Genomic DNA, 72,089 nt, shown 5'->3' with positions numbered 1-72,089 from the left:
ATTTATTTAAACTGCTAAAATTGCACCAGCAATGATAGATCTTATATTTTGTCATTCACATTTCCAAAATTACAGTATTACCACAGTTATTTTGCTCAAAACAACCCTAGGGAGTATATAGATTAAGTATTATTGTCTTCATAAAAATTCCCAGGCAGAGAGAATGACAGGACCCAACAAAAAAATCACATAGATAATTAATGATTAAGAGAAAACAGTAATCAAAATAATTTCATTCTTTGCCAAGTTTTTATTCAACAAGTACTCCTTACTGGCAATAATATAAAGTGCTTTGTAATACTTAATATTTATAAGGTCAATTCTGTAGTTCTCTGTAAACAAGGTGGAAAAAATAGATTGTGAACACTGTTGCCAGCAAAATATCCTATCAATATTGATATAAATTATAATATTCTGCTGGGCAGAGGTTGCGCCCCTATGGCTCTGGGTAACTCTAATTTCATGGCTTCAGGGCCAGGCTGGCCTGAGGTAGTGGCCCTAATGAGATCTGCATTGAGTTTAGGGCCATTCTCCCCTTTTCATAAAGAATAGCTCAAGTTCACAAATAAAAAACTTGATTATATTGTCCTATAGAAGTCCAGCAGCCTTTCTAATTTCATGCCACTTAGCTGTGTTCTCTTTAGTCCCAGCTGGCAGTATTCCTGCTGGTTTAATCCCATCTCTATTCCTGGTTTCTATTAGATGGCTGATTAGGTCTATGGTTTATATCCACTGTAATTTCCTTATCTACATGGGCAGTCACACTCTGAGTATTCTCTCTGCAACATGCTTTCTCGTTTTTGGGGGGCAAACAGATCAGCTGAAAACTTTTTCAGATCTCTAAAATCTAGTTCTTTTCTTATTGCTTAACAAATCCTTCAATTTATTTCTCTCTCCTTGCATTCTATTATAGGCTGTCAGGAGGAAATAAGTCACTGCTTCAACACTGCTTAGAAATCTCCTCCAGCTAGGTTTCTGGTTCAAGATGGTGAAGTAGGAAGACTGAATTCACTTCCTCCACAGAACACACCAAACTGCACCTATGAATAGAAAAGGTCCTCCTGAAGAATAACTGAGAACTGACTGAACAGCTACTAAACAACCAAAGACAGAGAGAATGGTGAGAGAACAGTAAGAGAGATGGAAATGTGGTAACAAAGGGAGCCCTCACCCCTAATGCTAGAAAGGCAGGGGAAAGTGGGACAAGGAAAAGATCCCTCTATCCTTGGGCACAGAAAAAATAGTGCTACAGTTTAAAGACCACTAGCATATGAAAGAGAACACAAGAACTCCACTGAGGAGCTGTGAGAAAGTTCTACAGGTCAGAGGGGCTGGAGAATAACACAATTTACATTCCAACGCTGCCTTAAATGCCTACACTGGAACAGGGTCTGTATATCAAAAGAGGCCAGTCTTGTAGGCTCAGTGAACTTGCAACCTCAGTGAGCCCAGGGTCTATAAGCCCATACCATCTCTAGAGTCACTAGGGCACAGATAAGAAGCTGGGGGTTTTAAAAGGGCAGAGAAACTGCGGGAACAGTCTCTTCCCTTCCACCCCAAAACCCCTAATGGAGCAGGGTCTGGATGCCAAAAGGGGCAGGGGCAGATGCCATAATTGGTGGGTCTGTCATCACAGGGAGCTTGCAACCTTGGCAAGCCCAGGGCTCTCAAGCCCACACCATCGTTAGTTTTTCTGGGGCACAGATATATACCATGTTTCAAAGAGCCAAGGAACTGCAGGAATATACTCTCCCCGTCCACCTTAAAAGTCTAGATGGAAGCATGATCCAGCTCACAATAAGCCTGCAACCTCAGCGAGCCCATGGTTTATAAACCCGCACCAGCCGCCCTGTGATGCTGTGCCACAGATAACAAAGGGAAGTTGTGTATTGCTTATTTCCTTTAAAATTTTTATTTTAAAAAATTTAAAGCTTATTTAAGAGAGACAGAGACACTGTGAGCAGGGGAGGGGCAGAGAAGGAGAGAGAGAATCCCAAGCAGGCTCCACCCTGCCAGCACAGAGCCCAGTGTGGGGCTTTGACTCACAAAACCAGGGGATCACGACCTCAGCCAAAACGGAGTCAGATGCTTAACCAACTAAGCCATGCTTTTTAACTTTAAAATTTGTCTTATTTTTATATATTCTTCTTTTTAGTTTTGTTCTTTTTTCTTTTTTCCTTTTTCTTTTCCCTTTAATTATTTTTCTTTATTCTGTACAAAGCCCTAATTTACAAGAGTAACTAGCATATACAGCCACAGCTCTAGCCAGCCACCAAAAGTGAACAAGCACACACAGTATAAATAGGGGACACCATACACAAGACCTCTTCTTCAACTTTAGAAGTGGCCATTTTGCCTAATCCATAGAAACAAATACAGAAAGTCAAGCAAAATAGGGAGACAAAGGAATATGCTCCAAAAGGACAAGGAAAATACCTCAGAAAAAGCATTAAGTGAATTAGATATAAGCAATACACTGCATAAAGAATTTAAGGAAATGACTGTAAAGATAATTACGAGGCTGGAGAAAAGGGTGCAAGAACTCAGTGAGACCATCAATAAAGAGAATAGTAACAAGAACCAAAAAGAGCTGAAGAATTCAGTAACTGAAATAAACTAGAGGGACTCAACTATACATGAGAAGATGCAAAAGAATATTTCAATGATATGGGTAATGGAAATAGGATAATAGAAAGGACACAAACAGCCTAAAGAGAAAAGAGTTTTTTTTTTTTTTTAAATGAGGATTATGAGATCTCTTGAACATAAAGTGAACAAACATTTGCATAATGACCCCCAGAAAGAAAGAGAAAGAAGGGTGTATGGAACTTATTCGAGTCCAAGAAATGCAAAATTTAAACAGGATGAACCCAAAGAGGTCCACACCATGGTACATAAAAATTAAAGTATCAAAGGTTAAAGATTAAGAGAGAATCTTAAAAGAGACACAAAAATTATGTACAGGGGAAAACTTATAAGGCTATCAACTGATTTTTCAGCAGAAACTTGGCACACTGGATATATTCAAAATTCTGAAAGGAATAAATTTACAACCAAGGATACTCTAACAGTCAAGGTTATCACTCACATATGAAGGGGACAAAGAGCTTTCCAAACAAAAGATAAAGGAGTTTATCAACACTACAACAGCCTTACAAGAAATGTTGATGGGATTCTAAGAATAAATAGCTGTAAATAGACAAGAAAACTATGAATAAAAGATGTAAAATAAGACAATTTATACATAAAACATAGAAAGGAGTAAAAAGAGGAAAAGAAGGAAGAAAAGAATTTTTATTTTTTTTGTTCTATAATGTGTTTGAACTTAAAGGACCATCAAATTAATATAGAGTGCTATTTACTTAGGAGGTTATATATGAATCTCATGGTAACCACAAACCCAAAACCTATGACAGATATTCATAGACAAAAACAGAGTCAAAACACTATAGATATTGATCTATCACAAAGAAAAAGATCAAGAAAGGAGCAAAGAACTACAAAAACAACCATAAAACAAATTTTAAAATGCTATTAAGTACATACCTATCAATAATTACTTTAAATGTAAATGACCTACACGTTCCAATCAAGAGAGTAGTGGGATAGATTAGAAAAAAAAAGACATATGCTGCCTACAAGAGATTCATCTTAGACCTAAAGATGCATAGAGACTGAAAGTAAAGGGGTGGAAAAACACTCATAATACAAACGAAAGTAGAAAATAAGGCCAGGGTAACAATACTTAACCAAATCATCTTTAAAACAGACTGTAACAAGAGATAAAAATGTGCATTACATAATAAAAAAGGGATCAATCCAACAAGAGGATCAACAATTGTAAAGATCTATGCACCCAATGCTGAAGCACCTAAATACACGAAGCGAATATTAATAGATATAAAGAGAGAAACTAATGGTGGTAATATGACAATAGTAGGGGATTTTAACACTCCACTTACATCAATGGATAGATCATCCAGATAGAAAATTAGTAGGGAAGCAATGTCTTTGAATCACACATTGGACCAGATGGATAGAATAGATACATACAAAACATCCATCTCAAAACAATAGAATATACATTCATTTTAGGTGCACATTCGACATTCTCCAGAAGAGATCACTTATTAGGCCATGAAACAAGCCGCAATAAATTTAAGAAGACTAAAATCATACCATGCATCTTTTATCTTCTAAATAGCATGAAACGAGAAATAAATCCAAAGAAAAAACTCTGGAAAACCACAAATATGTGGAGACTAAACATGATACTAAACAACTAATGCATCAGTGAAGCAATCAAAGAAGAAAAAAAAAATATGTGGAGACAAATGAAAATGAAAACACAACAGCCCCAAATCTCTAGGATATAGCAAAAGCAGTTCTAAGAGGAGCGCATATAGCAATACAGGCTTACCTCAAAAACAAGTAAAAACTCAATCTAACTTTATGTCCAAAGGAACTAGAAAAAGAGCAAAGTCCAAGGTAAATAGAAATGGAAATAATTAAATAACAGAAATAAATGAGTTATAGACTAAAAACAATAGAAAAGAAAAAAAAATCAATGTAACCAAGAGCTGGTTCTTTGGAAAACAAAACAAAACTGACAAACCCTTAGCCAGACTCATCAAGAAAAAAAAGAGAAAAACCACCAATAAATAAAATCAGAAATGAGAGAAGGAACAACAAATATCACAAATACAAAAGATGTTAAAAGAATACTATAAAAATTATATGACAACAAACTGGACAACATAGGAGAAATGTATAAACTCCTAGAAACAATTATCTTCCAAAACTGAACCAGGAACAAATATAAAATCTGAACAGGCTGTTTACAAGTTACAAAATTGGATCAGTAATCAAAAAACTACCAAAAAATAAAACTCCAGGATGAGATGGATCCACATGTGAATTCTACCAAGTATTTAGAGGAGAGTAATACCTATTCTTCTCAAATTATTCCAAAAAAATAGAAGAGGAAGGAGAGTTTCGAAATACATTCTAGGAAGCATTACCAAGGTACAAAAACCAGAAAAAGACCCCACAAACATCCCTGATGAACATAGATGCAAAAATCCTCCACAAAATAGTAGCAAACTGCATACAACACTACATTTAAAAGATTATTTGCCATGATCAAGTAAAATTACTGAGATGCAACATGTTTTAATATTCACAAAACCAATGCCATACATGTACCACTTCAAGAAAAGGATAAAAATCATGCAGTCTTCTCAACAGATGCACAAGTATTTGACAAAATTCAACATCCATTCACAATAAAAACTCTCAACAAAATGAAGTTAGAGAAAACATACCTCAATATTATAAAGGCCATATGCGAAAAACACACAGCCAACATTATACTCAGCACTAAAAAGAGCTTCCTTTAAGATCAGGATGTCCATTCTCACCACTTTTATTCCACATAGTCCTGGAAGTCCTAGCCGCAGCAATCAGACAAGAAATAAGGAGCAGCCGTGATAAAGAAGTTACATTGTCACTATTTACTGGTAACAGGCATAGAAAATCCTAGACTCTACAAAAAAAACCAAAACAAACAAACAAAACAAAAAACACTAAAATAAACAGATTTAGCAAAGTGGCAGGATGCAAAACTAATACAATTAAAATTAACACAATTAATACGAATTGGTAGTGTTTCTATATACAATGAAGTCAGATATAGAAAAATTGTAAAAAGCATTTGCATTTGCACCAAAAAGAGCAAAATACCTTGGAATAAACTGAATCAAGGAGGTGAATGATGTGTACTCTGAAAATTATAAAATACTGATGACAGAAATCGAAGATGACACAAACAAATGGAAATACTTTCCATGTTCACGTATTGGAAGAATATTGTCAAAATGTCCATATTACTCAAAGCAATATACAAATTCAATGTGACCCCTATCAAAATAGCAACAGCAATTTTCACAAAGGTTCAGTGCTACTGAAATGTATATGGAACCACTGAATAGTGACTAGCCAAAGCACTCCTGAGAAAGAACAAGCTTCAGGTATTACAATACCAGATTTCAATAGATACCAAAAGCTGTAATGAAAATAGTATTTTACTGGCACATAGATCAATAGAACGGAATCGAGAATCCAGAAATAACCCCATTATATGGTCAATCTAGGACAAAGGAGGTGAGAATATACATGGCGAAAAGTCTCTTCAATAAGCGGTGCTAGAACACTGCCAGCTACATGTGTAAGAGTGAAACTGGATCACTTTTGAGCATGATACACAAAAATAAACCGACAATGGACTAAAGATCTAAATGTGAGACCTGAAACCATAAAAATCCCAGAAGAGATTTCTCTGACATTGTCCATCACAGTATTTTTCTAGAAAGCAAAAATAAACTATCGGGACTACAGCAAAATAAAAAGCTTTTTGCACAACAAAGGAATCCTTTGAGAAAACAAAAAGGCAATCTACTGAATGGGAGAAGATTCTTGCAAATGATGTGCCTTCTATGGGGTTAATATCCAAAATGTATAAAAACTTATACAACTCGACACCAAAAAACCCGAACAATCTAATTTAAAGATGGGCAGAAGATATGACAGACACTTTTCCAAATAAGACATACAGATGGTGTACAGGCACATGAAAAGATGCTGAACATCACTCATCAGGGAAATGCAAATCAAAACCACAATAAGATATGACTTCACACCTGTTAGAATGTGTAAGATCAAAAAGAAGTGTTGGTGAGGATGTGGAGAAACAGGAACCCTTGTGCACTGTTGCTGGGAATGCAAACTGGTACAGTCACCACGGGAAACAATATGGAGATTCCTCAAAAAATTAAAAATAGGAATACCTTATAATCCAATAATTGCATAATTGGGCATTTACCCAGAGAAAATGAAAATACTAACTCAAAAAGATATATACAACTCCATATTTAATGCTCATCATAGCATTATATATAATAGGCAAGACTTGAAAACAACCTAAGTGCCCATTAATACATGAATGGATAAAGAATAAATGGCGTATATGTATGTGTGTACATACACACACTGGAATATCACACAGCCAAAAAAGGATGAGATCATTCCATTTAAGACAACATGGGTGGACCTATAGGGTATTATGCCAAGTAAAATAAGTTAGACTGAGAAAGACAAATACCATATATCCCCACTCATAAATGGAATCTAAAGAAAAATGAACAAACAAAAAGCAGAATCAGAACTATAAATACAAAGAACTGGTTGTTGCCGGAGGGATGGGGAGGGGTTGGGCAAAAGGGGTGCAGTAGGCAGGGAGATACAGGCCTCTAGTTATGGAGTAAGTCACTGGAATAAAAAGCAGAGCATAAGGAACATGATCAATGATGTTGATCATAGCTATACTTGTGGTGAACTTAGCATAATGTACAAGCTTGTCCTATCACTAAGCTGTGCACATGAAACTAATGCAACACTGTATGTCAACTACAGTAAAAAAAAAAAAAAAAAAAACAACTCACATAAATATCCAATTTTATCACTGACAAATTCTACCTTCCACAAAACACTAGAACATGAACAGAATTCAGCAAAGTTCTTGGTCACTTTATAACAATAACCACCTTTTCTCCATTGTCCAGTAACATGTTCCTCATTTTCCTCTGAGACCTCATCAGAATGGTCTTCACCACCCATATTTCTATCAAAGTTCTGTATATGATAACTTATGTATTCTCTACAATGGAACCTCTCTACAGGTCCCTTTTCCTTTCTGAGCCCTCATCAGAATCACTTATCAGTCCACAGGATTTTTCTTTTTTTTAATATGAAATTTATTGTCAAATTGGTTTCCATACAACACCCAGTGCTCACCCCAACAGGCACCCTCCTCAATGCCCATCACCCACTTTACCCTCCCTACCACCCCCCCCCCCATCAACCCTCAGTTTATTCTCAGTCTTTAAGAGTCTCTTATGGTTTGGCTCCCTCCCTTTTTTCCCCCCTCCCCTCCCCCATGGTCTTCTGTTAAGTTTCTTAGGATCCACAGGCTTTTTCTAATATGCCCCTCAGAAAAGACCACTTATGTGTATTTTGTAAAGTATATGCTCTTGGAAATTGTTTCATTATGCATCTGAAAGGGCTCTGGTAAGCCATTAAATGGTAGATAACCACCTTTACTAGAATCAGGTAACTTTTTTTTTTTTTAACCTTGGGTGTTCATTTATTCAACAAATATTTATCAAGAGCACATAATAGGTCAAGGACTGTGTCAGGACAGGGGAATTTTAAAGTAACTTTTTTTAAAGTTTGAGAGAGAGAGAACATGCATGAGCAGGGGAGGGACAGAGACAGAGAGAGAGAGAGAGGGAGAGAGAGAATCCCAAGCAGGCTCCACACCATCAGGGCAGAGCCCGATGCAAGGCTTGAATGCACAAACTGTGAGGTCATGACCTGAGCTGAAATCAAAAGTTGAACACTTAAATGAATCACCCAGGAGCCCCTAAAGTTAGTAATTTTTATTTTTAAAGTAAATTTTAATGATTAAGTCTTAGGTGCTAAAAGTAGCCTATTTTCTGAATATTCCACAATATTTTATTTTTATAAAATAGATTTAGGGGCGCCTGGGTGGCTTAGTCAGTTAAGCGTCTGACTTTGGCTCAGGTCATGATCTCACTGCTTGTGAGTTCGAGCCCCACTTTGGGCTCTGTGTTGACAGCTCAGAGCTTGGAGCCTGCTTTGGATTCTGTGTCTCCCTCTCTCTCTGCCCCTCACCTGGCTCAGGCTCTCTCTTGAATTGTCAAAAAAATATTTAAAAAACAAAGAACTAAATAACTATATTTAAATATTATGTTATTACAATGAACTGTTGAGATATTATTTGTAACCCACCAACCCATTTGTCTTCTACCGGAGATTTTCAAAGGGAATCAAAAAGGATTTAGAGACATATTGATACTACAGAATCCATACGTTTCACAATTATAATAACCTACACAGAATGAAATAATAAAAAGATGCCTTGATTGGAACAATTTATTTTGTTTTTTGTCACTAATTACATCTGCCTTTTCTGGATATGCTCACATTCAAACATACAAAATTTTAAATACCATTTGATAATTCATTTCTAAAAGTTTTTTTCTATCTTTAAAGTTATCTGAGCTTGAGAATTCCTTTTGAGAAAGTATCACTGAAAAGGTGGTAAGGTGAAATGAAAAGATAAGAAGGAAAATGTAAATTTTAGGAGTATCAGACATGTTTAGTACAGTGGCATGTCATTTTGGAAAAGTATGTACCACATAGTAATAAGAATAATAACAGTATGTATAATATGTCTAAAGTCCAGACTAGGCATATTGAATGCTTATGCAACGTGAGTTAGATAAAAGCAATTATGACCTGTCCTCATGGAGAAGGAGCTTATAAAATTTTTAAAAATGGACAGAAATTCATGTTTTAAATGTGTATCTTATTTCAAAACAAGAAATAAAGGAGCAACTTTATAAGAACAAAATACAAATTGAGATTAATATTAAAATGATCTGCAATTAAAGGACATGTTGAAAGAAGCAAAGAATGGGTACATTTCACTAATGTCTGCTGTAAGAAAGTCAATTATATTTGGTTATGGTTATCTATTTCTCAAAGTGTCATTAGTAACATCTGAAAATGTTTTTATTAAGGTTTGTATCTGGGGTGTCTGGGTGCCTCAGTCAGTTAAGTGGCCAACTTCAGCTCAGGTCATGAGCTTGCTGGTTCATAAGTTTGAGCCCTGCATCGGGCTTTTGCTGCTAGCTTGGAGCCTGGAACCTGCTTCAGATTCTGTGTCTCAGTCTCTCTCTGTCCCTCTCCCACTCCCACAGTATACATTAAAAAAATTTTTTTTTTAAATAAAAGTTTGTATCTGATTTAATCCGGAGCAAAAATTAACTTAGCATCCATATTATGAAGCGTTAAAAACACTTTAGTAAAATTATTTCATAATAATGGAGAGAAGTGGAGCTACTCAATTATTTCTCAAAATTTTATATACAAGATATTAATTTCCACTGTTTTTAGATTACAGTGAAAAATACAGAGCTCTATTAAACTGGAAACTGCAGTTATTCAAAACAATGTGTTTTTCCTTACTACTGCCATTATGTCATCCAAATAAAAATGTTTACAATTTAATAGACAGTATCAAATAAGTCCATTTCTTATGTTAAATTTATTCAGATACCTATCCCCAAGAGAACACTTAACTATCTTATACACAGTTCTCGTGGTGGCCACATTTTTTGTGTTTTTTTGGTTGTTTGTTTTACCACCACACACTGCCCTTTTTCACCTTAGTTACAGTTGACTAATCCTGAGCAAATACTTTATCCAGGGGCAATGAATCTACAGCCTGGTCAGGGGCTTTTGAAATGAAAGATAAAGTTACTCTGAAATATTAACTAATTAAATCTGAGAAAGTAAGTTCGTTATATGAGAACATCAGATGAATGGTCATGACAAAGGATTTAAAAAAAAAACACGCAATGAAAAATGCTCAATTCAAAGGTCTGAAAAAAAGGACTTACTCTCTAGCAGAGAAATGTTGGTAGAGAGGCATATGGTAATGCTCAAATATGCCATAGGCGAGAGCATGGACGCCACACTGGAGCACAGTCCTACCGGTTTTAGAGGCTTCCACATCTTTTCTACATGTCTTCACAGTAACATTCTTCTCTTGGGATTATTTTCCTTAAAAAAATAGTGCTGTGCCAGATCGAAAGAACTCAGAGAGCAACTTAAGAACCATAGTAGGGGCTGGGAGGGGGGTGGTGGTGAAGGCAGGGGTCTTCCAGTCCAACAAGAATTCTCTAGAGAATTGCTCTAAGAGCTCCTTTTATATACAGGTCAGCACATTGGGCCTCCTAAAGTTATTTAATATAAATATACACACAGAACCGATGATGGCCTACTTCTTAGGTTAAGAATTCTTACAGTTACTGAAATTATCCTCATTTCCTACAAGATAACCCAGTTTTTCATGGCTGAAGGAAGCCTCTAAAGAATCTAGTAGGTTTTAATACGTACGGGGGAAAAATAGGTGTTAATCTGAATTTGTGTATTAAATAAAAACACCTTAATGAGACAAATTATAAAGCTGACTAGTGAACACAAAAGGACAAACTTGAATATTGATTGTCTTCATCATCAAAGGAGTACCCACTTCTAATTGTTTTCAAAAGTGCTTCCTCCACTGCCTCCCCAGCCAGAATGAGGTTTTGAATATTGGAGGTAGGAACTAAAAACCTCATTTTCACACTTAGGCATTATTAAATGATATCACTTAATTCATTTTCATCAGCTTGTGAAAAATGTTCATTATGCAGAAATCTTAGCCCCATTGACTCTTTACTGCATAAAGCTATTATACTCATTCCAATATAGTTAGTAATCTGGTGCATTTTAACTCTTCCTTTGAGACAGTCCATGCTGAAAAAACTGAAATCCCTTATTATAATCTACAGTTAAAAATTTTTTTTAAAGTAAAAGGGCATCTGCTGTATGACTGGAACCACTTAAAAGGGAGTACTTATCTAATTCAGATCCCCAGAGTGACCAAAGTTGAAAATGAGTTAGTATTTTTAAATCACCTGTTTGGATTTTAAATCTCTAAGTGACTTAATGCTAGTCTATATGCTATGTTGGAATAAAAGCAATGGTTACATGTTAAAAATCATTTGGGAAATAAAAAAAAAGGTCTTCAAAGAAAAAAGTTTTTACATGAAGAACAGTATTTATTATAAGAACTCATCTTAGACCTCCTCTTTATCCCTTGAAGAATTTTAAGTGACAAGAAAGATTATACCTTTTTGCTATTCTCTTGAGTCCTGAGACAGAATTAGTTAGGGGGAATCTTAGAGCCAACTTGAATATGAAGTTCCCAAGGGTGAAAAGCAGGTCAGATTCAACCTCCAAAAGTTTTTCTGTGGCATTAACTGCCTGAGAGGCTGTCAGATTGTTCCGGGTCTTTTGAGGGTTAAGGCCTTGGCCATTTTTTTTCTCTGAATATAACTACTGTATAGCTGACACTTAGGATGTTACAATGCTTTTTGGACTATGGAATTATCAAATGCATTATGATAATAGGCAGTGATTTTACATTTCCCATTTTGCTCAAGCTAGGAATAAAATCTGTGGTTGGCATTTTCAAGGAAATTTAATAAAGCATTACTGTAGTAGTTAGTGCTGATTCCGTTGTTTACAAGATTTCAAGGATGCTAAGTTCTCAATTATTCAGGTCAGTGGGTAACTATGAATGAGCAAAGGTACTTCAGCCAATTGTTTCAATTTCCTCTTTCAACTCCTCTAAAATGTCAGCAGCACTTCCTGGAAGTGTATTTGAACTATTTTCCTTTTATGCCTCCTAGTACACCTTCTATGTTAAAATTGTTCCTGTGTAAACTGGCAAGTTTTCATGTTATGAAGGTAAATGGATGTTTTTTGGTGTTTTATTGCTTTACCTCTTTTCACTCCTTCATTTAGTGAATTACTGAATATCTCCCATTGTAAGGTACTAGGGAAATAGGTCCACAAGACAGAGACAGACCACATTTTCACGGTATTCACAATTTAGTTTGAAAGACAGACACTGAATGGGTAATTATGGGGTTGTCAAATGTTAGAAACAGGGGACATAGAACTGAGTGACCTATCCTAGTTTAGATAAAGTTTAGTTAGAAGTTTCCAGTGGAATCATTTTTTAGCTGAGTTCTAAGTATAAGTGAAGAGTTGATCTGTGAAGTAGGGAGAAGGAATTTTTTTTTTTTTTGAATGGGAGAAAAGTTTCACTTTCTCACCTTTCAGTTAACATCCATTAATCTAGCAAAGTAGCACTAAATCTAGATGAGAAATAATGAGGATCTAAGTTTGGGGACAGAAAAAATATATATTCATTTGTATGAAGATTTGGTAAATTGGGTTATGGTATACATGTGAAGGTATGGAGGTCAGGGGGAGGGTAAAGTTAAGGAAGTTCCAAAATTCAGGCTGGGCTTCCAGACCGGTGATGATGCCCTTTACTAAAACTGAGAACACGGACATGTAAGTGGGTTTGGAGAGAGCTCATGAATCCAGTTTTGCACGTGTTCAATTTAAGGGGTTCTAGAGATAAACTAGTGTGAGTGATAAGTAGGCAATTAAACACACATTGCCCCGAAAAGAGGCTGGACGTACATCTAAGTTTCTTAAAATATCCCAAACTGAATTCATCATGGCAATGAAATATCCAGATTCTCCTACATCCTTATGATCACGGGTCTAGCATCCATCTTCTCAAACCCACGAGTGTGAGAACCACAGTTACTCCCCACATGTTTTCATTATTCACGAGTCTTCTATCACCATGTCCCTCTAGTTTCACTTTTTAAGTTTCCTCAGCCTTACCCTGGTCCCCTTCTCACTGAAGTGTGTTCTTTCTTAGAGAATTCCAAGAGCCTGCTAATTCAAACCCTTTCCTCAGTGGCAGCATTAAAATGAACATTTACATTACTGCTAGGGTGAGCTATTTAAAATAGAAAACATTTATGTTTCCTCCTTTCTCTTCTTCCCAGTGTTAGCTTCTAACAGTCTTGCTTATGCTTCTGTGTTACTTTCGAGTGTTTTTTTTCTTCATCTTTTTTACACCAAGTATAAATGGGTATAAATTCTTTTCAGATCCTTCTCTCATCAGCCAATTGTTTTGCTTAAAGTCTAGCCAATATAAAAGTATGAAGCATTACTTCCATTACGGAAGTAACAGAAGAATAAGATGAACAGCATAGCCTGTAGAAATACCGTTGGCATTCAGATTTCAGACCCAATATCTGGTAGCTTGGTGACCTTGGACAATTTACCTAAGCTATCTGTGCATGTCTTCATATGTAGAATAGGAACCCCAACAGTGACTATTTCAGTGTAGTTTTGAGATTTGAAGTAGTCGATATATCAAAGTGCTTAGAATGTTAACTGGCATGCAAAACACACTACATTATTAACTATAAAAAATGACATTTCAACACTCCTACAATGGGGCATGCATAGGATATTAACTAAATTAACTCAGTTATTAACATAACCAAGATTTATTCAGTATCTGGTGTGTGACAGGCACTATCCCACTATTATATAGGAACAAACAAAAATCAGTTTCTTCCATCATGAAACTTAGCACCCAGAAGAAAAAAATACACATTACACATCTATGAGGGGAGATGTGTGTACCAACAGCTGGATTACCACATGGGCATATTTAATATTCTTGACATAAGATTTATCTTTTTCTCTTCAGCTTTCCTTTGTTTTCAATAATGGAAATATCTACTTATTCACTCCATTTGGAACTAGGGATTGTCCACTCCTTGTCCTCACTTGCATGTATTTATCAAGTATTTATTGGGTGCAATCTTTAGTGACAGATGATTGAACATGAAGGACACAATCACCGCCCTGTCAGAACTATGCTATTGTATCTTACACTTCCTGGTTAATGTCTTCAAGGAGGTAGTGGTCCTGGTGGGTACTTCTGAAAAGCATCTGAAGTATTAAATTGCATTAGTTAAAATCATCCAAGGAAACAATGTAAAAGCTACTATAAGGCAGCCAGTGACTCTAATGAAAAAGAGGAATTCAGAATTAGAGGTGGCCACCTTGATCAGGAATCATTATTGAAGCTTTGTATATGAGGAGTGGGGTTTCAGAGATGGTGAGCCTTACACAGGTAAGGAGGAAATAGGACATTCCAGAGAAATTGAGTCAAATTTATTATCTACTCATTGGAGCTGATTATTTTCCTTTCAATTCTGATCAGAGGCCTGACTGTTCAGACTCCTTTTCAGCCTGACAGTGGAGATCTGGGTTCTAGGAGCAGACAATGGCAATGAAGAAGACTCGCAAGCCCCTAAATTGTCAGCCAACTACCTAGCCAACCCACATGAGATCCTAGAACTCACCCTACCCCAGTCCCAGATCTTATGATATGTTTATGATTTGTCCGTATTGTTTCTTGATGAGCTGACGAGACCTCAGGCCCCGAGACCTGTACCAAAGATGTCAACCAAAGGGTCTCAGTGTTAAGAATTCAAGGACAGATGCAACACAGCAGACAAGTGATACAAGTAAGAAAGTTTATTAAAGTGAAAGCACAGTCTCAAGATGTCAGAATGGGCAAGTTCAAGACAGCTGCAGTCAATGGGGTTTGGGTTATCTTATTGACAGGTGTTAATAAGATGGTGGAATATTCATTACCTGGACCAACGTTTTCTTGGAAGCAAAGTTTTGTACCTCTTCTTATCTGGTCAAGGGTTTCCTGTCATGGCACCCACCATCTTGGGCCTATCTAGTTTGATCAAGTTTCTTGTGGTTGTTTTTGGAGTGCTACCAGGACACATCTGAATTTCCCAGTAGCTGATCATGACTTCCTTTTTGCTGGCTTGCAGGTCCCTGTTAGAATCTAATGAACTGCCACTAACAACATTGTCTAGAATTGTTTCTGTAGGATTATTAAAGATTGTTAAAGTGGCAAAATGGATCAAAACTATTTTCACAGTACTAGGAGAAATGAAGCTTCAGAGAGTTTGTCTTGGGAGCAAAACTGGCAGGAGAAAATCAGAAACCCAACAGAAAAACAGGTTTAGATTCACACCTCCAGAGCTTGCTCTGTCTGCCTTTTCATGAAAGGCACGTTGGCCTTACCTATTTACTCCATGTAAATCGGTTCACCACCGATTCTTGTTCTGGTCCTCCTCTACAGATTGGTCTTCCCCCTGCCCAATCGACCAAGGCCTGAGCACAGGCTCTGCCAGAACACTTGTATTGTGAGATCTCAGTCACTGCCTAAATTCTGCCTGCTCTAGGACCCCGGCTTTCTAGACAAATTTTGGGTTCCCCGTTAACATAATTCCCTGATCTGACACACAGTCACTTAAGGGAAGGAACATATTTTAATTAAAACATATGATTAGCTTTGTCAATTTAAATGAAAATGACTCTAATTTAGACGTAGGCATAGAATTTTAAAGTTAGAAGGGGACTTAGAGATCATGGAGTAAATGGATGGTTTTGGTAATTGTCCTCCCCTGCTGTGCACATTAGCATCTGCATCGCGTTCACTGCTGTCAAATACATATTTTAAGAGAGACAATATGACCTTCGGAACATGGAAAGTTTCTAATCGTTGTACTTCTTAACAATCTTGCCAAAGTCCTCTGACCTTAGAGTTCATGACATAATTATTTATTGGGCTAGGGATAGAATTATTTATGGCTTAGAGTAGATAATAAAAGGGATTACTACACCCAGGCAGTTTCTTCCTTAAACTCACAGTTTTCCTAATCTCTTTCCCTATGGCAACAGAGCAATTACTTTCCAGCATGTGGATTCCTTTGTACTTTAAATATAGATAAATATAATCATGCTAAAAACTTGGGAATTAGCTAGTGCTCCTGAATTAAAATCCCAAACTGAAGAAAAGCATTGATTTGCAGCTTAATTTTCTACACAACCTGGTTACAACTGTACGTAAAGGACCAGATGGCTGTCAACCCATAACAATAATAGTTACGATGAATAAAGCCTTATATGCCTGATCTTGACTAAAACATCATTTGCAGAAAATAGATTAAGTTTGCTGGATTTTGTATTTTTTCTCAGAAATTATAGGTAAAAGTTAGCATACAAAAAAGTTTATAAACCAAAGGATGTTGGCTTGGGGGGGGGGGGGAGGAGGGAAAAGATACAGCAAAGCAGAATCTCTGAGATTATGTAAAAGACTCAAAGGCATCAGATGTGAAAACTAACGTACAGTAAGGAGAGTGCATATTAAAATTGATATTACACAAGTTCCCAAATGACTGTAGGGAGTGTAAGTCTATATCTATTAAAAAAGAGACAATAAGCCTAAAATAAAGTCACTTGAGCTAAGCCCCACGTCAGCAAACCAAAACATAATACCTAATTTGAGTTTCAGCCTCTCCCAGGAGTCATTTTGGCATTACCTGATCAATATAGTAAAGATATCCACATCAAAGACACTCTCTGTCCCCCACAGCAAAGTATCCTTGCCTGAAACAATCCACTCTTTACTAGAAACTTTTTTCTTCCATCTTTTTCTATCTGTAAAAACCTTCTTGAAAGGTCTTCAGAGCTCCTTTCTATCTGCTGGATGGCACGCTGCCAGATTCATGAACCACTGAATAGTGCACCAGTAAGATCTTTAGAACACCTGAATTAAGAAAAATTTCTACAAGCCTGGGTGTGAATTTGTCCTAAATGACAAGTCTACCAAAAATGGAAAGTCCACCTAATACCACCATGAGACTCCCTGCATTTCATATGAATCATTCTATTTTTCTGTTCCAAAATAGCTTTCAAAATATTGTTAATATGTTGTAATTATAATAATTTATGTAAAAACATGTGGCAGCAGCTTATATTCAGTGCCTTAATGAAAATAAAGTTTGTTACTTCTTGGATTAGTAAGATTGAAGAGCAAATAACTAACTGAAGATTTTCTTCCAAGAATATTAAGACATCATTGGAAACTATAGTTTTAATTGTATTGCTGGAATGATAAAATGTAGGTCAAAGTTATATAATGGCAGATCTCCTGGAGATTAAAAGGGATAAAACAAGACCATGTCTTTCCCAAAATGCAGCCTTATAAATAGTCCCGTTCTGTGATGGTCGATGTAATATTTTGAGACAAACCAATTTCTGCTTAGTTCTCAAACTAAAAATCAGTAATTGATGGAGTAGGTGGTTGGCTTGATAATCTAAATTAGATATTGCCTAAATTTGTAAATGTTGTCTCTTATATTCAACTAAGGCTGTCTTTCAATATAATGAGAATAGTACTTCAAATTTTCATTTATTAACTGAATAGTCCTATCTTTATACCTTATACATAATTGACATAAGTATTAATTTCAGTGGTATTAAGCAGAGAAGGTAGAAACAAGTCTTAAAAAAGCAGATCCTAGACCAGTCCCAAGTGTGTTGATAAGGTCATATTTTAATCACTTAATCAATACTAATCCAGAGGTAATCTTTTTAAACAAAAGAGCAATATAATTAGATTCATCACCCAAAGATGATCCAGATAGTGAGGAAGGACTAATTGGGGCAAGATGGTAATAAGGAAAGCCACTTAGTTCTAATCTACATGAAAAACGTTATGGGGCCAGTTCAAGAGCACTTATGATGAAGAGGAAAATAAAGATTAAGACAATGATTAGGGAAATATACAGACCTTACCACTGATTTGATGTGTGGTGGAAGAGAAAGAAGAATCTAGAATAATAGTCACATTTTTGGCTTGTGTAACCTAGTGAGTGTTTCATTTTCCCAGGGAGTAGGAATGGAACACATTTGAGAAGGGAAGATTTTGACTTCCAAACATCTAGAGCTTGAGGGGAGTAACTGCAAACAACGAGTGGGTGGAGTTGAACATGGTGAAACAGGGACTGTGGTTGTAGTAGCCCAAGGGACAGACAGGAAGACAAGTGAAGGGAAGATGATCAGAAACATCACCTTTAGGTGGAGAATTGAAGCTCGGGAGGATGAGCAAAAAGAAAACAGAGCAAAAGAAGGAAATTCAACAAAGACTTATCCAAGCAGCCCAGTTTTAGTAGTGTTTTTATAAAGAGCGAAATAATGAGTAGTGTCTAAACTCAACGCCAAGAGGAAAAAGCAATGAAAAGATGCCATTTCATTCATGAATACCATCAAGTATCCTTAGTCCATAAACATTAGGGAAGAGATGAAATGTGTCTAGAAATACTGTAAAGTTGAAAGTTAATCTCCACGATGGAAATCTTAAAGAGCAGAAGGCTTCAAATTTTGAAGATACTGATTTAACAAAACTAGAGTCCGTTGCCCATATAAGTAAAACCATTAATAAGTTACATTCACCGTTCTAATATAGGCACATTTAAAACATAGGACAGGATTAAAATTTTCTAAATGACTGAATAAAGTAGAAATAAGTGAAATAGTTAAAAAAAATTTATTCCAGCTAATATAACGGTATGAACATGGTGGCTCTCGGTAAAAAGAAATGTGGAAGAAAAAAATACAATCTTGAACAACTCTCTGTGATGGGGTGAAAATGTTCAAAGGGTCAGAAGAACCTTGCCAAAATTAACCAGAAAGTTTTGTTTTCTTCAAATGTTAGCTCAACGTTTATGAGCATCTTCTCTAACATAAAGCTTTTAGTCTGAATAGTAAAAGCAAGCAGTTTATTTTTAAAAGGGGGAAGATTCCTGCTGTGTATTATTCATATTATTTTGATCAAAATGTCTATTGTTTATCACTGAAGAGGAAAGAGATTTCTAAAGAGAATTCATATCCTAGGAGGGGAAAACTCCCATTATAATTATCTCCTGCTCTCCAGCATCCCCACATGTCCTAAGGACAAAGAAATGAAGAAATAAAAATCATTTCAAAAGCTTTCAGAGGCAAGCTGATCATCCTGATGATACAGTGAGACCAGAGTCCTGTAAATTCTCTGAACACCAACCGCTTCCAGATAGCATTTTAATAATTTCATTTAAGCAACGTGCCCTTAGGATTACTTTTTTTTTTTTTTGATTAAAAGAAATCTTTTTGGGAACTGCATATTGTTAAAAGCAAGATTTTCATTTGCAAAGTGCACAGTCTACCTGGGAAGCATACCATGTCCCTAAAAAGCAGTTCTCACCCGAAAAAATTATTACCTTTGTTCTTTACTACAAATAGTAATCTTCACTAGTTAGTAGTCGGGCTACACCATCACAGTTTTCTTCTAACCACTAATACACAGGTGTGGAGATAGGTATTGCTCTTTTCTATATTATGCATTTTATTTTCTCAACATGTTTATCAAGTATTTCATTGTTACATTCTCAGTTGAATAACAAATCTATCAGGTAATTTTAGGTCAGAAAATGATATGAGTTTTAAAAATCAGAGTTAGTTGGAATATTGGGGTCTTGATTCAAAGATATAAACATATAATTTACTAAGAGGCAAGCAATAGGAATAAAATGGAGCCTTAAAATTTGCCTAATGTTAATCCTTAATTCAAAATGATTGTACTGTGGCCTTGACTCCTTGGTTCTGCTAATCAGCTTCATCTTGAAAAGTGAAATAAACTTAGCTCTATTTCATAGGGATTTCAGGATTCAGTGTTAATTAATTACTGATTACAACATATTCCGAAGAAACAAACACTCGGTAAGTATCAAGCTGTGGGCAAGGTTCTATCTCTACCCAACTAGTGAGCTCTGCGTGAGCTTGAAGAAAATCACATAAAAACTTGGGGCTTCAGTTTTGTCATCTTGACAGCATAAACTCCAAATTGCCTTGGCATTATTTGTCCTTGTGAACTCTCCTTGACTAATTAGTTCAGGCTTCCTTTGCACCCCCTCTTCTTACCCCTCCCATTCTTTTTATGCTTCAAGAATCCTCAATTCCATGTAGTTTCCAGAAAATGTTCCATTTCTCATGCCTCCATGCCTTCACATGTACTGATCTTTCTATGCAGAATGCTTCCATCCCAGGAGTTGGCCTGAACTGGCTTTCTGCACTTTCAGCCTACTGCACAATGCTCCTTCAAGCAGCTGAGGTGATCTCTGAGAACTAGGGTCTCCAGTGATGAACAAATCACGCTTATTCGTTCTGCTTTTAAAGGAGTCCTGAACATCTACCTTTTTACCATTAAATACGAAGCTCTTGAAGAAGCTTAAAGTTTATCAAGGATATACACTTGCTTAACGTCTTCAGTAAATATATTTACATAATGGATTTATAGACTGTATTTAAAAAACAAATTATAAGATCAACTTATTGTATATGAAATATTCCGTATGAAAGAACATCTGAAAATGTTACTGAGCAACAACTACGTACTAAGACAAATTGTTAAGTACTGAAAATACAAAGCTAAATTATACAGAGTCCTGGTTCTAGGGATGCTTGGTACCAGAGAAGTGGGCAGGACTACAAATAGACCAACAGAACCATCTGGTGATTTCTATCAATGGATAAACTGTTTTGTGAATTATTTGAGGCCAGAGAATGGAGAGACTAACCCTGCCTAGAAGAGAAGGATCAAGCAGGTGAAGTCTGAAGTGGTCTATTGAAATACTGGCAAGAGAAGGGAAGAAAGACCATTTTAGAAGGAGTGACTGGGATGTGCAGAGATAGCACTGTATTTTGAGAGAACACTAAGAACGGTGTGGTGGGACAGGAGATGTACATACAGGGCAAATGGAGTAGAAAGTCCAAAGCTGTAAACATATTTTGAGGATAGGTGGGGTTAGGAATTATTTTCTTATGGAAAGGAGTGACATGATGTAACTTGTATTACTAGAGGAGGACACATCTCATAAGCTAGGGGAAAAAAAAACAACACAGATGAGAATAAGGAGACAACAGGGGCAGGAAAGGGAGATGAGAATACGTGACCAAGAAGGCCTTAACATTCCTCTCAGCATGACTCAACTTTAGACAAGTTTCTTCCTAATTCCACGCCCCTGACTTCCTTTTTCTTACAGCATTTGCTTGAGAAAATGTGCAATTGTAAGTTCTTTACTGCTTTGAGGCATAACTCTTCTCCCAGCCTCTTCCCATTTAAAAAAAAATTTTTGTGTTTATTTTTGAGAGAGAGAGAGAATGAATGAACGAGCAGGGGAGAGAGAGAGAGAGAGAGAGAGAGAGAGAGAGAGAGAGAGAGAGAGAGAGAGAGAGAAACACAAACAGGCTCCAGGCTCTGAGCTCTAATTCACGAACTGCAAGATCATGACCTGAGACAAAGTCGGACACTTAACCAGCTGAGCCACCCAGGGGCCCCATAGCCTCTTTCCGTTTTCACAACTCATGAATGTCTTCCTCAGAGACCAAGAGCCATCCTTTGTAAACTCAGTCAGCAACAAAGGTGAGGTCCTTACCACCCAGTCTTAACGGGAAGGTGAGAGCCCAACTTCACTAAGCACCAATTACCAAATTGGTAATGTAAGGGGCCTGATCACAATCCCCCTCACTAATGTCCTCTACTACCCCACTAGCTCACTCCAAGCACTTAAAACTTTCCTACATTTAGTTTCAGTGGAGCTCAAGCATTCTACACTGCAACAGTCTTGATCCCTCATGCAATAGTCTTGAGTCAAGTCTTTCTTGAAGTTTTAAATAAATGTCTGGGGTAATTTTTCTTTTATACCTGAAAGAAAGCACTAGCTCTGAAGAGAAGTGCATGGATCAAGTCACATTTCTGAGTTGTAATCGTTAGGGGAAAAGTTGAGGATAATCCTGAGATGTGTAGCTAAGTAGATAATCATATCAAGTGCCTGAACTAGAAGACGAGAGCAGAATTTTTTTTAGTAAGTTCAGTTTAAAACTTGCTACATATCAGATTTCCATAGTAGGGACTAATAGTTGCTGTTGTAACAATGATCTGCAATGAGAGAAAAAAAAATATGGCTGGTGATGTACAAACCAATGGCTACAAATTCATTACACACACCTTTCAAGGAGATGTGAATTGAATACAATTGTAACCAAAGTTTTAATGGAAATAGCATTGAATTCGGAATTTACAAATATGTATTTGAATTCTGGTTCTGAAGTTTAGTTACTAGGTGATCTTGAACAAGCCTTTTAAATTTCCTAAGCACTTGTCTTGTCTCTATCTGTAAGGCAATGCTAAGAATAAAACCTAGTAGTGGTATTTATAAGAGTTATTCAACATTTCTGGTACTCCTACCTTCTAGGAACAAAGATAGGTTGCACTTCCTGGTCTCCCTGTGGTTGAACCGGTTCTAGCCCATGAGTTGTGAGAAGTGATGAACGTCACATATGAAGCTCAGGGGTTTTTTTTTTTTTTTCTAGTTTTGAGATATAATTAACACATAACATTGTATTTGCGTAAGGTTTACAACACAATGGTTTCATATGTATCATGAAATATTTAACATAAGTTTAGTTAAAAATAACAATGTGAGGTGATGGATGTTTTCTTGTGATGACAAGAAATCTTTTAAGATTTACTCTCTGCAACTTTCAAATATACAGTATTTAATGGTGGATGCAAGACCCCTTTTCCCCACTTCTCTTTTCTTCTGACATGTCAATATTTGAGAGGTCTGCTGCTCCCTCAGATTGGCCCAACACACTACAAGCAGGAAAACTCCTTCCTCCTCCAGGATGGTCTAGCTTGAGCAAGAAACAAGCCTTTGTTCTTTGGAGTCTGGAGAGTTTTTGTGATACTAGAATTTTCTCAGAATAACCTACTCTATCCTAAGTGGTATTCAGTTGTGAAACATAAGTGAAAAACAAAAGTATTTACCACAAATCATGATATATTTTTATATTCTTAATTATTGTCAAAACATTCACTTTAAAGTTTAATAAAAGCATGCCAGAGATATTTTCTAATCTGAAATATAGGTGGCAAAAAATTGGAAAAATAGTTTAAAAATTATTTTTAGCATAGATATAACAAAAATTTGTCTTAGAGAATTATTCTTCTAGTTTCCATTATACCATGTGTTATACTACCTTTAAGTTCCGAAGCTTATCAATTTCATACCAAAGTTATAATTTTCCATTATATTATACACACATTCTTAACCCTGCTATTTTTATTAGTGGAAAAAAAAAGGTATCCTGGGAAGATGGCAGCATAGGAGGATGCTGGGCTCACAGCGCGTCCTGCTCATCACTTAGATTCCACCTACACCTGCCTAAATAACCCAGAAAACCGCCAGAAGACTAGCAGAACAGGGTCTCCAGAGCCAAGCACAGACAAGAGGCCCACAGAAGAGGGTAGGAAGGGCAGCGAGGCGGTGCACGCTCCACAGACTGGCGGGAGGGAGCCGGGGCAGAGGGGCGGCCCCCCAGCCAAGCAGAGCCCCCAAGTCTGGCTGGCAAAAGCAGAGGGGCCTGACGGACTGTGTTCCGACAGCAAGCACGACTTAGTGTCTGGGAGGTCATAAGTTAACAGCTCTGCTCGGAAAGCGGGAAGGCTGGAGGACAAAGGGAGGGAGAGCTGCTGAGCCCCCGGATGACAGAGCTCAGTTTGGTGGGGAACAAAGGTGCTCGCCAGCACCATCTCCCCCACCCATCCCCCAGCCAAAATCTAAAAGGGAACCGGTTCCTGCCAGGGAACTTGCTTGCACCGAGCAAACACCCAACACTGTGCTTCTGCGGATCCATTCCTCTGGCAGCAGGTCTGAACCCTCCCGGTGCTACAGGGCCCATCCCGAAGCAGATCTCCAAAGGAAAAGCAAGCTGAGCCTGCCCCTCTCACCCCTGTGCACCTTGCCGATCCACCCCAGCTAATACACCAGATCCCCAGCACCACAAGCCTGGCAGTGTGCAAGTAGTCCAGACGGGCCATGCCACCCCACAGTGAATCCCGCCCCTAGGAGAGGAGAAGAGAAGATACACACCAGTCTGCCTGTGGCCCCAGCGGTGGGCTGGGGGCAGACATCAGGTCTGACTGCGGCCCCGCCCACCAACGCAAGTTATTCAAGACAACACTGGGGAAGTGCCCCACAGTCCCGCACCACTCCAGGGACTATCCAAAAGGACGAAACAGAAGAATTCCCCTCAAAAAACGTCCAGGAAATAACAACATCTAATGAACTGATCAAAAAGGATTTAAACAATATAACAGAAAGTGAATTTAGAATAATAGTTATAAAATTAATTGCTGGGCTTGAAAACAGTATAGAGGACAGCAGAGAATCTCTTGCTACAGAGATCAAGGGACTAAGGAGCAGTCAGGAGGAGCTCAAAAATGCTTTAAACAAAATGCAAAACAAAATGGAAACGATCACGGCTCGGATTGAAGAGACAGAGGAGAGAATACGTGAAATAGAAGATAAAATTATGGAAAAAGAGGAAGCTGAGAAAAAGATAAAAAAGTCCAGGAGTATGAGGGGAAAATTAGAGACCTAAGTGATACACTAAAAAGAAATAATATACGCATAATTGGTATCCCAGAGAAGGAAGAGAGAGGGAAAGGTGCTGAAGGCTTACTTGAAGAAATAATAGCTGAGAACTTTCCTGAACTGGGGAAGGAAAAAGGCACTGAAACCCAAGAGGCACAGAGAACTCCCTTCAGACATAACTTGAATCGACCCTCTGCACGACATGTCATAGTCAAACTGACAAAATACAAGGATAAAGAGAAAATTCTGCAAGCAGCTAGGGATAAACATGCCCTAACATATAAAGGAAGACCTATAAGACTCGTGACTGATGTCTCTTCTGAAACTTGGCAGGCCAGAAAGGATTGGCACGAGATCTTCAATGTGTTGAACAGAAAAAAATATGCAGCCGAGAATCCTTTATCCAGCAAGTCTGTCATTTAGAATAGAAGGAGAGATAAAGGTCTTCCCAAACACTGAAGGAATTTGTCACCACTAAACCAGCCCTACAAGAGATCCTAAGGGGGATCCTGTGAGACAAAGTACCAGAGACATCGCTACAAGCATAAAACCTACAGATATCACAATGACTCTAAACCCATACCTTTCTATAACACTGAATGTAAATGGATTAAATGTGTCAACCAAAAGACACAGGGTATCAGAATGGATAAAAAAACAAGACCCATCTATTTGCTGTCTACAAGAGACTCATCTTACACCTGAGGACACCTTTAGATTGAGAGTGAAGGGATAGAGAACTATTTATCATGCCACTGGAAGTCAAAAGAAAGCTGGAGTAGCCATACTTATATCAGACAAACTAGACTTTAAAGGCTGTAACAAGAGATGAAGGAAGGCATTATATAATACTCACAGGGTCTATCCATGAGGAAGAACTAACAATTATAAATGTCTATGCACCAAATACAGAAGCCCCCAAATATATAAAACAATTACTCACAAACATAAGCAACCTTATTGATAAGAATGTGGTCATTGCAGGGAACTTTAATACTCCACTTACAACAATGGATAGATCATCTAGACACACGGTCAATAAAGAAACAAGGGCCCTGAATGATACATTGGATCAGATGGACTTGACAGATATATTTAGAACGCTGCATCCCAAAGCAACAGAATATACTTTCTTCTCAAGTGCACATGGAACATTCTCCAAGATAGATCATATACTGGGTCACAAAACAGCCCTTCATAAGTATACAAGGATTGAAATCATACCATGCATACTTTCAGACTACAATGCTATGAAGCTTGAAATCAACCACAGGAAAAAGTCTGGAAAACCTCTAAAAGCATGGAGGTTAAACAACACCCTACTAAAGAATGAATGGGTCAACCAGGTAATTTGAGAAGAAAAAAATATATGGAAACAAACGAAAATGAAAATACAACAATCCAAACGCTTTGGGACGCAGCGAAGGCAGTCCTGAGAGGAAAATACATTGCAATCCAGGCCTATCTCAAGTAACAAGAAAAATCCCAAATACAAAATCTAACAGCACACCTAAAGGAAATAGAAGCAGAACAGCAAAGACACCCCAAACCCAGCAGAAGAAGAGAAATAAAGATCAGAGCAGAAATAAACAATATAGAATAAAAAAAAAAAAAACTGTAGAGCAGATCAATGAAACCAAGAGTTGGTTTTTTGAAAAAAATCACCAAATTGATAAACCTCTAGCCAGGCTTCTCAAAAAGAAAAGGGAGGTGACCCAAATAGATAAAATCATGAATGAAAATGGAATTATTACAACCAATCCCTCAGAGATACAAGCAATTATCAGGGAATACTATGAAAAATTATATGCCAACAAACTGGACAACCTGGAAGAAATGGACAAATTCCTAAACACCCACACGCTTACAAAACTCAATCAGGAGGAAATAGAAAGCTTGAACAGACCCATAACCAGCGAAGAAATTGAATCAGTCATCAAAAATCTCCCAACAAATAAGAGTTCAGGACCAGATGGCTTCCCAGGGGAGTTCTATCAGACATTTAAATCAGAGATAATACCTATCCTTCTCAAGCTATTCCAAAAAATAGAAAGGGAAGGAAAACCTCCAGACTCATTCTATGAAGCCAGTATTACTTTGATTCCTAAACCAGACAGAGACCCAGTAAAAAAGAGAACTACAGCCCAATATCCCTGATGAATATGGATGCAAAAATTCTCAATAAGATACTAGCAAATCGAATTCAACAGCATATAAAAAGAATTATTCACCATGATCAAGTGGGATTCATTCCTGGGATGCAAGGCTGTTTCAACATTCACGAATCAATCAAAATGATACATCACATTAATAAAAGAAAAGATAAGAACCATATGACCCTGTCAATCGATGCAGAAAAGGCCTTTGACAAAATCCAGCACCCTTTCTTAATAAAAACCCTCAAGAAGTCGGGATAGAAGGAACATACTTAAAGATCATACAAGCCATTTATGAAAAGCCCACAGCTATCATCATCCTCAATGGGGAAAAACTGAGAGCTTTTTCCCTGAGATCAGGAACACGACAGGGATGTCCACTCTCACTGCTGTTGTTTAACATAGTGTTGGAAGTTCTAGCATCAGCAATCAGACAACAAAAGGAAATCAAAGGCATCAAACTTGGCAAAGATGAAGTCAAGCTTTCACTTTTTGCAGATGACATGATATTATACATGGAAAATCCGATAGACTCCACCAGAAGTCTGCTAGAACTGATACATGAATTTAGCAAAGTTTCAGGATACAAAATCAATGTACAGAAATCAGTTGCATTCTTATACACTAATAATGAACCAACAGAAAGACAAAGAAACTGATCCCATTCACAATTGCACCAAAAAGCATAAATACCTAGGAATAAATCTAACCAAAGATGTACAAGATCTGTATGCTGAAAACTATAGAAAGCTTATGAAGGAAATTGAAAAAGATATAAAGAAATGGAAAAATATTCCGTGCTCATGGATTGGAAGAATAAATATTGTCCAAATGTCAATACTACCCAAAGCTATCTACACATTCAATCCAATTCCGATCAAAATTGCACCAGCATTCTTCTCGAAACTAGAATAAGCACTCCTAAAATTCATATGGAACCACAAAAGGCCCCGAATAGCCAAAGGAATTTTGAAGAAGCTCAAAGCAGGAGGCATCAGAATCCCAGACTTTAGCCTCTACTACAAAGCTGTCATCATCAAGACAGCATGGTATTGGCACAGAAACAGACACATAGACCAATGGAATAGAATAGAAACCCCAGAACTAGACCCACAAACGTATGGCCAACTCATCTTTGACAAAGCAGGAAAGAACATCCAATGGAAAAAAGACAGCCTCTTTAACAAATGGTGCTGGGAGAACTGGACAGCAACATGTAGAAGGTTGAAACTAGACCACTTTCTCACACCAGTCACAAAAATAAACTCAAAATGGATAAAGGACCTGAATGTGAGACAGGAAACCATCAAAACCCTAGAGGAGAAAGCAGGAAAAGACCTCTCTGACCTCAGCCACAGCAATTCCTTACTTGACACATCCCCAAAGGCAAGGGAATTAAAAGCAAAAATGAATTACTGGGACCTTATGAAGATAAAAAGCTTCTGCACAGCAAAGGAAACAACCAACAAAACTAAAAGGCAACCAACGGAATGGGAAAAGATATTTGCAAATGACATATTAGAGAAAGGGCTAGTATCCAAAATCTATAAAGAGCTCACCAAACTCCACAACCAAAAAACAAATAACTCTGTGAAGAAATGGGCAGGAAACATGAATAGACACTTCTCTAAAGAAGACATCCGGATGGCCAACAGGCACATGAAAAGATGCTCAACATCGCTCATCAGGGAAATAAATACAAATCAAAACCACACTCAGATATCACCTCACGCCAGTCAGAGTGGCCAAAATGAACAAATCAGGAGACTATAGATGCTGGAGAGGATGTGGAGAAACAGGAACCCTCTTGCACTGTTGGTGGGAATGCAAATTGGTACAGCCACTCTGGAAAACAGTGTGGAGGTTCCTCAGAAAATTAAAAATAGACCTACCCTATGACCCAGCAGTAGCACTGCTAGGAATTTACCCAAGGGATATAGGAGTACTGATGCATAGGGCCACTTGTACCCCAATGTTCATAGCAGCACTCTCAACAATAGCCAAATTATGGAAAGAGCCTAAATGTCCATCCACTGATGAATGGATAAAGAAATTGTGGTTTATATACACAATGGAATACTACGTGGCAATGAGAAAAAATGCAATATGGCCCTTTGTAGCAACGTGGATGGAACTGGAGAGTGTGAGGCTCAGTGAAATAATCCATACAGAGAAAGACAGATACCATATGTTTTCACTCTTATGTGGATCCTGAGAAACTTAACACAAACCCATGGGGGAGGGGAAGAAAAAAAAGAAGAGAGAGGTTAGAGTGGGAGACAGCCAAAGCATAAGAGACTCTTAAAAACAGAACAAACTGAGAGTTGATGGGGGGTGTGAGCGAGAGGAGGGCACCTTTTGGGATGAGCACTGGGTGTTGTATGGAAACCAATTTGACAATAAACTTCATATATTGAAAAAAAAATAAAAACCAAAAAAATAAAAATAAAAATATAATAATGCTAAAAAAAAAAAAAAGGTCCCACAATCTCTTGTTAACAAAATCCATCATAAGTAACTAACTTCTGGGCATATTTACAATGTCAATGGCTGATAATTGTCATAAAATTGATTGTATTCATGTGTGACTTACAGTGCATTGTGAGCTTGTAGCATGTAAGTACAGTGTACAATAGGATCCAACAAATATTTTCTCCTCTGTTGAATTATAATTGATAAAAATGATCTATTTAAGATGAGCTAAAACCAACCTCTGATGACAAATGCATAAACAAAAAGCTTAATGCTGGGTCATAGCTTGCTAAGACAAGATAAGATTAAGTTTGGGGTTAAATAGAGAATGGATTTCCAAAATGTGAGGCAGGGCCTCAGAAACTGCTTTATTATTTTCCAAATTGGAAGAACTTCCAAGACCATTGGAGGAGACTTGCATATAATGAGTTTTCAGGAGAGAGAAACTAATGATGGAGTGAACACCTCACAATTTAGGGGTCTTGTCTGTAGGTATTTGAATTTCATCCTTCAAACAGCCAAACAAAGGCTGAATAGTCACCCACTACATTATTATTTTTGCTATGTACAGATCTTTATTTTCATTAACTTTCAGGGTCATCATGTTTGGAAATTAGGAGGGAGCAAAGGGACTCACTCCTCCTGCCAAATAACAAATTAGCATCTTACATTGTTTATTAACTGCATCCAATTGCGAATGTCACCAAACAGCTATTAAACAGCAAGTCCTATGCACAAGACTCAATGGTGCATGACACTCTGATTAGGTGCAGTTTTCTCTAAAAGGGTGATTATTCTTAGAAGGAATATTTCATTACCTTTAATCTGAGTCCAGTTTATGCAACCATAACCTGAAGCCTCATAAGGTATGTAACCAAACCTCAGTATAAATCTATCAATGCTGTGGGTTATCTTAATGAACCATCTGTATGATTGAAATGCACTATTCTGAGTTATGTGTCAGAGCTTATTAAAACTCTCATCAATTGCATTGTTGAAATTTTAAAAAGGTTCTACTATTTTAATGCATGATTTGTATTACCCTTCACTTGAAACAAAGCGGTGCTCTCTGCAGTTTCCAAGCAACATATCTTTTTCAATTACTATTTAGTATTGAATTCTGGCCCTAGATTTCTAATGCACTTCCCTTCATCACTGTGTGTATAGAGTCTTGCAGAAGAATAAAACTATCCCATTACTTTGCCCAAATCTGCTATATGTCATATGTAAACCTTTCATAAACAAGATAAATGCATTAGGACATTTAAAAATGACTTATCAGTTGAACTTACTTTAAGCAAAAGAAGAATTCAATGTAGTTAAAACTCTGTTCAAAAAGAATTTTTACTGATTGGAGTTTTCATCTTATTTAATAAAAAATAAAGAATTCTGAACTCAACCATATTCACTCTTACACTGTAGACTAAGATAGGATTACAACTACAGAGTAGCAAAAGTTTGACTAAAGCAGGCTCATAAACATGATAATGAAACATATGTTTATCATGTCCTTGGCTTTGATTTAAGCCATTGACATATATAAGTTTTATAATGCTCAAATTAATGCTTAGATAAGTTAGCCACTAGCATTAGTCTCACTTTATAGATGAGGCAACATTTGAACCAAGATAGTCTGACTTGGAACAATTAAGTAATTGATGTTCCAAAATTGTCATAATTGATAGTCCTACTTCAAGTTAAATCTAATCATCTACCAAAAGAAATTAACAAAGTTTCAACACATCCAAAATTAGTTGTGAGTTTTATAAAGTTACACAGTAATTGATTATTCAAAAAGCAATTAAAATTTCATGATAAACCTTGCAGAGGAAAGCATTAGAAGTAAATGAGACATTTTATTCCCTGTGCATGGAGTTCCATCCCTACTGTTCCCTAACCTACTGTTAACCTATTTCTGTAGAAGTTCCACTGCTTTTTTATGTTGCTAGGGCAAATTCCCCTAAAAAAGAGCGAGGATATGGAAAAGACTTGACAAAGTAGCTTTTGTTGCCGACAAGAGATTCTCCACTGCTAGAGCCTCTGTATGTTTCTCTGTAAACCTACATGTTACTGGTATTTTCCAGGCCAGTAATGAAATCAAGTGGGATAAAATGCATCAGTTCATCACATAGCATATTCTAATTATTTACTTTAACAGATATGGCTTGGTTTCCTCATACACAGTGATTTATAAACTTCTTAGCTTTCTCGCAAGCGTCGATAACACATTTTGATTAAGTGACACAATGCAGAAGACAAAAATTGGCTTCTGAAAAAGATGTTTTTTAATGCTTGGTAGGTTTTCTTGGGTAGTGGACAGAATTTGTACATAATGAGAATATATGCAGGGGGTTTAACGGTTTTGATGTGATTATCCAGCATGATAACAAATTGCTTAGCAACATACAGTTAGCAGCCAAAAAAAAAAAAAATAATAATAAGTTTACCATGGATATGTAAAAATAGCCCTAGGTGGCTAGATATTTTACACGCACTGCTGTTAGGAGATGTATTCTATGCTCTACTGTTCCAAATCCCAAAATAAATGGGACACTTCTGTTTTTAGCTTTGGTGCCTTAACACCAAGTGTGTAGAGGAGCTCAAGTTCACCACTAACTGTAAATGGAATAAAATATGCCACTCCCTTGGTTCCTCCCATAAGTAGCCGTGGATTATTTATTATATGCTTATTATCTCATCATACCAAACAGAATTCAAACAAAATACTAATTAAAGTAGCCCTACATCGGGCTCTGTGCTGACAGCTCAGAGCCCAGAGCCTGCTTCATGTTCTGCGTCTCCCTCTCTCTCTTCCCCTCCCTTGCTCTTGCCATCTATGTCTCTCAAAAATAAACATTAAAAAAATTTAAAAAAATTTAAGTAATTAGGAATACCTTGCCATGTGTCTCCAAACCGTGGCCATGTCTATCTCTTGAAGGAACGGTTCTTTAATCTTTTCATTTTGGTTCACCACTTTATGCAAACCTCAGTGCCTGATACAGAGTGAGCAGAACACCTGAAAGAATGTTGCTGAATAAAGAATTCCTATTGTTTACTGGTCTAACTGACCTGCATGAGCCTACATGGTAGCATAAAGAGTATCAGAACTGCCACTGTTTACACCACTAATGCCCAGATGCAAGACAATACTAGTCAAACCTTGCACGATCCTTTCTGGCCAATGAGAAGGACAGACAAGTGATAGTTTGTATGTGTGCGAGATGTGGAGGGAGGGAAGAATAAAAACAGAAACATCAGCAACAGTCTTCATGAAAATCATTCTCAGTTTGGTTTACTTCCAGATCTGCCATCTTAAATTCCTCTGTCACAGCCAGAGGAATGTTTCTGAAACACAAATTTCATCAGTCTTCTCTTCCCCATAGAAAGTCCTTTAATTTTCTTCCATATTGCAACATTTTAAGCATTCTCCCTCACTACCACCACCCATGTTGTTTATGGTCAAGACATACTAAAGATGATTGTGTCTTTGCAAGAAGAACCAAAACAAAACCACTAGAAAACTCAGACATTAAATATATAAAACTACCATCATCAATAGCTATTCTTACCCATTTTTCCTCCTATTCACCTATAGGAATTATCTTTATATAATGTGTACTCGTTCAGAATTCACTTTTCTATCCATTGATACTACTTTCATCCCTTCTTTGCTCCCTTCTCAGGAACTGGATACACGAAATGTGCCTGGCCCCTCCTTGTATCTTTCAACTCTTTTGTGCATCCTCCCAATTACTATTTAAACATAATCTGGTACTTTGCATAGAAATTCCTCCCAAAGCCCATGTTCCTTTTTTAAAACTACTATTCTCTTCCCTATATTCCACAACTCAACTTATAGGCCAATCAAAATCAATGTGACTGCTCCTGCCGAAGTTACCAATGACTTTACGCACGCAAAATCAGGAACTGGATTCTGTGACTGCTCCATTTTTGAGAGACAGTTACTGCACTTTTCACGATTTCCCTGATTCTTCCTTCTTCGCACTCTTGTTTTCTCCATTTTTGTTGAAACTTCAAATACAAGAGTTCCTTAGGGCTTTGTCCTATACACTCTCTTCTTTGAAAACTATACTATTCTTGTAAGGAATCACATCACCTCCTATGGAATAAAAACTAATCTGTATATTGAAGGGTAGCAAAATGTACTACCCCAAACATGCCACTTTGTCATATTGACCATTTTGAGCTGTAAAACCTAAAAACAGCAAATGATGGTCGAGGCTTTCTCTGAACGTCCCTTCTTCAAAATAAATTATCCAAAAGGAACTTAATTGTCATAGATCCCTTTCCTGAGAGTCAGTTTTATCAACAAAGGGAGGTTGACTAATCAGAATACACAAAGTCAACACTATACCCAGACCAGCTTGTCACAAATTATTACCAATTATCACACCTCCCGTCTATTCTAAAGACTTATCCTAAAAATCATTGGCTCTCCCCTAAAAGGACTGTAACAGCCCTGCATCTCTTTTCCTTGTTAAGATGGTATTTAGCCCTGAATTCTCAAGCCACCTTTTTGAGTTACTCATTTTTCCCTGGTTATCTTCCCACCTATACATGACATACAGGTTAATAAACTCCTGTTTTTCTCTTGCTATTTTGCGTCTTATTAACTGGGGTCTCAGCCAAGAACTCAGGAGAGTAAGAAAAATTTTTCTTCCCTTACAATGTCAACAAACTCCAAATTTACTGATAGGTGAGACCTCATTATTGAGTTCTGTGCACACATATCTGACTGCCTATTCAGCATTTCTACTTGGGTAACTCTCAGGCATCTGAAACACAATCTATCCAAACTGAATACCTGATCATCTTCCTTCCTCTTCCCCTCCCCATCCATTTTCCCTCCAGTGTTTCCTTTATCCACTGATAAAGGAAACCCTCGATATCCTTGGAGACTGATTCCCTTCTGTAACCAATCAGCACATCTCTAGTTTTTTATCTGATCATACCTCAAATCCATTCACTTCTCTCCCTTTGCATTATAATTATAACCAAGCCAAGTTAACATTGTTGTCCACATGACACCATTGGCCTCTAAGGTTGTCTTCCTAGGTGTTCTCTTACTTTGTTCTAACCTCGCCATTGTTTACAGAGAACCTAGAATAACCTTAATTTTTTTAAATTTTATTTTTGAGAGAGCAAGCAAGCAAGCAGGGGGTGGGGGGCTGGGCAGAGAGAGAGAGAGGGAGACAGAATCCAAAGCAGGCTTCATGCTGTCAACAGAGAGCCTGACATGGGGCTTGAACTCATGAACTGTGTGTCCATGACCTGAGCTGAAACCAAGAGTTGAACACTTAACCAACACTCAACCAGAAACCCCAAAAGGTAGAATAAGCTTGAAAAAAAAAAATCAAACTTGCACATCTGATCATGCCAATTCTCTCTTCAATATGCTTTGATTTCCCACTGGTCTTAGTATAGCTTTCAAAATATTTAACCTAAGTGACAAAAGCCCACTATATTCACTACTGCCTAGCTCATTAGGTTCAAATTAATGAACTCTTGCAACTGTTTTAGCCACCTGTGTCTCCATTTCTTTACTTAAAAATGAATCCTCTTTTCTCTCCTCTGAACACTGCATGATATCTATCAATCTGTCAGAAAGCTTTCCCTATTTCTTCTAGTCTTGAAAACCTTGAATCACCTTTCATCAGGGCTGAGATTGTATCCTATGCTTCTGGAAAAATATACCTGACTCTCTAGGCTATTTTGAGGGTTCCCTGTTATAGTATCTCATTTTATTTTTTCATGTGATATTTAGCAAATGCATTAAAATAACTTATGTGATTTTCTGTTGCATGTATGCATAACATACTAGTCATGATTCCATGAAACCAAGAACCTTGTCTTTATTTTTTATCACACTCTGCCAAGTTAATACTAAAGAAAAACCTATGAAATAGATATTGGATTAATTATGCAACCATGTTACTGAGGCATTTTTCTTTAGTTATTCCTCACCTTTAGCAAAAACCAAAGATAAACCAACTACAGAGTTTAATGGAGTTCTTACCAAATTCCCTAGGCCTTCTGTGTCCCACAGGTTTGAAGACAATATTAATCAATTAGTGTACTGGTGACTCTTCCTATTTAGTGTATCAAATATCCTATAAGAGGTTATTTTGGGCTTTCAAGATTAGCAAGAGATCCTTACAATTTTACCTTGAGAATCCACATTTCGTAAGTTAGATCCCTCATACGATCATATTTGAGCTTTAGATATTTAAATGAATCATCTGAAGTTTATCACAAGTATCAAGGCCAAATAGGCATTAATTTATTGCATGTTTTATTAAAATACATGAGGTAACCTATAAAAATGGCAGGGTAGGGGCGCCTGGGTGGCTCAGTGGGTTGAGCGTCCGACTTCAGCTCAGGTCCTGATCTCGCAGTCCGTGAGTTCAAGCCCCGTGTCAGGCTCTGTGCTGACCGCTCAGAGACTGGAGCCTGTTTCAGATTCTGTGTCTCCCTCTCTCTCTGACCCTCCCCCATTCATGCTGTCTCAAAAATAAATAAACGTTAAAAAAAAAACTTTAAAAAAATGGCAGGGTAAAAAATTCTCTAAAATACTCTTAATCATTTGGGTTTACATTCCCCCCCTTCAACCTATTCGTAGAATAATGAGAGGTCATCTTAAGAATTTTTACTTCCAAAAAATAATGCACTTGAATAAATCATTCCAGAAAATTTCAGATTAATTTGGCATTTGCTCACAAGTTGCAGATGTTATGTTCCATTTATATTCATGTCCCACCAAGAAAATTTAAAACATAAAATAGTAGTTGGCCCTTTTGAAAACCTAAATTATATAAAATTGAAATAACACATTTTAAGAATATTGGATTGGAATTTCATAATTAAGAATACTACTTTTGGGATGCCTGGGTGGCTCAGTTGGTTAAGCATCTCACTCTTGGTTTTGGCTCAGGTCATGATCTCACAGTTCATGAGTTCAAGCCCCACATGGGGCTCCATGCTGACAGTGTGGAGCCTGTTTGTGATTCTCTCACCCACCCGCCTCTGTCCCTGCCCAGCTTGCACATGTGCATGCTTTCTCTGAAAATAAACAAAAATTAAAAAAAAAAAACGTACTTTCATTTATATTTCTATTAGTGTTTATCTCACAAATTCTAGTTTATATCATAATAACTAGAAAGTCAGTGGAGTGTAAACCACCTTCTTGGTACATTTTATTGTCTATCTTCATTCAAAATTTTAATAAACTAAGTTAGAATCATTGGCACAACTAAGGTTTCAGTTAAATCTAAACAAAAACTGAACACACAGCAAGGGGCAGGAAGATCGTGCATCAGTCATGTGCTATTGTAAAACACTGAATTCTTATGTTCATAAACATAACATTCAGGTACAAAAACTCAATACATCAAAACCACATACAGTGAATCACAGTACTCTTGACATACATAGAAATAGGTCTGTTTGAAGATATTTATCAACCACAATTTTATTAGAATTGTGGACTGAATGGCAACCTGTACTGAAAATTTATGTTTCTACTGAGAGACATGATATGATAGAGTAGGAATGGAATGTAGGCATTAGAAGTCAATGTTTGAAAAGATGTTTTACCCACGTAACTTATTTGCCTAATCATTCTATTCCTCCAGAGATAGTATAGAATTGACAAATGCAATGTTCTTCTAGGCGTGAAGTATTTTGCTGTATTCATACAGAAATTGTAACCTCACCATTTGATTTCAGTTAGAGACTTTTTAAGCACTGCTTAAAATTTTACAACACAGATAAGCAATTCAAAATGGAAATGTACAGTTATAATAAAAATATTTTTGAAAAATTACCAATTTGGGTTTTTTTTAATTTTTTTTAACGTTTTTTATTTTTGAGAGAGAGCAAGACAGAACGTGAACGGGGCAGGGTCAGAGAGAGGGTGACACAGAATCTGAAACAGGCTCCAGGCTCTGAGCTGTCAGCACAGAGCCCAATGCGGGACTCGAACTCACAGACCGTGAGATCATGACCTGAGCGAAGTCGGCCGCTTAACCAACTGAGCCAGCCAGGTGCCCCCATTATTACCAATTTGTAGTAGAGCATCACATAAATGACTCTTTGTCCTGATTCCATTCCAGCGCATTCTTCTCATGGGTGCCCAACCTTACTGTGACACAATGCACACAGAAGCAGCGAGGCATGGGGAATGACAGGTACCTAAATGTGAATCCTTCTTTCAAGAGTTTGAGCTCTTTCCACAGGATAAATCACTTAACATCTGAGATAATTATATTTACTTTCAAGCAAGATTATGAAGATTGGAGAGAATATAAATTGACCAGCCATACTTAGCTCATACTAGATAAAAATGTGAATGTTTTTATTAGGTGGTCCAAAAAAATCCTATATATGTCCTGTAAGAAAATATCTTTCATCTTTATAAGATGGCCAAGAATTAAAGAACAGAAATATTTGGCAGAATTATGGAGAATAGAGAATCTTAGAAAAGCAGTAGAAAAATAATTTGTATTTAAATAGTGCCTATTTTTCCCTGGTTGCTTTATATATTTTGTATCAAAATTCTACAATAATATTATAAAGTAGGTTTTTTGTTTTGTTTTTTAACTCCCGATCTTCCAAAGAGGATATTGTGGCTCTAGGAGCTTAATGTACTTTTCTTCTTGACACCAAATCCCGTGTTCATGCTTCCTTAGGCTGGGCTCTAGAATCTCTATGTATGTTGTCCATAATTCAGGAAATACATTTAGTGGGAAAAGCCTAGACCTGCCTTCTAGTGAAGGGCAGAAGACAGGTCTACAGGAGCCTGAAACTGAGGGCATTAAGACTTCCTGTCCAAACTTCTGCCAAAGAAGGCTGCTGGTATACAATTGTGGTAACTTCTACAAAATATATTGATATGTATATCTTTGTGTATTTTAGATATACCCACACATTTGTGTTTTTAAATATACATATTTTTTCCTTCAATATAAACAAAAAAAATCAACATCCAATGTGCACTTATAACAAAGTATTCTGGACCTCGCATTAGGGAGTAAGACAGAGCTCATTAAATTAAATGGCATTTAAGCTTTGACCTGAAAGACAGAAGAATCTAACCAGAACTGCATGGCAATAGAAAAACTGAACTGTGTACAAAATGGTATAGGGGTCAAGGAAGTGTTCACAAATGGAGGAGGAGATTGGGATCCCAGGCAAAGTGTTATTGGAATAATCTGGACAGGGCAAGATGCTTCTAATAGGTTTAGTTTGTTAGTGCAATGGGAAGACTTACTAAAAATACATGAAGTAAATAACTTTACAAGAAAGCAAATGTTAAAATCTCACACCTTAAGTTAATGTTAGTCATAACCTAACTTTTTGCAGGAGTAAAAGTTCTTCTTTATGATTAGAATACTTTAAAGAGAGGTCCTGCTGTGAGAAAAGTTTAATTGGTTGTTTTCTATATTCTGTGAAATGCACTTTTAAGAACTTGCTCCTTGGCAGCAAAATTGGCATTTTGCAATGTGTGTGGAGCCTGTATTATAATGAGACATAGGGACCTTTTCAGGGATAGAGCAACACAGCCTGTTGAACATTTATATTCAGTTTTCTAAATAATTAAGAACAGAATTTCCCAGATTAGCTCAAGAGCTTCTTCTCGTCTCTGATTAAGAACTGGTTGGGAGACAGAATAAGGAATGTCATTGAAGTCTGCACTATCTTGATTACTTACAAAATTTAAGTATTTTGTAAGTGATTTAAAGCAATTGTTTAAGGCAATTATTCTTAAAGTGTCATCAACCAACCAGCAGCCTCAGTATCACCTGGGAATCCATTAGAAATGAACATTCTTAAATAAAAATAAAAAGGGGCACCTGGGTTGCTCAGTCAGTTGAGTGACTCTTGATTTCACCTCAGGTCATGTTCCCAAGGTCATGGGATCAAGCTCCACACTGAGCTGCTTAAGATTCTCTTTCTCTCTGCCCCTCTCCCTCACTTGCATTCTAAGGTTAAAAAAAAAAAAAAAAAAAAGAAAATTCTGGGGTCCCACCTCAGATCTACTGAATCAAAATCCTGAGGTAAATCCAGCACTGTGTTTTATAACCCTTCCATGTGATTCCAAAAAACACTTAATTTTGAGAACCAGTACTTAGAACTTCCTCCCACCTTATTACTAATCATCAGGGAAATGCAAATCTAAACTACAATAAAGATATCACCTTACATCAGAATGAGTGGAATCAAAGAAAGAAATAAGTGCAGGTATATATGTAAACTGATGAAGCCACTGTGGAAAGCAGTATGGAGGTTCCCAAAAAAATTAAAAATAGAATTACCATATGATCCAGTAATTCCACTGGTGGGTGTTCATCCACAGAAAAGAATACTAATTCAAAAAGACATATGCACCACTACATTCACTGCAGCATTATTTACAATAGCTAAGATATGGAAGCAACTCAAGGGTCCATCCAGAAGTGGATAAAGAGGTGGTATATATACCATGGAAAATTACTCAGCCATAAAAAATGCAATCTTGCCATTTGCAACAACATGTATGAGCTGGAGGGGAATGCTAAGTGAAGTCAAGGAAAGATAAATAACATGATTTCACTTAAAAATGGACAAAAAAAGACTCAGAGAACTGGTAGTTGCCAAAGAGAAGGGGGGAAATAAAGTAGGGGGATGGGGGAAATAAAGGGGATTAAGAGGAGATCCTGGGTGGCTCAGTCAGTAAGCGGTAAGCGTCCGACTTCAGCTCAGGTCATGATCTCACGGTTTGTGAGTTTAAGCCCCACATCGGGCTCTGTGCTGACAGCTCAGAGCCTGGAGCCTGCTTCAGATTCTGTGTCTCCCTCTCTCTCTCTGCTCCTCCCTCTCTCTCTCTCTCTCTCTCTCTCTCTCTCTCAAAAATAAACATTAAAAAAAAAATAAAGAGGATTAAGAGCAACAAACTTCAAGTTATAAATCATGGAGATATAAGGTACAGCATGGAGAATTAGTGATAATATTGTAACATTGTATGGTGAGTATACTCATTGTGGTAAACACTGAATAATGTATAGAATTGTTTAATCAATTCATTATATACAACTAACGTATGTTAGGTTAAAGTAGAATTTTTTTTTTACCTATTAGTTGGAAACTGCATAAAAGAAATCACACATATCCAAGGACCACTCAAATGCATGTAGTCCCATCCCTGTATGGTTTTTGTACATTATCAACATCAGTAGTCTGTACATTACATTCTTTCTCTTAACACAATGTGAACCAGTAATCACGCTCCCCTTATCCCACTCCAGCATTACCTCCTCTGATTTTGTCAACTCCTGGCTATCTGGCTTCCACCCCAGAGACTACTTCTCTTTGGTAATTCTTGTGAGCTCCTCACTTAATGCGTCTTAAAAATTGCATGCCTGCTTATTATCTATGTCCTACTAGAATTTAATTGCTTGCTACTAGGTGATTTTACTGTGTTGTTCACTATTCTATTTGTAGCAGCTGGAAAAGTACCTGGCAGAGATTACTTGCTCAACAAAATGTTTTAAATGGCAAAGAAAATAACTTGCTTTCAATTCCTCGGGTACTCTACAAGGTTAACACACTTCATTAACATCAGTATTCAAAATCATGAAATCTCCACCATGGACTTCAATAGTACTTCAGTGTCTGGCTCTCTCTATATGGTTCTCAGTCTTCTGTTTTCATTATCCCTTGCTGGAGATTCTTTTTCTCTTTGTTTTGCAACCTTATCCATTCATAGAGGCACAAAATGATGGTAATTCAAGAAGGCAAATTTTGAAATCAGATCCTATGCAAATTACATGCTATAAGCCTTGCTTATCTCATCTGTAAATTGGCGTCCTGATATTATTTATCCTGTGGTATTTTGAATACTAGATGAAATTGCAAATTATAGCAACTAACCCTTACTACGTTTTGTCATTGTTCCTCTGTAAATAATGGAAATCACTAACCTCCAACTTTTAACTTTTTCAGATCTACATTTTCAACTTCCTGATGGCCAATACAGATTTTTTAACTTTCTTTTTATTTTTTTTTCAACATTTTTTTATTTATTTTTGGGACAGAGAGAGACAGAGCATGAACGGGGGAGGGGCAGAGAGAGAGGGAGACACAGATACGGAAACAGGCTCCAGGCTCTGAGCCATCAGCCCAGAGCCTGACCCGGGGCTCTAACTCCCAGACCGCGAGATCGTGACCTGGCTGAAGTCGGACGCTTAACCGACTGCGCCACCCAGGCGCCCCAGATTTTTTAACTTTCTATTCAACTTGTTACCACCACACTGATTAGTTTTCCTCTTCTTTCAGATGACTTGGGAACCCTTGGCTCAACTGCTCACTTCTCATCTTCAACATCCAATCAGCTGTATTTAGTTTTAAGTTACATGATCATCTTTTCATGTCCAACCACCCCCCCAATTTTTCCCATTTCCATCATGACCTAATTGGTGTAAGATCTGGAGATGTGCCCTTTACAACAGTCAGCAAAGCAAATGCTTCATGAATTCCCTCCAGAATCCCTTATTCCACCAATCTGCAGCCAGAATGTTTCTTTAAAACACAAATATATTGAGACCATCAATTGCCTTCTCATGGTCCTCAGAAAAAAATGAATGTAATTACTACTTCAGTCCAGTAATCTCAAGATGGTTTAGCACAATCCCAGCCCTCTAATGTACAGAGAATATATATTACTCCATAAAGCACGCTAGAGATCTTGAGGGCACATACACACTAGGTTGGCCACAAAAGGCATCCAACAATGCTTATGCACATCCCATCTCCTGGATACAAGTGAGAAGGCCCCATATGGTCCCGAACAGATATCCTGAGTGCTTAAGGTGGCCTCATGCAAATGAATTTATTTTCTAAGCCCCATACTACACCTGAAACCAATTTTTACCATACTGTTAACTATCTAGAATTTAAATAACAACACCTAAAAAAGAGAAATTCATAACATGATCTACAGCATCCTTCCTTGTCTAGCCCTTACCAGTCTCTTCAGTCTCCTCTAATACCATGAGCCCTCTTACTGTCTTCTGAAGTCACTACTGGACCTAAACCAGTTTCTCATACTTGCCAAGCCCTGTCCGGCCACTGGAGTTGGGCAGGCTATTGGTACAGTTTGAAATACCCTTCTTTTCTTTCTTCACCTCAGTTAACCCTCACTGCTCCTTCTCAGCTGCAGCCATTACTCTCCTCTCCTTGACAGGGTAAAATAATTCACTATATAACACTTTAATAGCACTATATTCTTAGGTGCAAGATTTGTCGTAAGCATTCCATAAAAGTTAATGAAACCAGAATTAGTCAATACTTTAATAAATTATTTTTGTAGGGTCTGTGGTCTAAATTTGCCATCGTTTATGGGTCGCCCCCCACCCCCAACTATTGCTGATCTGCCAAGAATGAACCTTTCATTTTTTTTTTTACTCTAACAAACTTCATGACTCAAATTTCTTCCCTAGACAGTTTTATATTTCCTGCTAAATCTGATGTTAAATTCTGAAATGTCAAATATGGTTAAGTTCCTTCCCTGCTCAAAATCCTTCATTTGTTCTTCATATGCGTAAGGAATGGATACAAGTGTCTTAGTATGATAAGGTTCTTGCTAGTCTGAACTCTATCTTTCCCGTATTTACCAACTTACACTATCTCCAACAAAGTACCTTCAGAATTACCTGAATCAACATATCTGCTTTACCTGATATATACTTCAAGCTCCCATGGGTTAAAGCATATGTACAATAAAAGCTGAAAATCCACTGGACTTGATACAGGCCAGAATTAAAGAACTAAACAGTCTGGGCAGACAATTTCCCTTCACGTCTCAGGGAGAATTTCCCTCCTAGATACATGTTTGACCGCCCCACATTTGCTTCTTTATGTATTTTCTCTTAATATCTGTTCTCGTTTTTAAGTAATGTGGTTTTACTGGAAAACATGTTGTAAATAAGTGCTATTGGTTGTAGTATTCATCATTATAGTACCTTGGAAACCAGTCAGAAAAAAAAGAGTCCCACAGCCACATTATGCTGAGCATGGTCAAGAACTTGCTGTTTCAGACTGTTGGCAAGGAAGAAGTCTCCTATGAAGATGCAACCTGTGAAAGCCGGTGGTTTGCCACAGTGGAACTGAGAGATAAGCCTGTGGATGAGGCTCTACGGAAAGCATTGCCCAAAGCCATGAAGTACGTGGGAGGCCCCCAGGACAAGGGAATCGGGATGGGGATGACAGTTCCTATCTCCTTTGTTGTATTTCTCAGTGAGGATGGTTCCCTACAGAAGAAATTTACGAAGTCTGGTTCTGGATTCCAAACCAGTTTCAGAGCCACCTGACAGTTTGCATTGATGAAAGCATTAAGATGGAGAGGGAACACATCTATTCCCTGCAGTTTGGTGGCTACACCGAGCAAGCAGACTGCACAGCTCATGCCGCTCAGCTACGGACCACCTTGGAGGGCACAGCCACGTGCCAGAGTGACATCTACTTTTGCACCAGGTAGGACTCTCCCATGAAGCCATACGGGCATCACAATGAGGTCTGGCTGGTGAAAACACGAATAATTCACTGACCCAGAACTTCCTGGATGTGTGCTTCTGTGTCCACTTCCTCGGGGGAGGAGGAGGAAGCAAAGTTTGCAACTATATCTCCAGCTTAACCATGTCTTCTTCAAAGCTGGTTAGAGTTAGTTGTCTGAAATGAGCATAGTCCATCTATGCTCTCCTTCTTGTGGTGGGTAATACAGCCAAGATAGGCAGCATCCCTCTGACCAGAAAAAATCCAGCAACATTTTTCCAGCTAGCTGGGTCACTAAAAATGGATGTTTTAAAAATTACTGAACGTGTCTTTTTGTCATTGAGGGAAAAATGTGGTTTGTGCATGATCTTTCATCTGTGATTCTTATAAGGCCTTTGTCTAAAAACAAACAGAAGATCTTTGACTTAAAAAGAAAAAAGAATTGGATATTTTCCTTATAGGGACAACTGGATATGATGGAGTAGTTCAAAGCACCTCTGCAATATTTAACTCAGGGCTGACTGTATATGCAACACTGTTAAGACCTAAAGGAAGATTATAAAGGTGATTATACACAAAATACTGTCCTCAAGAAGCTTCGTGTCTCCTGAGGTTCCAGAAGAAGCAGGCATAGGATTGTATTCAACACAAGGTGCACAGTGTAAAGTGCCAAAAGTTCTATAAAAACTAAGTGCTTTGGCAGTGCCTGAAATGGAAAAAAGATTAATTTTTACTGAGATGACTGGATGATCTGACTTAATGATGTAAGTGACATTTGACCTGAGTCGAAGACAGTGGAAGATTTGATTAGCCAGAAATAGGGAAAGAGGTCACCCCCAGGCTAAGGGAGAAATAGGAGGTGGAGCAGTGTCCACAGGGCATGACCTCTTTGGAGAAAGGCAGCTAGAACAGAGCTGAGGTTCACATAGGTCTTCTGTAAGCAAAGTGATTCATATGGGAGATGAGGTTCAAAGGACAGATTGGGGTCAGACTGTGAAGTCACAGATACCATGTGAAGAAATTTTTATGACCACAGCAAGGGACAATAAGAAACAACATTTTTTTCTGTTATTCTTTTAAAATGATCAGGATTTAGTTGTAGCTATTCTACCATCTCTGGGACATTAGGAAACACAAATTGTTTTAGCCTCAATCTCCTATACAATAAAATGATACCTATTAACTATGTGGTGTGTTTTTTGTAATTTACTCTATGCCAGGTTTTGTTCTGGAGCTGGTGATGTATGCACATTAAATTTTTGAGGAAAATCAAGTAATAAACCCATACACAGTATGTAACATGGAGAGAAATTCCACAAAGGGAACGGCAGCAGAATTGGGGGGGGGTGGGTAGAATTGGGGGGTGTTAGGATAGGTCTGAAGAGGAGACTGCTGATCAGGTTCCCAAGTGGTTTTGTGGTGTTCAGAGTCCAGGCAGACGAGACAGCAAGTGCAAACCAGCTGAGAACGAAGTGTGCAGCAGTAAAGTGGTCGAATTTCAGCTATTTGGAAGGTACAGGCTACAGTATTTTCATACGGATCAAATGTGAGATGTGAAAAGTAGTCTGGGATGACTGATGGGTTTTTGGCCTGAGCATCCAAAGAAACGAAGGTGTCCACTGAAAGCACACTTGACTCAAAGGTGTCAGAACACAGGAGGAGGAACTGGTGAGGAATAGAATCTGGAGTTTTATTGGAGGCTCTTTAGACATACACATGGAGATGTCAATCTGTCTTACTCGCCGTTTCTCTGGACTGATCTCATACTCTGTCAAGCTCATATACCATCTGTGCACTCACTGATGGTTCCTAATGTGTGTACCCAACTTTAACTTTACCTTGAACTAAAGATACTCATCTTTTAGAGTTTGGGAGTGTAGGAGATAAGTCCCAGAGAAACAGAGAACAGAAAGTAAGACTGAGTACAGAACCTCTGAGTTTTATCATGCATTAGTGTTGAGACAATGAGGGTCTGATATTAACACCTGAGGAAGAATGATGAGGAAGAAATAAAGAGTATTCTGGAAGGAAGGTAGAGAAAGCACATCAAGAAGGAAGGAGTGATCAATGAGGGCATGTGCAACCAATAACTCAAAGAATAACTCAAGGAAAACTCAAAACTTACTAGATTGAACAATATGGAGGCCTTGGTGAAAGCAATCAGGGCAGTTTGAGGAAGAATGGTAATATGGTAGGCTTAAAATCTTTCCTACTAAAAGTTCCTTATACCGTAAGACTTTAGTAAAACACCCAAAATATTAACAAAAAAATTTAGCTCTTTAAACATTAAAAACTTTTTTAAACATTGCTGAAGAATGTGAAGGAAATTTTTGAAGGCCAAACCAAAAAAACAGAAAGGGAATTATTATTTCTATGACATGCTGTCACATAGCAAACAGCATACCAAGCCTAAAATTATTTTTATTTGCCAATAGCATTATTTGTAACTGCCAAAAACAGATAGGAAGAACAAAAAATCTAGGCCATAAAATTGCCTGGAGCTGGATTAAAGACCCTAATATAACACTGGGAATCTAGCAGAGAGCTAAATCGTCAATGAAAAGGTGATGTAAGACACGTGCACATGCACACGCGCACACACACATGAAAAAAAAAAACACTTGCTACAAATTTGGCTCTAGTCAAGAGAAAATATACTAAGTACTTTTAGATCACAAGTCTTAGTTCACACGTTTTGAGGCCTAAATACATTCTTCAGAGTTTCTATCCTCAGTCTTACTTGGTTTCTAATTAAATCCTCAATTGGAAATGTTTTCAAATATCCAGAAGCAAATGTCTTTTTTTTCCTTCAGGAATTATGCTCATCTGGGGCCACAAAGAATTCTTGTAAATTTCCAGATACAAAAAAATAAATAGATAAGGGAAAAAGACACCATAAATGAAAGTCAGCCAAAAAAAAAAAAATGAGAGTGGAGATGCTATCCTATGGGATGTTTAGAGAAATTCTCACAGTAAGGCAGCTTTCCACCCAGGCTTCAGATTAAATATTTTATTTGGGCCTATTATCCAGTTTAATTTTTTTCTTCGGCTACATAAAATCTTTTAAACTCTTAGATTGAGTATTCAAGTTCAGTTATTACACTTCACAACTTTATAAGTATAACCCATTTGATTTCTAACTTTTTTTTTTTGAGAGAGAGGCACAGAGAGATTAAACACATGAACAGGGGAGAGGGAGAGGAGACAGAGAATCCCAAGCAACCTCCATGCAGATACTGACACGGGGCTTGATCTCACAACTGTGAGACTATGACCTGAGGTGAAATCAAGTCAGCTCAACTGATTGAGCCACCCAGGTGACCTTTAACCCATTTGACTTTAAAAATTTTTTACTTCTGTAAAATTCTCTCAAAGTATTTTCTGTTTTCTCAAAAATTTTTAACATTTTAATGAATTACTAACAGTGCCTTATTAAACCAATCTTGATCTTCAGGTATCTTTGTTGTGTTTTTATTTTTGGCTTTTCATATCCATCTTTACCTGTGGATATTCCAGGTAAGTTTGATTTAATTCCAGATGTGTTTAAAATATTGCAGAGAAATTTTAAAGACCTGAGTCATCTTCTCTAAAGGGAATTTTTGTTTTTAATATGCATTTAGGGGAGGGGCAAATGTCAATCTGAGTAGAGTTTAAGTTAATTTGTAGCTAGGCTTATCTATTTGTTATTCCTTCTCTTCCTCACATTCTCTACCACATTCAAAGTATTTACCAAGACCTCTCATCTTAGCTCTGCAATCCAGTTTTGTTACTTATTCTTGTAGGATGCTCTGAAGATTTCAGCCACTAAACCTCCCATTTTCCATACCCCACCTAACTTCTCAAACTTATGACTCCTGATTAATGCTTAGAAGGCAGGCCTAGAATATTAGGTTCACTGTTCTTAAAGAACACTCTCCCTTGTTAACATTTGAATTTCTTCACACATTACTTTAAAATGTTTCTGTATTTTTTGTGTTTTTCTTCTCTGTAAAGGAACTGTGCTAAAATATAAGCCAGATAGGAAACAATCAAAATCCTAGAGGAGAACACAGGCAGCAACTTATTATTAGGAATGTCTCCAGAGTCAAGAGAAACAAAAGCAAAATGAACTATTGGGACTTCATCAAGATAAAAAGCTTCTGCACAGCAAAGGAAACTATCAACTAAAAGACAGTCTATAGAATGGAAGAAGTTATTTGCAAATTACATATCTGATCAAGGGTTAGTATTCAAAATCTATAAAGTATTTATCAAACTCAATACCCCAAAACAAATGACCCAGTTAAGAAATGGGCAGAAGAGGGGCGCCTGGGTGGCTCAATCAGTTGAGCATCCAACTTCAGCTTAAGTCATCATCTTGCAGTGAGTTCGAGCCCCACATAGGGCTCTGTGCTGACAGCCTGGAGCCTGTTTCAGATTCTGTGTCTCCCTCTCTCTCTGCCCCTCTCCCACTCATGCTCTGTCAAAAATAAACAGAAAAAAATTTAAGAAATGGGCAGAAGACATGAGTACACATTTTTCCAAAGACAACATCCAGACGGCCAACAGACACAGGAAAAGATGAACGTCACTCATCATCAGGAAGATGCAAATCAAAACCACGATGAGATACCACCTTACACCTGTCAAGATGGCTAAAATTAACAACTCAGGAAACAACAGATGTTGGTGAGGATACAGAGAAATGGGAACCCTCTTACACTGTTAGTGGCAATTCAAAGTGGTACAGCCACTCTGGAGAACAGTATGGAGGTTCCTCAAAAAGTTAAAAGTAGAACTACCCTATGATCCAGCAATTGCACTATTAGGTATTTACTGTAAAGATCTAAAAATACTGATTCAAAGGACACACACACCCGAATGTTTATAGCAGCATTATCAACAATAGCCAAGTCATGGAAAGACCCCAAATGTCCATCAATTGATGAATGGATAAAGAAAAAATAGCATATATACAATGGAATATTACTCAACCATCAAAAATTGTGAAATTCAGCCATTTGCAACAACATGGAGAGTATTATATGCTCAGAAAAACAAATGAGAAAAACATTGTTTCACTAACATGTAATTTAAGAAATAGATGAACATAGGAAAAGGGAGGAAAAAAAAGCAAATCATAAGAGACTCAACTATAGAGAACAAATTGAGGGTTTCTGGAGGGAAGGTGGGTAGGGAATAGGTGATGGATATTAAGGATGGCACTTATTGTGTTGAGCACCGGGTATTATATCTAAGTGATTAATCACTAAATTCTACTCCTGAACCGAAAACAAATGAAAAATAAAAACGAAACAATTAAGTAAAAAAAAAAAAATAAATAAGCCAGTCTATGTCCACAAATAGCCCAAAGACAAAGTTTTACCTCTAGGAAGACAACCAGAAATGTAATTGTGAAAAATTTACAGAGAAATTCAGATATTCCATTGATGCTCTACTCTGTGGCCAACCTTGGTATCGGCATTCATTGTATTATTTTTATGCCGGATACACACATATTAGTACTACATAATCTGTAACATGAATCCTGTATTTTAACAGGAAAAAGGTGGAGAGTTAAAAAAAAAAAAGGGGAATCAGCAGGTACAGACAAGGTTTTTTATTTCATTTCAAAGGGGAAATTGAGAACTTGGACATTGCTTACAAGGATTTAAAACAGAAAGAGCCTCTTTTAAGACATGGTCTACAATCCAGAACGTCTCCATGCTGACATGGGGTGGTATGAAGATTGCATTAATCATGTAAAAAACAAAGCAAACCATGAATACTTTTTTTTTTTAACGTTTATTTATTTTTGAGGCAGAGTGAGACGGAGCATGAATGGGTGATGGTCAGAGAGAGGGAGACACAGAATCTGGAACTGGCTCCAGGCTCTGAGCTGTCAGCACAGAGCCCGACCCGGGGCTCGAACTCACAGACTGTAAGATCATGACCTGAGCCGAAGTCGGACGCTTAACCGACTGAGCCACCCAGGTGCCCCAAACCATGAATACTTATAACAAGAGTATGTATTTAAGTTTCTTTCTAGCCTTATTATTTAAAAATTCTAGTTGTAGGGAGAAGAGATGGTAAGGAAAGCAGGAAAAGGGTCTTGGAAAATAGAAAGAGGAGGTGAGGGAAAGTGGGAAGTTTATAACAATTCTTGGATTTCTAAGCTCCATAACTGAAAGGAAAGCAAGACAGCCCTTTATGTATTAGAAAAGGTAATGTCAGTTTACTCTATTAACACCTAGTTCCAGGTCCCAATAAGGAAAGTAATAGTCTGCTTGGGAAATTACTTTGATGTGGTGTGTACGTTGGTATTGATGTCCATCATACCTACGATTATCCTATGCTATGGCAATATGGTAATTTTAACGGGCAGGCTGCTAGATAAACTTACATTGTACTTGAATTCAATATACCACTTAATCCTGAGCTATTTAAGGGTCAGCTAAAAGCAAAATACTTTTTTTTGCCATACTTAAGTGTCCTAATTTCTTTCTCTTAAAGAGTACAATTATCCAAAATTGGCGTTCAGATAGAGAACAGAGCAAAATAGACAAAATTCACATAATCCACAGGGGATGTTATCTCACTGGGATTGCTAGTTTGCATTAACTTGGTAAATGTGGATTCCAAGAGCAATGCAGCTCTGCCTGAACTGGGGAATATTTGTCAGTTAATTATTCAATGCTGTTCTGAATAGTCCCCTAGGTATAAAACTGGAACCTCTGTCAGAGAGAAAGTAGTTATGAAAATGAGAAATTATGGGAGGATAAATTACATTTCACCTGACATTAAACTGTTGATCAACTATCAATACTAATGTTTTCCTAAAGGGTAGAAAACCTTACAATAAAGAATGTTTTTAAGAAAAATTACCTTACTATAAAATGTGCCATATCCCATTTGTGTTTCACTGTATTCTAGAGCTATCAGTCTTATGAAGCAATAAATTTCTGTTGTATACTCCATGAGCTCCTGTGATAACATTTTATATTGCTTGTCTGCTGCCTGAAGGAGGAGGGTAAAATATTATTTCAAGGTGCATTTTGCATCCAAGGAGACTAGACCTGTTTATTACAGTAGTCCTATTTGTTACTCTAGGGCAATGGTTATTAGATATGAAACAAAATGAGAAGGATTGGTTTCTCTTCCCCAAGGAAAGGAGAGACGAAGACAAGAAAGAAGGGAAAATGGGAGGGGAAGATAAACCAGTGAAATCTTGGGAGGTGGACACTAAGTGGGCGATTGTCTATTGAGGCAATCTGTCCCTTGAGAGGTGACTGGCTGAAATGCTTTAATATCAACAAGCAGTATTAAATACTTGCTCTGAGACAAGGGCTGTAATTCTAACCATGTCACCCTCAAATATTCACCATTCCTGCAGACATGGTGGTTTTGTTCATGTGGCCCATGAGGAGGTGGTTAGGTGACATGTTTGATGTTCAGGTTTGAGTTGTGTTTTCTCAAAATTCATAGGTTGAAGTTCTAACCCCTGGCACTTCATAAAGTAACCTGATTTATTAAGAGGGTCATTGCAGATATGATTAAGTAGGGTAAGCCTCTAATCCAGTATGTCTGGCATGAAGACACCTATAGAAAGAAGAGGATATTAAGATAGAAAAGGAACACCGTCTGCAAAGAACACCCAAAATTGCTAGCAGTTTACCAGAAGCTGGAAGACAGGCATGGAACAAATTTTCCCCCAAAAACTCTGTAAAGGAACCAATCCTCACACAATTTGATCTTAGACTTTTAGCCTCCCAAACTGTGACACAATAAATTCTACCAACTACCCAGTCGGTGATACTTTGTTATTGTAATGCTAGCACACTTTTTTTTTAACATGGTGGAAAAAAAGTAAGCATGAAAGAAATCTGTTCTTCAGAAGTGGAATCACCTGTTAATTTCAGGTGCTCTAACAGATGGGATTTGATGTATAAAATTTTATTGGGGGGAAGGCCTATGGAAGAAAAAGGGGGTGAGGTGGGGAGAGTTAACTACATGCAAGTCTAACTCCTATGAAAATAGAGTGGGGAGGAAAGAAGGACTGGGTGAAGGAGTCTTGGAATAGAGCATATTTCTAACCAAGGTTAAGATAGGTTAACAGAGAATCTCCTACCTTAAGTTACATATCACAGGAGTCCCAGGTCTTGCAGTAGTAAGCTTTCATAGAATCCCTGTTGTGCTTACTCACAGAGAAGCCTGAGGACAGTGTGACCTCAATACAAATGCAACAGTGGATAGATAAGGATAGCAGTTGGGCTGTCTGTTAACTATGTTCCCCACAGCATATCTGAGCGACACAGTTCCCTGGTTGCCACACTGGAGAATCTGAAGATCCCTTAGAATATTTCTTGAAGGTCAGCTGGAAGTTATCTGTTTATGGTACTCCAGCTATCATGGTGATATCTTTTTGATCAGGAGATGGCAAACAATGGCCTATGGCCCAAACCCAGCTACTGTTCTCTTTTTGTGTGACCTTTGGACTAACACTGGTTTTTAAAGAGTAAAGGAAAAAAAAGAAAATGAAAAAGAAGAGGAAGAGAAGACCCAAGAGACTATATGTGACCCACAAAACCCAAGATACTTAATATCTGGTTCTTTACAATAAGCCATTAGTATTGGGGTTCCACACTTATCAGGTTGGCCTGTTTCAGCCAGTTATCCCTAGACCACCTAGGTCTATGGAAGCAAGCCAAGTTGGGCATGATTCCATGAGGTGGAGTGGGTAGGTTGTACTCTTTAAAAGGAAGGGATATGGAATCATTAGGCAAAACATATCTGTCTTCTGGCAGTCACATATTAGTTCAAGCTTCACGTCATTTTCTCCTTTCCAGATAAGAATTTTCATGTTCTGTATGATAGGTGTGGCCAGTTCACAGCCACTGACCTGCTGAGAAGTGGGTGATGGTTGCCAGTAGTCTATCATCCAACCTTACCCACTGGATGTCAACCTATGCTAAATTCAAGCCAGTTCATCTTTATAGTCCATTTAGATCTCAGAAAAATTAATGTGTGCTATTTTTTTTTGAGAAAGAAAGGGTATGCACATAGGTGAGGGGCAGAGAGAAAGGAAGAGAGGGAATTCCAAGCAGTCCCTGCACTGTCAGTGAAGAGCCTGACACATGCTCGATCTAACGAAATGTGAGCCCAAATCCAGAATCAGATGTTTAAATGACTGAGACACTGAGGTGCCCCAATGTATGCTATTTAAAATTTTAAAGTTGGCTGATGAAAGCATCTTTGAAAATACCTACACCAGCAATTTTTTTTATAATTTTTAGATCTAGGTAAATATTGAATCAACCATTTTAAAGTTATTAGCAAAAGAACAGATGTGTAGTTTTTTACTGTGAGTGAAGTGTAGGAGGTGGCTTTTGAGAAAAGGAACATTATGTATTAAAAGGATCAGTCAAGCTGCTGGAATGTGAATACACTATATAAGGGAATATAGAAAGTCCAGAAATAGACCCAAGTGCACATATGCAGCCTATATGTAAGTAGTCACTAAACCTATTCAGTATCAACCATCACTTTCTTGTCCTACCAGCTTTAGGCTCAGTTCATTTTACCTTCTTTTACTCTTTCTTCATGTGACTTCCAGGATAGGGAAAGAATGAACAAATGGTATAGGAATAATTGGCTAACCATTATAAAAGATCTTATTCATTTTCTTATATGCAAAAAAAAAAACAGGACTTGACTATTACATAAAATATCCATAGAAATTAAGAGCATTCCAAATGAAAGAATGGAAAGAAAGTTACAAAAACAGTTCAGAATTAAGTGTATAGGTGCTCCCAATAATCAAGTATTTCAGGTCCGTTTCAAGAGATGAATTAGGCACTTAGCATGTATCAATGAAGAGAATAAACCACAAAATAGACCAATTGTGCAATTTATTTCTAGGGAGAGATAAAATAAGCCTAATTATAAACATTATTTACCATTTTAGGTAAGTACACAGGGATCATGAGTGGTGGGGTAGGAGGAGGGGCTTTGCAGAATTAGGAACTGTGGTCTGGGTAAGCTGGCTTGAAAAAGTGAGATGTAAGGAAGGACTGAAGTAATTTAGGCTAGTAGATAATTGGGGAGGGAGTATCCTGGGTAAAGAAAATAATAGAGTTATGTACTATGGTAAACCATGTGCTAAGTACTGTAGGAAAGTAAGGATGGTCCATGTGGCTGGAGCACAGTGAGTAGACCATGAGTCCTGGTCTCAAGAGAAGGTCAGTGAGGTAAGTAGGTTCGACAATGACTGGCCTTGGCGGTATTGTACAGAACTGTGATTTTTACTAGAAGTAAAATGCAGAGCAGGTGTTAGGTGTTTACAACAGAGAAAAGATCTCACACATTTTAGGAAAATTACTCCATAAATCTCCCATAGATACCTCATAAGTGGAATCATGCAATGTTTGCCCATCCATGACAGACTTATTTCAGTAGTATGATGTCTTGTAGGTTCATCCACATTCTTGCAAATGTCAGGATCCCCCCCTTTATATACGTTTTCTTTATCCATTTATCTAAATGGATCTAAATCTACCTATCTAAATCTATTTAGATTATTTCCACATCTTGGCTATTGTAAATAATGCTGTATTGGAACACAGGAAGGCAGACAGCTCTTCAAGATCCTGATTTCCATTCTTTTGGATATATACACCCATCATGTCTCACCTATTTAAGAACATCACTTTTAGGATCTAGTGTTCCTGAAAGGGTGGGGGGCTGGATTTACTTAGAAATTTGGTAACATCTGGTAACAGGTGGGAAAAACAAGGGGCAAATGTTGATGGATGGGGAAGTTTTGTTGATAGGAATATGTGAAGTTCTCTGCTGATGGCTTTGATATTGACATAGAAAATAATCCTAATATATTAAGGGTTACAAATGGTATGTGGGTAAGCCTGTTTACTGTGTCTGAAAGTGATTTTTGAGGATGAGCACTAAGTTTCTAACACTAGAAGGGACTCTGGTTAGTCTGAGCCCAGGAATCAGAGAAGAAAAAAAGGCTTTAACAATTCAAATGCAAGATTTTCTTCTTCAAACGCAAGATTATTAAAGGTGTAAATCAAAGGTCAAAGTAAGTGCCAAACTGAACGTTCATCTGAAGACGACATTAGGAGAGAATATTTGGGGGAACCCCAAAGTCTATTTTGCTTATTGGCCTTTAATGCTGTCTTTAAAATAAGGGTTTGAGAATGGAGTATTGGAGAATAGAGGCTACAAAGGCACACAAAGTCTTTCATTCCTCACACAGGTTTTTATTCAGTACAGATGATTACACTGGTTGTTGCAGACCTGAATGTCGAACTCTCGAATTCAAACGTATTTTGTTTGCTGAGATACAGGCACCAAATGACTTACAATGATTCTAGATAGCTCCTATTTAATGTTCTTTAATAAACCCTTACAGATTTCTAATTGAGTTCATGACTTGTCCAAAGATTAAGTACAAGGGTGTTTTTTAAAGTTTGAAATAATTTCATAACTTGAAAGATGTGGTTTATAAAAAAAGATTTTATAATTAAAAAGTTAATTGAAATCATAATTCTGAATTAGAACAAAGACTACTTATAAATTACTATAAAAAGTTAAAAATGAGTATTTTCAAAACATTCAAATGTATTGAGCATTTCAAAACATTCGTTCTTTGTAAATACGTTGCTCTGCAAACATTGTTACTATTTTGTGGGACAAAATCTTGACCCACATGTATATAAAGAGAAGTTGTTTTTTAAGGTTTCAATTTTCCTTCATATTGCTTTTGAATATTTTATTCTAGATGTTTGATTTAGCTATTGAAGACTCCTAATTGCTTAACTTTGAAAAATAGTGATTAAAGACCTTTACTTTTAAATATATCTTTTTAATATGCCTCTGCATTTATTTTTTATGCACACCTTGTGACCAAGAGCAAGCCACTTCTCATCCAGCAACTTCAAGTCCTCATTTGAAAAAGTTGTTTCAGACTACCCATAAAGTACCTTCCAACTTTAAAGCATAATGATTCTATGTGTACTTATTCACGAGTATTTCTGAACTTTTCTGAACTTGTGAAACTTAGCAAGAGCAAGGGCTGGGGATTTTCTAGTTCATGCTAAGTTTCCATTTTGCCAGAAAAGGCTTAAAACATGGAATAAGAATTAAAACTAAAGAATTATTAATTTATAGGAGATTAGTTTATATATCCATACAACTTTCTGGAAGATTAAACAGAGCAGAATATAAGTAAATTTTAATTAAAAATCTGTTAAAATATTTTAAAATATGGTCACTTATAAATGATATATATATATATACGTAAAAGGTAGTGAAATTTAGCCATATTATCTATTATGTCATCAAGGAAAATTTGTGGGTTATTGATGCTATCTGTACCCAAATGACAGAATTCACACTTATAGAAACACAAACGAGTTGTGAAAAATGTAGCTTATAGAAACATATGATCTTGAAACATTGTCTGCATTTAGTAATGCTTCCTGGTACTTTGGAGTATCAGAGAACATGTTCAATTTTTTTTTCCTTATTTGACAAAAGGAAGAATACCAAATACATAGGATTATGGTAAGGATTAAATATACAAACTATTTATGATAAATGTTAAGTATTACTTCAGGTTGAACTAGACACATTTCTCCGAGTGCAGATAAGCCATTGTTTGAAAGTTTGTCCACAAAATGGAAAAAATTATGATTCGTAAGTGGCTACATTTACCTTTGTGCACATTCCTTTTAAGTCTGTAACTGCTTAAAATATGTATTTTCTCTTTTGCTTTATTTCTTCCTTTTCCTTCAGGTTGCCTTCTCCCATCCTTCATTTTTGTTGTTTTTAATAAAGTGTTTGGAGATATTCTACTAGCCAGGGTTCTTCAGTGAAGCAGAACCAACTGGGGGTGTATATGTATGGATTGTGTGTGTATATATGTATGTACATGTGTGTATGCATGTATTTGAGATTTTGAGGAATTGGCTCATGCCATTGTGGAGGCTGGCAACTCCAAAATTTGCAGTGGAGGCCAAAGGCAGGAGCCCCAGGAAGAGTAGATGCACTTTAAGACTGAAGGTCATTTGTGGACAGAATTCCCTTGGGAAGCCACTCTTTGGTTCTGCTGAGGCCTTCAACGGATTGGTGGAGCCCTACCCAAATTATAAAGATTAATCTACTTTATTCAAAATCCAACTTAAATGTTAATCTCATCAAAAAACCTCAAACACAGAACAATGTTTGACCATACATGTGGGCACCATGGCCCAACAAATTGACCCATAAAATTAACCACCCCGCTTTCGAAATTGCTATTCTTTGCAGAACACGAACACAATGACAGCATAGAATTCACCCTGTAGGCCATGAGACACAAACACAAAGCATGAGCTTTCAGATGGTGCTTATCAGATATGGTAAAAAACCAAAGCAAATATGGGGGAGGAGAGAGTTCAGTCTTTTCTAAATGTATAGGAACTATTGAGCTGTGAAGATCTCAGGCAGTAATTCATCACAATCTTGTATTTTAGAACAGAAGTATTACGTTTGTAATATAATGGCTTTATAGTTCTGTTTATCATGGACAACACTTATGAAAATATGAAAGATAAGTTATGTGAATTGAAAACATCTATAGTTTTATTACCCGTATTATATAACCTAGAATGACTAGTCAGAAGATTAGAAAAAGTAAACACTAGTAATTTGTATGATTAGCTTTGTGGATTGAGCAGCTCTTGATAACTGAAATTTAACTTGTTATGAGTATTTCCAAAGAAATGCCTTTAGAGCCTAATACAGAAATAGAATTACTGTATTAACAGAAAGAATACTATTTTGAAGGAAATATTAAGTGTCTAGCTCCAGAAATTACTTCTAGTTATTTACCAGGTAGGGATTTCACATTAAATTCATTTATGTACTAATGCTATGGCCTTGCACAACCCCCAAGCTGTTGGGCCAGCATTGATCACCCAATAACTGTGCTAAGCAGTTACTGTGGCTGCAGGAGTGACACAGAACATGCTCTGATCCAATTAAATTGGAGAGTAGATTCTAGTTCCAAGTTTTAGTTTGGATGGATTCCAAGCAGGAAAGAACTTTGAAATTGCTCTCATCATTTCAGACTAAAGAAAATGCCAATGCTGATGGAGGGAAGTAGCAAGCAAAAAAAAAAAAAAAAAAAAAAAAAGGAATGAACAATATTGCACAATTTAGAAAAAGAACTCACTACCTCACCATCCTTGCCTCTGAGGACAGTGACAAAGACTTAAGAACTCTCTACAAAGAACTTAAAGGACTTGGAAAAGTATAAGTGTACATTCCAGAACAGACCAGAGAATGGGAGACAAGAGCAATGTGGGGCCCAGAGAACAGGCTGAAGAACAGAATTTATCATCTTAGCCACAATTAAGGGTTTTTGATATGGGGTACCCTGTGTCCCATCTCCCCTATCCCCAATTCATATGTTCAAGTCCTAACACCCAGTACTTCAGAATGTGACTGTATTTGGAAATGGCATCATTACAGGGTAATGCAGATAAAATGAGGTCATATCTAGGTGGGCCCTGGTAGGAGTATCATTATAAGAGGAAGATTAGTACACAATGTGTATACATGTGAAGACAGGGTAAGAAGGCAGTGACCCGCAGGCCACGGATAGAGGGCTCAGATGAAACCAACCCATTCAACACCTTGGATTCCATCAACTAGAGCTGGAAAAAATGCAGTTCTGTTGTATAAGGCACCCTGTCTGGTATTTCATCAGGACAACTCTCATAAGCTAGTAGTTTTACTATTAGCTGCTTGGTTAGAATTCATTGGACACATAGCACAGAATGAAATACTGTAGGACACATTTTCTGTTAGTGTCGACAGTTCATTAAAATTATTTTTCATTAGGAGAGACTGAGTGGCTCAGTTGGTTAAGCATCCGACTCGATTTTGGCTCCGGTCATGATCCCTCGGTTCCTGAGATCAAACACCACTGTTGGGCTCTGGGCTCATAGTGTGCAGCCTGCTTTGGATTCTCTGTCTCCTGATCTCTCTGCCCCTCCCCAACTCGCAGGCACACATGTGTGCGCACTCTCAAACATTTTTAAAAATTTAGAATTGAAAAAATAGTTCTCATTACAAAAATGGAGGTTATGTTTTCATTTTATATTAAGGGTCAAGTTAAATAAGAGTTTTTAAGTAACAGTTTTCACATATTTATAGATTCTGAATTGCATGGCCAATTGTGTTTGCTTCAAGATTTTGAGATCAAGAATAAAATAGACCAGTAAATATGGATCCTTTGGTGGTTCCTATTTGGGTATGCCATTTTCTGTTTTTTTTGTTTTGTTTTGTTTTTGTTTTTTGTTTTTTTTGTGGTTTTTTTTGTTTTTTTTTTTGTTTTTTTTTTTTTTGTTGTTGTTGTAAAATTTTTTTAATGTTTATTTGGGGGGAGGGGGGAGAGGGAGAGCGGAGAACACTTGCATGCAAGGGGGAATGGGCAGAGAGAGGGAGACACAGAATCTGAAGCAGGCTCCAGGCTCTGAGCTTATCAGCACAGAGCCCGACATGGGGCTCAAACTCATGAACCATGGAATCATAACCTCAGCCAAATCGAACGCTTGGCTGACTGAGCCACCCAGGCACCACTGCCATTTCCTGTTCTTATACATGTAGTTTAAATTTAGGAAGTGCCCATATTAAGTAATGAAATTTGAACTGGAGAATAGACAGCCTAGATAATTTCATTGATAAAATGACCTATATATAGGGGAAAATACACTGTTACTAACAGAAAACATGTTCTAAGAGTGGCACAGTATTTACAATCATTAGGTCACCATATCTTTAAGGCACTGTAACCAGAGCCTGACTTAGGCATATATCTGTCCATTCTTTTTATTTGTACATTCTACATGTTATTTGTGATGGACTTTTAAATACGCCAAGGGCCTAATTCCAGTCTGACTTTTTTCCACAGCAAACATCACAAACAAATATGTAATAAAGTGAGGCATAGAATTAAATATTGTTTTCCAGTTGGGAATACAGTTCTGAGGATCCCATTTAAAAAAATATCTACAAATACTGTTAGCTTATCATTCTACAAAATTTTTTTTTAACAAAGAGCAAAGTATGTGTAGTAACAAAAGCTATGCTTTCACATTAATCATTCTTCAGGTCAAGAGAAAGTTCAACAGACCTTGGCATATATGGGTCACATGAATATTACTGAACACTTATTATGTGACATACCTGAGGCTAGATGTTAGGGTGGGGAATTCTTTTGGCCATTTTGACTTTTTTTTTTTTTTTTAAGTTTACTTATTTTGAGAGAGAGAAAGGCAACACAAGCAGAGGAGGGCCAGAGAGAGGGAGAGAGAGAATCCCAGCAAGTTCTGCACTGTCAGCACAGGGCCCTATGGGGGCTCCATCCCACAAACCGAGGGATCATGACCTGAGCTGAAATCCACAGTCAGATATTTAACTGACTGAGCCACCTAGATGCCCCATGTGCTTTGTAACTTGTATAGTCATTCCTTAATTCAGAAATTGTGTGACTGGAAGGAATTCTGAAAGAAAATTTTCTACTATTAGGCAAGATAGAGGCTAAACTCTTGTGAATAATTCCTAGTGCAGAAACAGATACTGGATCAACACATCTGTGTCAATGAAATACATGGGATGATGCAAGAAAAATATGAAGCCATGCTCTTAACCCTGCTCTAAGTGTTTTATTTATAAAAACAAATTACCAGGGCACCTGGATGGCTCAGCTGGTTTGGGTGTCTGACTTTAGCTCAGGCCATGATCTCATGGTTTGTGAGTTCGAGCCCTGTTGGGCTCCGTGCTGACAGCTCGGAGCCTGAAGCCTGCTTCTGATTCTGTGTCTCCCTCTCTCTGCCCTTCCCCCACTCACATTCTGTCCTGCTCTCAAGAATAAACATAAAAGAAAATTACCACTGGCTCCCAAGCATACTTTTTCTAGAGTTTGTTTCTTAGAAGTAGGTCTATACTTTTCTTACCAAAATTTTACACTATTTACATGAATCCTTTTAAGTTTTTTAATAATCATGTATGGGGCACCTGGGTGGCTCAGTCATTTGGGTGGCTCAACCACTTCACTTAGTTGGTTAGACTGGTAGTGATGAGCTGGAGTCACTATTTTCCATAAGGTCAAATTCATTCCCCATAGATTAAAAAGTTTTTCTATACCTCTTATTTTCCAATTAAGTGACATTTTATATGTTATGAAAAATATTTTCTCAGGCCTTCTTCCTCAAGCTTCACAACATGCCTAGGAGAAAAGGTTGAGAAGTATTTTCATTTCTAGTCTCGCCTTAGAGATGAGGAAATCGATGCTTAATGAGATTGATTGACTTGACACAGCCAGGAATTTTCTAGGCCAGGTTCTCTGACTTTAAATTGTATGCTCTGTCTTCTCTATTCTACTACACGGCAACTCAAAAGCTGTGGTCTGATTTTCATATTATTTATTTGTCCCAGAAGCAGCAGACATTGGTTACTTTGCTCTCATTGCCAGACAAGTTGAATAGCAATTTGCAAAGTTTCTGTGCCTCTCACACCACGCCAGAGAGGATTGCAGAGTTTTGTTAACCCCCTCCCTCATGATAGTCTTACACTGCATCGGTTTAAATAACAAAGCCAGGTTTCTTCACCTTTGTTTACAGCCTGTAGCCAGTTGAGGCACCTGGGTGGCTCAGTTGTTAAATGTCTTACTCCTGCTCAGGTCATGATCTCCCATTTGGTGGGTTCAAGCCCCGGGTTGGGCTCTGTGCTGACAGCTCAGAGCCTAGAGCCCACTTCAGATTCTCTATTTCCCTCTCTCTGCCCCTCCTCCACTCAACACGGTCTTTCCGAAGTAAATATAAATACATTAGTACATAAATAATTATAGACCTACTGTTTTTTTTTCCCTCAACATTCTTAGGAGGATTAACAAATTCTTATTTCATGTACATTACTGTTTCAGTACCATAGTTATAAAATGGATTTTGAACCTACAGGAGAGATTTGAAAGTTTTGGGTCACAAACGGTATAGAAGACATGTTATATTGAAGCTGATCTCATTGCCTAGGAAACCAATGTGCTAAAGGAATCATTTCAAGGTAATCTGCCATTCAGGAATTTGAGGTACTGACCTGTCTATAAATGGAATTTAATTTTATTTCCAGATTTATAGAAACATACTCAGGCATGTGTGTAGACAGAAATACAGTTTAGGCTCTACTATGTTTAGAATATTTAGAAAATATTTCAAGAATCAAAAATAGAAATATTATTCCAGTACACCAACCACAGTCATGAGTGCAGTATTTTAACTTCAAAAATAAACACAACCTAAGCCACAAAACCTCCTACAATGGATTGCTTGTGTGGGCCATTTATGATAACATAAATGCTACTTGAAACATAGCTCTATTTACACAATGGCATTTCTTTTCTTGCTGTCATATTACGTTCTGCCGAAAATTTGTGTTTTGTAAAAGCCAGTAAGTAATTTTATATCTCAGAACTACATCCTTAAAGATTTGTTTTTTTTTTTAAAAAAGTTTTGCTTAAATTTTTGATCACTGATCTAAATTCACATAAAATTGTCACTGAAAGTTTAAGTGTAGAAGTATCAGTCCATTGACTTTTTACTGAAAGATCTGGGTCAATAAATACATATATCCTTCTTACCAAAAGCATTAAGATGAAAGTTAATTAAAAGTTAATTTGGTAAAACCTACCAAACATTCAAAGAAGAAATAATACCAGTGCTTCTTAAACTCTTCCAAAAAACTGTAAGAGGGAACCACTTCCAAACTCATTTTTACAAGTCCAATGTTATCCTGATAATGAAAACCAGACAAGGATACCACAAGAAAAAAACTCCAGGCCAATATCTCTAATGAACACAGATGCAAGAAATCTTCAACAAAATATTAGCATACTGAATTCAACATTAAAACGATTATGTATCTTGATCAAGTGCCATTTATTCCAGTATCTGCAATCAAAATGACATACTACATTAACAAAATTAAGGATGAAATTCTTAATTTCCCAATAGATGCGGAAAAACAAACATTTGACAAATTGCAACATCCATTTTTGATAAAAACTCTCAACGTAGTGGGTATAGAAGGAACATACCTCAATAATAAAGGTCATATATGACAAGGCTACAGCTAACACTATACTCAACCTTCAGCTTTAAGATCAGAAACAAGACAAAGATGCTCACAACCCCCACTTTTAGTTAGCACAGTATTAGAGGTCCTAGCCTGAGCATTAGGCAAAAGATAAAACACGTCCAAATTGGAAAAGTAAAATTGTCACTATTGGAAGATGACAGGATGTTGCACAGAAAACCATAAGGACTCCACCAAAAACTATTAGAAATAATCAATGAATTCAATAAAGTTTGTGTATATTGATTTTGTGTCCTAAGTCTGTTGCATCGCTGCATGCTGATAGAAGGAAAACAATCCCATTTACAAATGCATCCAAAAGAATAGGATACCTAGGAATAAGTTTAACCAAAGAGGTCAAAGACTTGTACAGTGAAAACTCAAACATTCATGAAAAAAATTAGAGATAACAGCAATAAAAGGAAATTATTCCATGCTCATGAACTGGGTGAAAACTGTTAAAATGTTCACACCATCTACAACAATCTACAGATTTAATGTAATCCCTATCAAAATTCTAATTTTTCAGAAATAAGAAATCCTTAAATTTTTATGGAACCACATAATACCCCAAGTAGCCACAGCAATCCCAGGAAAAAAGGCTGACAACATGCTTCCTGATTTCAAACTATACTACAAAACTACAGTGATCACAATACTGTGGTACTGGCATAAAAACAGACACAGATCAATGAAACACAATAAGGAGCCCAGAAGTAAACCCAAACATGTGTCTCCAATTTATGACAAAGTAGCTAAGAATGTACAATGGGGAAAGGACGTCTCTTCAATAAATGGCATTGGGAAAACTGGACAACTACATGGAAAAGACTGAAACTTCACCCCTCTTGAATCATCTACAAAAATAGCTCAAAATGGATTAAAGACTTGAAAGTGAGACCTCAAACAAAATTCCTGGAAGAAAACATAGGCCCAAAAACTCTTTGAGGTCTTGACAATGTGGATCTGACATCAAAGGCAACAAAAGCAAGTAAGTGGAAGTACGTCAAGCTAAGAAGCGTCTGCATAGCTAAGAAATCATCAACAAAATGAGAAGGCATTCTATGAATGGGCAAATATTTCCAAGTAGAACTCCTACAACTCAAAAATCAATTAGATTAAAAACTCAAAGATCTGAATAGATGTTTTTCCCAAGACAACATATATATAGCCACCAGGTAAATAAAAAGGTATTCAACATCACTAATCACATAATGGCAATTTCCAGGGGTGCCTGGGTGGCTCAGTTGGTAAGCATGCGACTTCAGCTCAGGTCAAGATCTCATGGTTCGTGAGTTTGAGCCCCGCATCAGGCTCTGTGCTGACAGCTCAGAGCCTGGAGCCTGCTTCAGATTCTGTGTCCCTCTTGCTCAAAAATAAACATTAAAAAAAATTTTTTTAAAGAATGGCGATTGCCAAAAGATCAGAAATAATCAAGGTTAGTTAGGATGTGGCGAAAAAAAATCACCCTTTTACACTTTTGGTGGGAATGTTAATTTGTGCAACCAGTATGGAAAACAGCAGGAGGTTTCCTCAAAAAACTAAAAACAGAACTACCGTATGATCCGACAATTCCATTTCTGGATATTTATGCAAAGAAAATGAAGACATGAATTCAAAAAGATACACACACACTGTGTTTATTACAGCATTATTTACAATAGCCAAATTATGTAAACAGCATAAAGTGTCCACTAATGGATGAAAGGATAAAGAAAACGTGATACACACACACACTCAGCCATATAAAGGAAATCTTCCCATTTGTTCCAATAATGGATGGACCTTGAAGGCATTATGCTAAGTGAATCAGAGGAAAAGAAACACCATACTAATTTCATGTATGTGGAATATTTAAAAACAAAACAAAACACTCATATACCAGGAACAGAACAGAGGTGGGGTTGGGTGAAATGAATGAAAGGGACAGAAATGTACTAGTTTAAAGAAAAAAGGTAAAGAATATAAAGTGAAATAAACACAGTGAAGTAAAAGCAGATGATCTTGATCTTTAGTGATAGACTTTGTCAAGTTTCTGGGATAGGTTTTCTAGAAGCTTATGAAAGATGAGGTTGACTGCAGTGATATGGAGGTATAGTTTCATTTTCCCAGGAAGTAGACTGAAGATTAGGCATTTTGGAAGTTTCTTAAGGAGTGCTCTTTGGATCAACATCTGAGGATATAAGGGAAGAATGCAGGTTTCAGAAGAGAAACTGGAATCCTGATTCAATGGCTTAAGCTGACTCTAAGTCAAGTCTTCAGTCATTGTATAACTTCAGGATCTGTCCCTTATTGGGGCAATCAAATGGGCTTTTATAGGTCAACTGGTCATTGAATGCAGACTGCCTGGGATAGGTCCTGACCTTAGACAACAGGGCCCTCTTCATTTGAGGGGAATTCCCAGAAGGGGTTGAGAAGCGAGGGTTAAGAGCTGGCAGTACTGCAGCAATGGACTGGGAAATTGATCCTTTAGTTCTGAAGGGTAATGGAGCAGGGTCTGTGATAGCGGCCCCTTGTACTATTAAAATGAATCAGAGTGAGGGGCGCCTGGGTGGCGCAGTTGGTTAAGCGTCCGACTTCAGCCAGGTCACGATCTCGCGGTCCGTGAGTTCGAGCCCCGCATCAGACTCTGGGCTGATGGCTCAGAGCCTGGAGCCTGTTTCCCATTCTGTGTCTCCCTCTCTCTCTGCCCCTCCCCCGTTCATGCTCTGTCTCTCTCTGTCCCAAAAATAAATAAAAAACATTGAAAAAAAAATTTAAAAAAAAAAAAAAATGAATCAGAGTGGTCCAAGTCCTGAGAGAAGTTTAGAATAATGGTGGGCTTTTCCCAAAGGAAAATTATAAGGCTGACATAATTAGTTTTCATCATCCTTCAAGTTTTGAAGGTGCATCTGCTCTCCATCTTCAATCTACCATATTATCCATTTTAGATCCCCTTAAACTCTGTCTGTACATTTCCACATCCAAATGGCTTACTTGGCACAATAAAGCAGATCATCACACCTAAAGGGTTTGAGCCTCCTCATAACTTTCTCAAGACTTGGCTGTCACACTTGTCCCTCTACCAATAAGCTAGAGGAAGTGAAAACCAAGACACACCCAGTTGGATCATTTGATTCTGAACACATTCTGCTCCACCTCCATTTGTAACATCAGCCCTACACCTGGTCTTTCTGAGCAGGCTCAATTACCCTCATGAGGATGAGGATTCCTTTTCTTGCTTTTTATTTTCTTAACATAAGGAGTTCAAAGTACCCAGATGGCAGGTTAAAATTCAACAGCAACCTTGCTAGGTCTCCTGATGGAAATATTTCCCTTTGAGAAAACTGGATCTCTCTAAACCTGCAGAGTACAGAGCCAGGAGGGAAACAAATTCCCCAAGTGAGTTACAGGAAGTGATGGGAAGTGAGACCTTTACTACTTCCACCTCTTGGTTCTTAGACCTATGTAGTTCATCTGTTGGGGGTTTAACCTCATAGGATTATTGATTTAGAAAATATAGATTCCTGAAAAAAAAGTGTCTGTCTTCAAAGGGTATCCTCTTCAAACTGTCACCTAAGCATGTCATCAGCTGATCATCCCATAATATCAGCAGCTTCTAGATAGTGTGGTACAGACAAGACCAGTGGCTACCGTGGTCATGAACCAATTGCTGAGGTGGATTTCTTGGTCTGATTCAAGGTTGCAAGTGATCCATTGGTAGTGTTATCAGCCATCTATAAGTGCTGTAATAGTGGCACTTCCTGAGGGTTTGCAGGAAGGAAAAGCAAAATGTACAAAAATTTTGCAACTCTTCTAGTCAAAATTCTGAGTTAAAAGAAGTCCACTGTGTTGCCGCACCAAGTAGCTAGTGAGTCTATGACTCAAAGGTTGATGCTGTAACAAGAGCCCAACTGCTCATCTGTATGGCAGGTTTAGTATTTGGCTCAAGCAGTAGATAAATTTGGTGAGTAGGAACCACCACAGTGACTCCATTCACATTCATGTTGCACAGTAACAGTCTGGCTGCCGCGAATGCTTAGTGCCTAGTTCATGATGAATGCCCTCTGATAGGCATCTGCATCAAATACAATGATCTTCTTACTATGCTCGGTCTCCCAAAGGTCCATCCAGATTCCTCTACCCAAGAACTTCTTGGTACCCATCTTCTAATCTTGACCAGACCCCTCTCTATACCATTGGTTTCTTCTCATTATTTCTTATACATTTTAACATCAAGTCACTTTTCTTTCCATATAAAATGGAAGGTCAGGTATACTGCTGAAAGTTCTGCCCATTGGGATAATCTTCCATCCGTGCTACTCTTCAAGGATAACCCTGAGTTGGACTATACCACAATGACATTGTATCTCAGTTCACTCCCATACACTGAACCAACTCACATTTACTTAAATTCACATTTGAACCAAGATTATTTTCCTTCTCCTGCTTGACATGAGACCCCTCCCCCATTAAGGTAAATGGATAGGCCCTCTATTACTGATTTGGTCAACCACTGTTCAGGGGCTACTAAAGAACAATGTGATTTCAGCCATGGTCTTCTTGCTTAGTCAGTGGCCAGGGGTCACTCTGTAATCAGTGTGACCTCAGATCAAATTCTGAGGCAGATTCAGAAATAATAGGAAGAAGTTGTCACTTAACTATGCCTTTTCTAAGTGGGCAAGAAGTCCTTTTCTGAAGGGCTTTCTAACCTATTCATCTCTGTGCCCTCCAATTGACACCAATATATAAAATGAATGTTTTATGTTTTTTTTTTTTTTACATACAACCAATAAGCTAAAAATTTGAATCTAATGTTTCTCTAATTTGTTCACAATTTCCTCTACCTTCTTAAATAATGGAATATATAGCAGCTACTAATATCATCTCATTTCTGGGTCTGTTTATATGGCTTTTTTTCCCCTCCTTATGGACCGTATTTTCTTGATTCTTTGCATGCCTGGTAAACTTTGATAGGATATTGTATATTATGATTTTTACATTGTTGGGTCTCAGACTTTGTTCTGGTATTAACTTACTTGCCAGTTTTGTCCTTTTGAGTTTTACCTGCATTCTTAGTTATTGGAGGACTAGGACATCTTTTAGTATAACCCCACTTTAGCCCCCTTGTGAGAGGATCTCCTCAGAATTCTACCTAGTATCTTATAAGGTCTTTCCACTCCAGCTGATAGGACACAAATTTTCAGCCCTGTGTGAGCTTCAGGAATCCTTTGACCTACTTCTTTCCAATAGTTACTTCTCTATTATCAGGAAAGTTCCTATTATGCATATTGAGTCTGATACTTAGGAATTCAAAATTCCCTTCATAAATCCCTGGGCTCTATGTACCACTTATTTCTAGTATTCTGCTCTGCAAATTATAACTACCTTGGCGTCCTTAAATTCCTATCTTAATCTCTTCAACTCAGCACCATCACAAGATGCTAGAAAGGTACTACATCCCTGCATAGTCTCAACCATTATCTCCAAGTAGCCAGCTGAGGTAACTCTAGGGCCTACCTCTTCATATTCCTCATCTAAGGGCTTCCTGCTTTGCCTGTTTCCACCACTGTCTGAAGTCATCATTTCATATATTTTGTCCAGTTCCATACTTGTTAAAGTTTGAAGGTTAATTAGGTCTGTATTACATCTAAAAGCTATAATATAGAAAATAAAATTTTAATATAACCATTCTATACTGAAAGTCATCAAATGCCTAGGCTCTAAGGAATTATTTGGAAATTTTTTTACGAAAGTCATAAAACATTAGGAGCCTTAAGGAAGACCTAAATCAGAGGAGGAATACACAATGTTCAAATACAGAAAGACTGAAAATTGTGAAGATCTCAAACCTCTCCAAATTAATTTACGGTCTTAAAGCAATGTGATTTAAAATGCTAGTAACTTTTATCATGGATTTTGACAAAATTATTCTAAAATGTTCAAGATGCAAAGGGAAAAGTGTATCTAAGACACTCTTGAAGAATAACAAGAAATAACGATTTAGTCTCTCAGAAACCAAGAAGTATTTTAAAGCTGTTTGAGTGAATACAGAATGAAATTGGATGAATATCAATAAGGGCAATGGAATAGAATAGACCCACATATATGGATACTTGATTTATGACAAGATGGATATTGGATAATATTAAAGGAAAGATGTTTTCTACTAAAAGGTTTGGATGAATTGCATTCCCTTGAAATAAATGGAACTTGACCTTTATTCTCATACTATCAACAAAAATCTGTTTCCTGTTGATTGTACATATAATATACAAAAGGCCCAACATTAAAGCTCTTAGAATATAGTAAAAAAAAATCTTTATAAATTTAGGATAAGTAAACAGCACACAATAGTCTTGAATATAAAAAACATTAAGTTGGATAATACTGTGTTTATAAAGTGGCCCATTAAAGGAGTGGAAAAAATAAAGTTCCAGAGAAGAAAATACTTCAAGAAATAGAACCTACAAATGGTCTATATCCAGAAACTGTACATAACTGCTATGCATCACTATTGAAAAGAGACAACCTAATAGAAAATTTACAAAAGGCAAAGAATTACCAAAAACTGGCATCTAAGTATTCAATGTTTAAAAACTAATCAAGTATTAATGGAAAAATATAAGTAAACATGACAATGAGATATTCTAACAATAGGACTAAAACTAAAGGAACCACCACTACATTCAGCATGGTTTTACCTCAAAGCTAATGTTGAATAAAAAGTCAGACCTAAGTACGAATATTGCAGGACTCCATTTGTAAAATTAAAATAGGCAGTTTGGGAGGGTATATTGCTTTTAAAGATGTTATTTTTAAGCAATCTCATCAACAACATGGGCTTGAACCTACAACCACAAGATCAAGAGTCTCATGATCTACAGACTGAGCCAGCCAGCTACCACCTTTTTGTTTTAGAAATTGGAATGAGTTTAAATTGTATAGGATGGGAAATGTAGCTATAAGTCATAAGGGAATCTTGTTTACAATCTTTTTTTTTTGACATGGATGGTCAAGATATTAGAAATAGGTTTACTTCAAGATCACTCACTGAATGTCTAGTTACTGATTTATGTACTTCATGGGTCTACTGTACTTCAGTTAGAATTTTAAGAAGGAGGAAGACCAAGAAGAGGGACTTAGATGAAGAGGAAAGTTTGCCACACTTAAAAGATTTAAACCAAAGGTATTTACAGATTTATGTGAAGAAATTTTAAAAGGTCTGCATAATTCTCAGTGTATTAAAATCAAGAGAAGCTCTCAAATACTTCAAGACTGAAGAGGACTACAAGGTCAGCTCCAAAGAAAGTTGAGACCTGTTTTTTTTTTTTAATCAACTTTGAATTGTAGAAAAGCAGAATAAGCTCAAATTTCTAAGGGAAAATTATATTCAACCTGGAATTCTACAATGAAACAAACTGTCTCATTATAGATGCAAAATACATTTTCACAAATGACAGCACCTTCAACAAAGCAATGAAGCCCTGGGACAATGGTTGTGTAGCAGGCTTTGTGTCTTACATTATTTGGGTTACTAGAGCAGAATGTAATAGACTGAGTGGCTTGGTTTATCAACAAAAATTTGTTTTCCAGAGTTCTGGAGTTTGGGAAGTCCAAACACCAAAGTAGTAGCAGATTCAGAGTCTGGTGAGAGCCTACTTCCCGATTTATTGATAGCCATCTTTTCATTGTAACTTCATGTGGCAGAATGTGCAAAGGGCTCTTAGAAATCTTTTATAAGGGCACTAATCGCATGTCTGAGAGTGGACCTAATCAACTCCCAAAGGCCCAACTTCCAACTACCATCACATTGGGGGAAAAGGTTTCAACATATGAATTTGAGAGACACAAATATTCAGTCTGTAGAACTTTAAAAGTTGTTCTATTAGGACTGAACTTCAGTGGCTCCAGAATGGTTATTTAAAAAGACATTGGGTAGTAGACATGTTATTGAATGAAGAAAAAAAAGGGGGGGGGGGAGATTTCGTCATCCATACAATGAATTGTCTACTTTTTTTTTTATTATTACAAGATAGAAGAATTTACAATTAGGAAATTAAGGAAAACCAATTTGAAACAAAAAAACAAATGCAAGTATTGGAAAGTCAAGGAATACATATGAGCCAAAGTAAAATATGTCATTATTTGGAACAATTAATGGAATATAATTTGTCCTTGATGTTAGAAACATTTTCCTACATTTTTTGTCCTTACACAGGACCTTAGAGAAACTAAAATAAAGTGTTTTTCATTTCTGTATATTTTTCAATGAAAAGTATTTTGTAGATTCATGTAAATTCTTATTTTCAACCTTTACAAATTATCTATGGACCAAGAATTCAATAAATATTCTTTAAAAAAAAATTACCCTGAGAGATTACCCTGGGAAATTACAAATGTTAAAAAATGAAGTGGGGAATGGTGTGGAAATGTGGAGCTGTTACAGGTATGTTAATATTCATACCTGGTCAGTAATTGAGAGAATGAGGGAAAGGAATCCAAATGGTGGTATAGAAAGACCATGAACTCACCATCTCCATAGACACACTGAATTTACAATCACATACAGAGCAATTCCTCCTGAGGAAGGGCTGAACAGCTGACTACACAAGGATAGAGGGATGCACAGAGAACAGGAGGTCAGACACAAAACGTGGTAATGACAGGACCACCACCTTCAACACTGTGAACTGCAGTAGGGATGATAGCACAGAGGGACCATGAGTCCATTTGCTTACCCTGAGGCATAGGGAAAAAAAGCTGTGATTTAAAGGGCAACTAGACTGGAAGTGAACTAATTCTAAAGTATCTGCTAAATGACAGGGGAATGGCTGTAACA

At 37.3% G+C, this 72,089-nt stretch overlaps 1 pseudogene; it reads left to right on the top strand.

Annotated features, from left to right (window-relative positions):
* Positions 1 to 43,617: 43,617 nt before the first annotated feature.
* LOC101094230 lies at positions 43,618 to 44,150 on the top strand (annotated as a pseudogene).
* Positions 44,151 to 72,089: the final 27,939 nt, after the last annotated feature.

Source organism: Felis catus, chromosome A1, assembly GCF_018350175.1.
Source record: "Felis catus isolate Fca126 chromosome A1, F.catus_Fca126_mat1.0, whole genome shotgun sequence".
In the NCBI taxonomy this organism is placed as follows: domain Eukaryota; kingdom Metazoa; phylum Chordata; class Mammalia; order Carnivora; family Felidae; genus Felis; species Felis catus.
Note: the sequence above shows the minus strand (reverse complement) of the source record. Positions and strands in the feature narration are given on the sequence as shown.